The 61,871-nt window shown below is 36.4% G+C and overlaps 1 non-coding gene across 1 annotated transcript; it reads right to left on the bottom strand.

The window, feature by feature from the left end:
- Positions 1-28,591: 28,591 nt before the first annotated feature.
- Positions 28,592-28,665, bottom strand: Trnas-aga (transfer RNA serine (anticodon AGA)). Its single transcript has one exon. It is a non-coding gene; the product is annotated as a tRNA-Ser (tRNA).
- Between the last annotated feature and the right edge of the window lie 33,206 nt (positions 28,666-61,871).

The raw sequence follows: 61,871 nt of genomic DNA, 5'->3' as shown, positions 1-61,871 counted from the left end.
ATATCACACATATTTAGAATCAAAACAAGGATTAATCTTTTGTAGATTCCCCCTTTTTCTCTCATTACATTCCTTATAGATCACCATTTAGTAAGTCTGAATTCCATGGGTAACATACATAATGAATTATGACATTATATCATAATCTATACAAAAGGACTTATGTTATGGGTCAGAATTACCCAAAATGCCAGCAAAGATCAATCACACAGTTTAAACTTAACAATAATTTATTTACAGTAATATACAAAACATTAATTACAAACTTAGCAAAAATCTAAAAATACATACATCAGAGTGTCCGTTGCTGCACACAATGTCCCAGTGAAATTATATCCCAGTAACACCTCAATGATGCTTATACGACAATGTCTCCCTAGGCATCGAATGGACAGGGTATTTATACAATATTATAAATCTAGAATATTCTAGAAGTTGTAAGTACATGATATTACTGGAAAGTTCTGGACATACACAAAGTTCAAGAATGTTCTAGAAAATTACCGAACATGTTGACCACTCTGGAATGTTCAAGAAACTTAATGTTACTAATAATATACATGATGAAACAATACACATCTCACAACACCTCCCCCCTTAAAAAGTTTGAATGTCAATGAAAACTTATCTTGTTAAAACATATGTACATTAATACAAAATCTAATTTGTTCATGATACTCTGGACAAGGCATCTGCAATAACATTGTCTTTGCCTTTGATATGCTTAATTGTTATGTTGTATTCTTGTAACAACAAACTCCATCTAGTCAGTCTTTGATTCTTGTTTGACAATTTATGCAAAAATGTCAGGGGGTTGTGATCCGTATATACAAGAATTGGATGCAAAGTAACATTTAGATAAACATCAAAATGTTGTAAGGCTAACAACAAAGCAAGGCATTCCTTTTCAATGGTGGAATACTTTTGTTGACATTTTGTAAGTTTCTTTGAAAAATAAGAAACAACTCTATCTACCTTATCACTATGCTCTTGAAACAAAGCTGCCCCGATTCCAACATCACTAGCGTCAACAGTAAGCTTGAACTGCTTAGAAAAATCTGGAGTTGACAGAACTGGGTTGCTCATAAGGACAGATTTGATTTTATGAAAGGATTTTTCACAGTCCTTTGTCCATTCAAAGTTAACCCTCTTTTGTAAAAGATTTGTAAGTGGACTAACAACTGAGGAAAAATTTGGACAAAATTTTCTGTAAAACCCAGCCATGCCCAAAAACCTCATTAATTCTTTCTTGTTTGTAGGAATCGGGAACTTTGCAATAGCTTCCACTTTAGCCATAAGGGGTGTAACATAACCTTGACCTACTTTATGACCTAAATACTCTACATAAGCATGACAAAATTCGCTCGTCTCAAGATTCACAGTTAAGTTTGCTTTAGCTAAAATGTCAAATAAAGCACGCATGATTCGGAGATGTTCATCCCATGTGTCGCTGTATATGACGACATCATCAATGTAGGCCTCGCATCCCTCAAGGTCTTGAAGAAGGGAGTGAATCATCCTTTGGAATGTAGCCGGTGCGTTTTTCATGCCAAAAGGCATTACTTTATACTGGTAAAGTCCATCTGGTGTAGCAAAAGCAGATATTTCTTTTGCTCTTTCTGTTAACGGCACTTGCCAGTATCCTTTCAACAGGTCAAATTTACTGACAAATTTGGCGTTTCCAATGCTGTCAATACAGTCATCAATTCTAGGTATTGGATATGAATCAGTTTTGGTAACAGAATTCACCTTTCTAAAGTCTGTACATAATCGCTAGGAACCGTCCTGTTTTGGTACAAGAATACACGGTGAGCTCCAATTACTTTTACTAGGTTCAACAATGTCATTGTCCAACATATACTGCACTTCCCTTCTTAGGTACTGCAATTTTATTGGATTGAGACGGTACGGATGTTGTTTGATAGGCATGGCGTCGTCAACTATAATATCATGACAAGCTGCATTAGTTTTCTTTGGAACATCCGAGAAGATTTGATGATACTCCTTCATCAAGTTTTTAACTTGTTCTTTTTGGTGAATGTTCAAATGTCCAAGTTTGGCATCAAAATCAGCCAAAATTTCTGAGTTTTTCAAGCGGACACTCTGATTACAATCTTTCTCATTCATCTCTACACTCGTATCACTCTCAATACAATTTTGAACAGTCTTAGCATTGGCTAAAGTGGAAACTGGTTTTACAGAATTTCGGTCACACCTTTCAAAATACTCTTTTAACATGTTAATGTGACAAACCCGTTTCTCTTTACGTCGACCTGGTGTCTTAACTACATAGTTTACATCACTAATCTTGCTTTCAATTTCTTAAGGGCCATAAAATCTGGACTGTAAAGGATGACCAGGAATAGGTAAAAATACAAGAACCTGATCACCTGGCTTAAACACCCTATTTCTGGCATCTTTGTCATACCACATTTTCATTTTCATCTGAGAACTCTTCAAATTTTCTTGTGCTAATTTACAAGCATTGTAAAGTTTTTCTTTGAAATCAGACACATAATCTAAAAGATTAAGATCACTAGTCTCAGTCAGCCACTTTTCCTTCAACAATTTCAAAGGACCTCTAACTGTGTGACCGAACACCAATTCAAAAGGACTAAACCCAAGAGACTCCTGGACTGCTTCTCGTGCAGCAAATAGTACAAGATGAACCCCTTCGTCCCAGTCTTTCTCATACTGGTAACAATAGGTCTTCAGCATTGTTTTTAGGGTTTGATGAAAACGTTCTAGCGCTCCCTGGGACTCAGGATGATAAGCAGTTGATCTATATTGCCTTATACCCAACTCATGCATGACTTGCTGGAACAACCCCGACATAAAATTTGAGCCTTGATCCGACTGAATTGCCTTGGGTGCTCCTGACAAACTGAAGAACTTGGTTAGGGCCTTCACTATGCTCTTTGCCTTTATATTCCTAAGAGGTATGGCTTCAGGAAATCGAGTGGATGTACACATAATGGTAAGTAAATACTGGTTTCCAGATCTAGTCCAGGCAAAGGTCCTACACAATCCACCAACACTCGACTAAACGGTTCTTCAAAAGCTGGAATGGGTTGGAGAGGAGGAGATGGTATCTTCTGATTTGGTTTACCTACCATCTGACAGACATGGCATGACTTGCAAAACTTTGAAACATCCTTTCTTAGCTTAGGCCAATAAAAATGACTCAAAATCCTGTTATAAGTCTTACTGATACCTAAATGACCAGCCATAGGCGTATCGTGAGCTAAACTCAGGACATCTCGAAGATAAGCAGCTGGGACCACTATCTGGTGAACAACACGCCACACTTCATCTGGGGAAGCGTCAGGTGGTCGCCATTTTCGCATAAGGATGCCATCTTTCATATAGAAGCATTCTCCAACTTTAGTAGCCTCTTCTGGTGGAAGTGCCCTCTTACTAAGTTGAATGATATCTGGGTCTTTATGTTGTTCAGAGAGTAAACGTTCTCGGCTGAGGATGTCCTTGCCTTGGCTAACTAGTGGATGCAACTCATCATCCTCACCACCAAATTTTGGTAAAAGTTCTTTCTTCCTTGCTCCTTGATATTGTGTGGTTCCATGCTTGTTTGAGTGCCATCAAGGTCAGATAAGAAAGTGTCATTCAAATCAATATCAACAGAGGAATTCGTCTCGTCAAAGGCTTGAGTATGGTCTGCCTCCATTTCTCTGTTCTTCTGGCCATCGCTCTAGTAACAGCACAGGCTGGATAAATGTCATCATCTTCATCATCGCACATAACATCTGGAGTGATTTTCTCACAAACTATAGGATCTGGTACAACTTTTCCACCAGCTAAATCGTTGCCTAGCAACAAAGAAATGCCTGGAACGGGAAGAGTAGGTCGAACACCTACGATAACAGGTCCAGTAACTAAATCTGACTTCAAACTAATTCTATGCAGGGGAACATCAATGACGCCTAGCTCCACACCCTGTAATAAAACTGACCCACCAGTAGAAGTCTGCTCAGACAAAGGAAGCACGCCCTCTAACAATAACGTCTGTGCAGCACCAGTATTTCTCAAAATCTGGACAGGTTTAATTTCGCTAGAGTCACCGAGTGAAACAAATCCCTGAGACATAAAGGGCTTATAATCCTCCATAGAATCAATAGAACTGGACTGTGAACCCTGGACATCAGGAGTGTCAGAACAAATCGAAACTAAGGCTTCTCTATCACCTCGAACTGCCGCACAAGCGTGTGGTTGAGTTTTATCAAAATCATTTTTTCTCTTAAGTTTAAAGCATTCACTGATCAGATGACCTTTTTTCTTACAATAACTACAAGTAGGAAGCGACCCTATTCCAGAAGATCCTTCAAAACGTCCTGGACCGGACTTAGAACCACCTTGGGATGGAGACTGGGAACTTGTGAAAGACTGAGACCTTGAACCACTCTTTTTATATGTGTCTGAATTGGTAGAATTACTGCTAGTCTGAGATCTTGATACAAAATTCTTTTTATGAGACAGAGCATAAGTATCAGATATGACTGCTGCCTCTTCAAGAGTTTTCACATTCTTATCTTCTAAATGTGTTTTCAAATCTTGAGAAACACATTCCTTAAACTCTTCTACCAGGATGACTTGGCGCAAATTAGCAAAAGTTTTATCAAGTTTCTTAGATCTAAACCAGTGATCGAATAAATCTTCTTTCTCTCGTGAAAATTCAACAAATGTTTGGTTATCAAACTTCCTATACTTTCTGAATTTTTGTCTATATGCTTCAGGTACTAATTCATATGCTTTTAATATTGCTGCCTTGACCTTCTCATAGTCTGAACTCTCAGCTACCCCTAGTGCAGAGTACACCTCAGCTGCTTTGCCAACCAGTACACTTTGTAACATCGTTGACCAAACATTTTGTGCCATTTAAGATTCTCTGCGACTTTTTCAAATTGGGGAAAATATTTGTCTACAGATTTTTCTTGAAATTTTGGAACTAATCTGATATTTTTTGCTGCGTCAAATTCAGTTTTGACAACTGACGGTTCTTTATGGTTTTGTAATTTTAATTTCTCTAATTCAAAGTTCATTGCACGCTCTTCTCTTTCTGCTGCTAATTTGTCTAATTCAAATTTTCGTTCACGCTCTCGTTCTTCTCTCTCTCTTTCTCGCTCCTCTCTTTCTCTTATTCGATCTTCTCTTTCTAATTTTTCTCTTTCAAATCGCATTTTCTCTAACTCTAATTGAAACTGATATTCTGCCATTTTAAAAGAGCCTAACTCTGAGTTATCTGTATATTCTGGAAGATCATATTTTTCAAAGACGTTTTCTTCTACTAGTTTGTTTGCAACCTTAATTCTAATGTCTTGCTTTCTCTGAGAGGATTTAACATCTAACCCAAAATGCAAACCTAATGCGATCAAGTCATCCTTCTTTAACGTATCAAAAACCTGGACACTTGGTGAACTAAGAAAGTCTGTGACCGAAAACACCATGTTGATTTCTGCTGGCTTATAATTAAATTTAATGGTTCAATAAACAAAATTCTGACAATAAACTGCAAAAGTGCAAAAAATTCTTTATCCCGGACGAGCCCCCAATTCTGTTATGGGTCAGAATTACCCAAAATGCCAGCAAAGATCAATCACACAGTTTAAACTTAACAATAATTTATTTACAGTAATATACAAAACATTAATTACAAACTTAGCAAAAATCTAAAAATACATACATCAGAGTGTCCGTTGCTGCACACAATGTCCCAGTGAAATTATATCCCAGTAACACCTCAATGATGCTTATACGACAATGTCTCCCTAGGCATCGAATGGACAGGGTATTTATACAATATTATAAATCTAGAATATTCTAGAAGTTGTAAGTACATGATATTACTGGAAAGTTCTGGACATACACAAAGTTCAAGAATGTTCTAGAAAATTACCGAACATGTTGACCACTCTGGAATGTTCAAGAAACTTAATGTTACTAATAATATACATGATGAAACAATACACATCTCACAACACTTATTAATATTCTGAAGATCCCTTAATCATGTGTTAATATATTTTAGACAAAATAAGACTGTGCTTATATGAATGTTAGAGATATTAGATCACATAAGTATTACACAGTAAAAAAATTAAACCATATAATCATGGTTAAATGCAAAGATGACCATCATAGGAAATGTAAACAAAACAAAGACAAACTTACCAGAATTATCCAACTATATGTCCAATAAGCCTATCCATTAAATAATCCAGTGAAACAACATCTTAGCTGATCCTGAAAAAAAGCATACAATATTCAGTAATACTCAATTTAACCTCATTTTACAAAGGAAGTAAAGCAATAATTGACAGACAAACAGGACAGAAATGTAAAAGATACCATATGTATTTTACTAAACTTTAGTAAACATTTTTTCTGATTTAAATTCAATCATGGAATGACCCATCATAGTAATATTAAATACACTCTGGGTTACATGCAAATTATACCTTACATGAACTGAGAATAAATACCCCATTTACATTCATATAAAGTGAATTGTACATAACTAATTGCTCTTTTAACTGATGTCTCCATAAGTATGTCAGAATATTCAGGGTGTACAAATCATGCATATTCACTTTTAAAGTACTCAATATATATTTTACATGTTGATGTTTGAAATCACTGACTAAATAAAATACATACATGTATATACATGAAGGTTTAAAAAAAAGGGGGGGGGGGGCACATGTATATAGATTTACAGAGATGCTCAGACTGAGTTTTTCCCACTTTCATTGGGCCACTGTTGCACCAGAATGTAAAAATATGAGTGACAAATAAGGCAAAAGATTATGTATATTTCATTAAAAAAGATTTGAGATAAAAGATTCATTGGCATAATATGATCTGATTGATTATCTCCATATCCGTCTTTTGGTCACTGTGATTAAAGATTCATAGAAATATTAGAAATAACAACTGAGAATATCACTTTAGTTGTTTTAAAAGCATGTATCAGTATTTTATAAGATATGCTACGAGTCTCCTCATAAGAATTTTTAGAATACTGATCCGATAAAAGGAATGTGAGACAATATGATAATAACTCATGCAAAAAAGATTTATAAGCATTTTGAGGATCTTTTAGTGTCCTAGTGTATTTCAGGGTAAACAATGGCAGTGTTAATATGAATGTTCTAAACATTAGGTATATAACACAGTAATATTGGATCAATACAAAGATGACCTTCATAGAAAATGTATAAAGAAAAGTTTGTTAAAACTTACCATGTTTATACTCAGTATATAGTAATATTCATTAAATAATCCAGTGAACTGATATCTAGCCTGATCCAGGATTCAGCTGTTCAGAACTTTCTTGGAAGAAAAACGGTAGAAAATCAGTTTTGGTACTGAAATCCATAGGACCATACTGTTATTACATGAAGTCTCAAGCGCTGTGAAAGTCTGTGTTATTATGTCCAAATAAGCAGCCATCGCGGCTTGTGAAGGACTAACATGACGTCGCTGCCAAGTTTATGACGTCACAATGCATAGCTAAGCTCGCTGACTAGATAGTTTATAGAAAGATAAGTCCAACCTATTTTTGCATACGACCCTTTTTTTTTGCAAACGGTCCTTACAGATCCAACAGGTAAAAAAAAGATGATGCATCAGGTATAAAAAGAAAAGGCCCAGAAGAAGAAGGTGTTATTTTTTATTGTTTTTTCAGTAAAAAACCAGTTTGAACTGGTTAGACTAGGTTGTCTAGACTGTGAAAGCATGCGTGACGTCATAATGACATTCATTCGAGTCGCTGCCAAAAAATCGTAGTACTAACGTATATAGTATAATGTAAACACACAGTGTAAACATTCCGTATTTAGGATCTATATGTAATGAATTGACCCCCACCTATCCCCCAACCCCAAGGATTGTACTGAGTTGACCCCCCTTATCCTCCCAACCAATCAGAATCCACCATTTTTTTGAACCTCATTTGCATAATGTCCTAGATATTGACCAGGCTATCGCTTCCGGCTAGGGACATTTCCGCCCACTTCCACTTCCGCAGGTAAACATCATAGAGACATCATAGATGATTATCAGAGTGTATATATCACAATCTTGACCATAAGGTCAATTTAAATGGTCAAAGGCACAACAAATGAAAGTGAAAACTTTTTTTTTTTTTTTATCAGAATACATAATTTTGTAATAAACAAACACTGGAAAGTTACTCTCATAATGAGCCTTAATGTCTTCCAAGAGTTCAGTTTGGACTTCCTCCATTAATCCTTGTATCTTGTAATCCTTGTATCTCCAATGATTTTGTGGGCTAAAAAGCATGTGTCTTTAACAATCTTTTTTTTTTCCTGACAACTGTTTTCTCTTATCATCTATAAACTTGACTTCTTCTCTAGTCAAAGGTCTTTCAGGGTAATCCAAGTAATTCTCACCCTCTTTTGGTAATAAATGGTTATATTCTTCATTGGCTTCTTCTGCAATCAAGGGTCTTTCTATGTAATCTCTGACAACATTAGGATCACCCTTTTCTGGACATAATTGGTTATATTCTTCTTGAGAAATGATCTCGATAGTGCCATCTTTTTTTATTTTAACTGGTATACCTCTGTCTACATCTTTCTCTGAAAGAATTCTCTCTCCGAACTGAATTTTACTCATTCCTTTACTCTTTTCTTTACTAGAGGTGTTACCCATGGTTAATATGAAAAGTCAAAATCTTATGTTACAACTTGTTTTTATACCTTTCTGTCTATATTTAGAATTCCATCAAGCTTATATTACATTACAATTTTGTTTCTCAACTAAGACATTATTTTTTTTTTTTATTTTTTCAGGATTCTCTAGTGAGAGGTTATGGAAATGATCTATGTCTACTCTTAGAATGGTGAAAGACTCTCAGATTATGCAAAAACTAACAGAATATCCTCTCTTGGAACACTGAAACAAGAAAACCAAACTTAAGAGGATGGAGGATTTAAGAAGAACATAAATATGATTTCCATCGAATTTAACCAGTACGATCATAGACTGTGGTTTATACAGGATGACAAAGAAAGGACCCAGGATTGTATGTTTCACTGTCAGACACTGACTATGGATAAAGTGTAATCATTTATCAAACTGAGATCTAGTCAAATCAAGTATTGAAAATATGATTTTCTGATAGCATGAGCTCTTTAAAAACTATTTCTCACGGACCTCAAAGTATCTGAATGTGACCTTTATTTTTACCAATTCATATTGAAGACTGTTGTTATGTATGGGAATTACACATTTAAACCTTTTATTTTTCATCTAATTTTTACAACCCCCTAGAAATTACACAGATATCCAGATGCTGGATTTAATGGTATTATTTAACTTTCCTGGAATTGTAAATATATTTTGTTTGTGTATGTATCATGTTTAATTTTGAATTTAAAATTTGTCTCAATAGGACCCCCATAAAGATGTAAGTGACCCATAATCTGTGATGCAATAATATCTTGAATATTTGTTGTCATCCCATATACTTCATACTTACTACATGAAGACTGATTGGAGGAATACACTTTGTTGTTTGGGACACTTTATCAAGGTCAAAGCATGAGATTATTGAGAAGACTACTTTGACAATAATTTGTAACTTACAAACTTCACATCATAAGTACATAAATGAAGAATGAATAGGATGAATAAGAGATTTCTTAAGAAATCTTGGATCATGTTTCTCCTGAATAAAAACCAGTTACTGAGATAACTGATATGAGTCTTGCAATAACTTCAACATTTTGTAATAAGTATAGAAAAATATGATTTTCTGATAGCATGGGCTCTTTAAAAATTAATTCTCACGGACTTCAGAGTATTTAAATGTGACTTTTATTTTTTGCCAATTCATATTGAAGACAGTTGTTATGTATGAGAAGTATACATTTAAACCTTTTATTTTGCATCTTATTTCTATAACCCCCTAGAAATTACACAGATATTCAGATGCTAGATTTAATGTAATTATTACTTTCCTGGAATTGTAAATATATTGTATTTGTGTATATATGTATGTGTATTGTACCCTATTTTTAAATTTAAAACTTGAAATATGATAAAGGTCCCTTAGTATCCCACATCAAGATGCAGTTACCCAGTAATCTGTGATGCAATATCTTGAATATTTTTATCATCTCATATACTTCATGCTTACTACACATAACAGCTTATAGTAATACACATAGTTTTAAAGGACACATTTGTCAAGGTCAAAGCATGCGATTATTGAGATAACTACTTTTGAAAATAATTTGTAACCTACAAACTTCACATCATAAGTTAAGAATGAATCGGAGATTTTCTATAGATTTTAAGATCATTTTTCTTCTGGGTAAAAGTCAGTTGGTAAGATTACTAATATGAGCTTTGTAATGTTGAAACTTTAACATTTTGTTATATCCTAGAGACTTTATATCTGTTATATTGGGTGACATGGCATATTCTTTGGAAAGAATTGGAAATGTAAATCAAATGCACAACAAGGATGTTTAAAGACTATTACTATGTAATACCTAAGAATTCTGTAAAAAATCTTATTATCACTGCATAGATAAAGACTGGTTGGAATAATATAAGTTTTGAACTAAGGTTAAGGGGAAAAACCCATTCATAAATAGATCTGCATGGGGAAGACTCCTCTAGATCTTCATTCAAAAGTAAAGAAAGTATTTTTTTTTTAAGTTTGAATGATTGAATGGCAGCATACCATTTGCTTATGAATTTAAAATGAATCCAAACATATACATCTTTAGATGATAACTGTAGAATTTTTTCAATTCCTGGACTTTCTGTCTTGATATTTTCCTTTATTTTCTGTAAAATTTAATGATTGTCTTTTTTAGTTTAGTTGCATTAGTTTCTTTTTGGCATGTAAAAATGACATCATCCAATTTGAAAGAAGTTCATCTACATTTTATATTTAGGAGAGAATTTTTCATCAAAGGTTTCATTTTTGTTTATATGGAATGCTAAGTTCTGTTGATTTCCCTTTTTCCTACTAAAGACATACCAGTAGAGTAGTAAATGTACATGATGTGTCAGCAAAGCATGCGGAAACCTGATGACTTTATCATTTCTGATTAAATCAAATTATGAGTTTCATCTTTGTTACATTGTAATAATTCCTAAATAGGACACACACCAGAACTCTTAAAATGATCTCTACTGTTTTAACTGAGCATCAGGCTTTAACAGTACATAACTATTCCAAATGATTTTTGGACGCTTTTGTATCAAAAAGACAAAACAGTTGGTTCACAGATGTTCCAAAGAAAAACAGCCACAAAGAAATGATTTATTATGTTCTTTGATTGATTCATGTAAAATATATTTTAAAAAGTATACTCTAACATTTATCTTTTGCATAAATAACTTTTTGTGGAGAATTTTTCATAACTTTAAAAAAGTAGTCTTATTGTGTAGTATGGTTAGCTTAAAATCTTGTAGACTTTAAAGTTTTACATGACCTGTCACACATCTTACATGTGTAACCATTTCATTTCAGGGTATTCAGCATATATTGTGCTTTTGTCTTAATTTTGTTTGCTTATGTAATCAATAATTTGAGAATACTCAAATTAGGAAATGTATGGGAGAATAGGCAAGAAGATCAGGGTTAAAAATATTTTTACTACAAAGGAGTTAATCTATTATTTAATCTATAAGTACATTCAGTCTATACATTTCATTTGGGTATGAAATAAACTTACATTTGAGCATTTTAAGACAATTGTAAATATTACTTTAATCTGTTTAAAAAAAAAAAATGACGAGATTCACTGTCAGCATGTTATTTCCTATAAAATAAAAAGAAAACAAACAATTTTATTTGAGTCAGTTTTTCTTTAAATGTAAATAAGAAGCATTGGAAGTTGGGAATATTTCACAAAGTTGATTGAATATAATACTCACTAGGACAGTTGGAGTATTATGATTTTACCCTAAAGGACACCAGTTTAAATTTCAATATACAAATCATGATTAGTCATGGAGTATAAAGTTTACACTTGCCAAAAAGTAAAGGGTATCTCTATTCAGGGTCAATCCAAAGGAATGAAAACAATGTTTCTTTCTATGTATCAAATTTGAAGGATTTCTTGCAATAATTTCACTGTGTTCCTGTTCTGTTTTCTTTCATTTGACATAATTTATTTACTTCTCGTATTCTGATTGAACAGGTTAGGGTTATCCATAAATAGAAAGAAAACAGAACAGGAACACAGTGAAATTATTGCAAGAAATCCTTCAAATTTGATACATAGAAAGAAACATTGTTTTCATTCCTTTGGATTGACCCTGAATAGAGATACCCTTTACTTTTTGGCAAGTGTAAACTTTATACTCCATGACTAATCATGATTTGTATATTGAAATTTAAACTGGTGTCCTTTAGGGTAAAATCATAATACTCCAACTGTCCTAGTGAGTATTATATTCAATCAACTTTGTGAAATATTCCCAACTTCCAATGCTTCTTATTTACATTTAAAGAAAAACTGACTCAAATAAAATTGTTTGTTTTCTTTTTATTTTATAGGAAATAACATGCTGACAGTGAATCTCGTCATTTTTTTTTAAAACAGATTAAAGTAATATTTACAATTGTCTTAAAATGCTCAAATGTAAGTTTATTTCATACCCAAATGAAATGTATAGACTGAATGTACTTATATATTAAATAATAGATTAACCCCTTTGTAGTAAAAAATTTTTTAACCCTGATTTTCTTGCCTATTCTCTCTTACATTTCCTAATTTGAGTATTCTCAAATTATTGATTACATAAGCAAATAAATTTAAGAGAAAACCACAATATATGCTGAATACCCTGAAATGAAATGGTTACACATGTAAGATGTGTGACAGGTCATGTAAAACTTTAAAGTCTACAAGATTTTAAGCTAACCATACTACACAATAAGACTACTTTTTTAAAGTTATGAAAAATTCTCCACAAAAAGTTATTTATGCAAAAGATAAATGTTAGAGTATACTTTTTAAAATATATTTTACATGAATCAATCAAAGAACATAATAAATCATTTCTTTGTGGCTGTTTTTCTTTGGAACATCTGTGAACCAACTGTTTTGTCTTTTTGATACAAAAGCGTCCAAAAATCATTTGGAATAGTTATGTACTGTTAAAGCCTGATGCTCAGTTAAAACAGTAGAGATCATTTTAAGAGTTCTGTGTGTGTCCTATTTAGGAATTATTACAATGTAACAAAGATGAAACTCATAATTTGATTTAATCAGAAATGATAAAGTCATCAGGTTTCCGCATGCTTTGCTGACACATCATGTACATTTACTACTCTACTGGTATGTCTTTAGTAGGAAAAAGGGAAATCAACAGAACTTAGCATTCCATATAAACAAAAATGAAACCTTTGATGAAAAATTCTCTCCTAAATATAAAATGTAGATGAACTTCTTTCAAATTGGATGATGTCATTTTTACATGCCAAAAAGAAACTAATGCAACTAAACTAAAAAAGACAATCATTAAATTTTACAGAAAATAAAGGAAAATATCAAGACAGAAAGTCCAGGATTTGAAAAAATTCTACAGTTATCATCTAAAGATGTATATGTTTGGATTCATTTTAAATTCATAAGCAAAATGATATGCTGCCATTCAATCTTTCAAACTTAAAAAAAAAAAATACTTTCTTTACTTTTGAATGAAGATCTAGAGGAGTCTTCCCCATGCAGATCTATTTATGAATGGGTTTTTCCACTTAACCTTAGTTCAAAACTTATCTTATTCCAACCAGTCTTTATCTATGCAGTGATAATAAGATTTTTTACAGAATTCTTAGGTATTACATAGTAATAGTCTTTAAACATCCTTGTTGTGCATTTGATTTACATTTCCAATTCTTTCCAAAGAATATGCCATGTCACCCAATATAACAGATATAAAGTCTCTAGGATATAACAAAATGTTAAAGTTTCAACATTACAAAGCTCATATTAGTAATCTTACCAACTGACTTTTACCCAGAAGAAAAATGATCTTAAAATCTATAGAAAATCTCCGATTCATTCTTAACTTATGATGTGAAGTTTGTAGGTTACAAATTATTTTCAAAAGTAGTTATCTCAATAATCGCATGCTTTGACCTTGACAAATGTGTCCTTTAAAACTATGTGTATTACTATAAGCTGTTATGTGTAGTAAGCATGAAGTATATGAGATGATAAAAATATTCAAGATATTGCATCACAGATTACTGGGTAACTGCATCTTGATGTGGGATACTAAGGGACCTTTATCATATTTCAAGTTTTAAATTTAAAAATAGGGTATAATACACATACATATATACACAAATACAATATATTTACAATTCCAGGAAAGTAATAATTACATTAAATCTAGCATCTGAATATCTGTGTAATTTCTAGGGGGTTATAGAAATAAGATGCAAAATAAAAGGTTTAAATGTATACTTCTCATACATAACAACTGTCTTCAATATGAATTGGCAAAAAATAAAAGTCACATTTAAATACTCTGAAGTCCGTGAGAATTAATTTTTAAAGAGCCCATGCTATCAGAAAATCATATTTTCTATACTTATTACAAAATGTTGAAGTTATTGCAAGACTCATATCAGTTATCTCAGTAACTGGTTTTTATTCAGGAGAAACATGATCCAAGATTTCTTAAGAAATCTCTTATTCATCCTATTCATTCTTCATTTATGTACTTATGATGTGAAGTTTGTAAGTTACAAATTATTGTCAAAGTAGTCTTCTCAATAATTTCATGCTTTGACCTTGATAAAGTGTCCCAAACAACAAAGTGTATTCCTCCAATCAGTCTTCATGTAGTAAGTATGAAGTATATGGGATGACAACAAATATTCAAGATATTATTGCATCACAGATTATGGGTCACTTACATCTTTATGGGGTCCTATTGAGACAAATTTTAAATTCAAAATTAAACATGATACATACACAAACAGAATATATTTACAATTCCAGGAAAGTTAAATAATACCATTAAATCCAGCATCTGGATATCTGTGTAATTTCTAGGGGGTTGTAAAAATTAGATGAAAAATAAAAGGTTTAAATGTGTAATTCCCATACATAACAACAGTCTTCAATATGAATTGGTAAAAATAAAAGTCACATTCAGATACTTTGAGGTCCGTGAGAAATAGTTTTTAAAGAGCTCATGCTATCAGAAAATCATATTTTCAATACTTGATTTGACTAGATCTCAGTTTGATAAATGATTACACTTTATCCATAGTCAGTGTCTGACAGTGAAACATACAATCCTGGGTCCTTTCTTTGTCATCCTGTATAAGCCACAGTCTATGATTGTACTGGTTAAATTCGATGGAAATCATATTTATGTTCTTCTTAAATCCTCCATCCTCTTAAAGTTGGTTTTCTTGTTTCAGTGTTCCAAGAGAGGATATTCTGTTAGTCTTTTGCATAATCTGAGAGTCTTTCACCATTCTAAGAGTAGACATAGATCATTTCCATAACCTCTCACTAGAGAATCCTGAAAAAATAAAAAAAAAATAATGTCTTAGTTGAAAAAAAAAATTGTAATGTAATATAAGCTTGATGGAATTCTACATATAGACAAAAAGGGTATAAAAACAAGTTGTAACATAAGATTTTGACTTTTCATATTAACCATGGGTAACACCTCTAGTAAAGAAAAGAGTAAAGGAATGAGTAAAATTCAGTTCGGAGAGAGAATTCTTTCAGAGAAAGATGTAGACAGAGGTATACCAGTTAAAATAAAAAAGATGGCACTATTGAGATCATTTCTCAAGAAGAATATAACCAATTATGTCCAGAAAAGGGTGATCCTAATGTTGTCAGAGATTACATAGAAAGACCCTTGATTGCAGAAGAAGCCAATGAAGAATATAACCATTTATTACCAAAAGAGGGTGAGAATTACTTGGATTACCCTGAAAGACCTTTGACTAGAGAAGAAGTCAAGTTTATAGATGATAAGAGAAAACAGTTGTCAGAAAAAAAAAAGATTGTTAAAGACACATGATTTTTAGCCCACAAAATCATTGGAGATACAAGGATTACAAGATACAAGGATTAATGGAGGAAGTCCAAACTGAACTCTTGGAAGACATTAAGGCTCATTATGAGAGTAACTTTCCAGTGTTTGTTTATTACAAAATTATGTATTCTGATAAAAAAAAAAGTTTTCACTTTCATTTGTTGTGCCTTTGACCATTTAAATTGACCTTATGGTCAAGATTGTGATATATACACTCTGATAATCATCTATGATGTCTCTATGATGTTTACCTCAAAAGATTGAATCAGGGTATTGGTGTTCAAAGAGCTGAAGAAACTATACAGACAGATCTAAGATGTTGGAAGCATACATATTAATGAGATTAAAGGAGATATAACACTAGATTATTAAAAAGAAAGAACAGAAACTCATAGAAATGATATTGAAAGTACCTTTTATGAGTATATTTAGAATCAAAACAAGGATAAACCTTTTGTAGATTCTTACTTTTTCTTTTATTACATTCCTTATAGATCACAATTTAGTAAGTCTGAATTCCATGGGTAACAGACATAATGAATTATGACATTATATCATAATTTATGCAAAAGGACTTATTAACAATATGAAGTTTCCTTAGTATATTTTAGACAAAATAAGCCTGTGCTTATATGAATGTTAGAGATATTAGATCACATAAGATTAGAATTACACAGTAATTAAATTAAACCATATAATCATGGTTAAATGCAAAGATGACCTTCATAGGAAATGTAAAAAAAAAACAAAGACAAACTTACCAGAATTATCCAATTATATGCCCAATTAAATAATCCAGTGAAACAACATCTTAGCTGATCCTGAAAAAAAGCATACAATATTCAGTGATGCACAAATTAACCTCATTTTACAAAGGAAGTAAAGCAACAATTGACAGACAAACAGGACAGAAATGTAAAAGATACCATATGTATTTTACCAAAATTTAGTAAACATTTTTTCTGATTTAAATTCAATCACAGAATGACCCATCATAGTAATATTAAATACACTCTGGGTTACATGCAAATTATACCTTACATGAACTGAGAATAAATACCCCATTTACATTCATATAAACTGAATTTTACATAACTAATTACTCTTTTAACTGATGTCACCATTAGTATGTCAGAATATTCAGGGTGAACAAATCATACATATTCACTTTTAAAGTACTCAATATATATTTTACATGTTGATGTTTGAAATCACTGACTAAATAAAATACATACATGTATATACATGAAGGTTTAAAAAAAGGGGGGCACACATGTTTATAGATTTACAGAGATGCTCAGACTGAGTTTTTTCCACTTTCATTGGGCCACTGTTGCACCAGAATGTAAAAATATGAGTGACAAATAAGGCAAAAGATTCTGTATATTTCATTAAAAAAGATTTGAGACAAAAGGTTCATTGACATAATATGATCTGATTGATTATCTCCATATCCTTCTTTTGGTCACTGTGATTAAAGATTCATAGAAATATTAGAAATAACAACTGAGAATATCACTTTAGTTGTTTTAAAAGCATGTATCAGTATTTTATAAGATATGCTAGGAGTCTCCTCATAAGAATATTTAGAATACTGATCCAATAAAAGGAATGTGAGACAATATGATCATAACTCATGCAAAAAAGATTTATCAACATTTTGAGGATCTTTTAGTGTCCTAGTGTATTTCAGGGTAAACAATGGCAGTGTTTGTATGAATGTTCTAAACATAAGGTATATAACACAGTAATAATGAATAAATACAAAGATGATCTTCATAGAAAATGTATAAAGAAAAGTTTGTTAAAACTTACCATGTAACCAGGTAACTCAGTAGAGTAATATTCATTAAATAATCCAGTGAAATAACATCTAGGCTGATCCAGGATTCAGCTGTTCAGAACTTTCTTGGAAGAAAAACGGTAGAAAATCAGTTTTGGTACTGAAATCCATAGGACCATACTGTTATTACATGAAGTCTCAAGCGCTGTGAAAGTCTGTGTTATTGTGTCAAAATAAGCAACCATCGCGGCTTGTGAAGGACTAACATGACGTCGCTGCCAAGTTTATGACGTCACAATGCATAGGTAAGCTAGCTGACTAGATAGTTTACAGAAAGATAAGTCCAACCTATTTTTGCACACGGCCCCCTTACAGATGATGCAACAGGTATAAAAAAGATGATGCAACAAGTATAAAAAAGATGATGCAACAGGTATAAAAAAGATGATGCAACAGGTCGTAGTAGCAGCGTTGTGTATAATGTAAACACAGTGTAAACACACCCCCGTATTTAGGGGGCTATATGTACTGAATTGACCCACTTATCCCCTCACAGGGGCTGCACTCCCTTGACCCCCTATTTCCCCCACAGGGGCTGCACTCTGTTGACCCACCTATCCCCCCCAGGGGCTGCACTCTTTTGAACCCCCTATCCCCCCAGCCCCAAAAAGTGCACTCCCTTGACCCACCCAGCGGCTCAGCCAATCAGAATCCTGTATTTTTGACCTCATTTGCATAAAAAGTGCACTCAGTTGACCCGGCCGGCGGGACGGTTTATACTACTGTCATTTGTATTGGAAACTTGATACACACGATTTTACACTTAGGTACATGACCCTCTCCCCTCCCCAATACCTTTTCCTGTATATGGAAAAAATAAAGAATTTTAAAGTTTCTTGATATAACTGTATGCCTTTTTAATCATGTATATACCCTGTCTAAAGTGTACTTCGATTAATATTCACCACAGTTGTACTTCTCTGACCACTGTGAACTTTAATGGAATAGATATGATAAATCCATTACTTTTTAGGACCTTCTGTACACTCATGAAGATTTTTTTTTTTGACCTGGAGAAAATTTAATAGCGTAAAGGAGAATATTTTGAAATAAAAGTTATCATTTTTAGAACAGGAAGCCAGTTTGTATGGGCGAAGTGAAATAGTAGGGGCTGGCTTTAGTCAGACCGAGGAAGCGTGCTATTTTATGCAGGAAAAATTCTGAAAAACTAAGTAATAATTAAGAAAATTGCTTTCTCTTACTCAAACAAACCGGAAGTCTCTGTCGAGACTGAAGCTCTACTGGTTTGTACTTTTAACTAAGGAAGAGAAAAGTAGCAGTCGTGACCTGAAACTTCACAACAGCAATGAATAGAATAATGATCCTTGATTGCGTCTTTTTTTTGTGGCAAGATATAGCAATAAGAATACAGTTGTATAAGTAGCTTTTAATAAACTCTTACAGTTTTTTCAATTTCAGTTACCATGGCAATATCATTTATCAAAACAAAGAATTAAAAAAAACCAATAAAGACAATTATGAATCTCAGTGTAGTCTCCTTGTATGCCACATTATATAATAATTAGACTAAAACTGTTTTTGGAGTAGCATTTTGAGAATATTTTGCAGAAAATTTATAGTATCCACGGCAACACCGTTCATCGAAACCAAAAACCGACACATAGGATTAAGTATCATAGTGTTGTCTAATTGTGTGCCAAGTTATATTGAATCAGACCTAAACTGTAGGAGGAGTAGCATTTTTAAAGTATTTCACAGAAATTTCTATTTTAAGAAACCACGACAACACCGTTCATCGAAATCAAAAAACGATATACAGAATTATATATTTTAGTGTAGTCTGCTTGTGTGCCAAGTTATATTGAAATCGGACTAAAACTGTAGGAGGGGTAGCATTTTAAAAGTATTACACAGAAAATTCTATTTTTAGTAACCACGGCAACACCATTCATCGTAATCAAGAAACCGATACAAAGAATTATATATAAAGTATCCGTCTAGGGGGTGTTCTTTACAAGTATTTAATCAACAGCATATATACAAACACAGTGGGTTCTGGCCCGGGTCGAATTCCCGCTCAGCTGCTGTCCCAGACATGTCCTGTCTGCTTGGCATCCAGGTGTAGAAGAGAGGGAGTGTGACTATCCCGCCATCTGACGTAATACAGACAGTAAGTCGTACCACGGGATAGTCGCACAGATACTACACTCCCCCCTGTTTTCTTTGAAAGGCTGGAGTCTACCACAGGAAAGAGGGTCCGGAACCATCTCCATCGTCGGGGCGCTGTAAACGCCCTCCCGGGCCAACTGCCCAAGAACAACATACGCTGGAGCAAGCTCCAGACAAAACCACCTCAAGGATTTACACAAATTTACTAGGTGGTATGTCCGGGATAATTCCCAGATTATCTCCTACAACTCCTGTATAACATTCACTGAGTGGGCCAAGGTCACCAGGCCCACTTACAACTCAGAAACTGACAAAACTTACACCATCAGGCTCTGGAGGGCAAACTTGCCCTCCGGCGTCGCCCACGCCTCCGCCTGGATCTGTACAAGTGACAAGTACTTTTCTCCACTGGTGTCGAATCATCAGACGACCTGCCTGAATGATACGGGGATGTCCCCATTTCTGCAACAAGGTCCTTGATGACCTCTACCTTTGGGGTTGGGCCCCTGCCCACACAAGTCGGCAATCCCCAAGAAACATGACCATAGGCCGCCTCATTGACAGAAGGTTGGGCTGGTTCTGGGGATAGAGGTTCAAGACTTATATTCTCAATTTCTGCATCTAAAAGGGACTCCTTCATCATCTCTACTCCCGGGTCAGGTATACCCAGTGTACTTCCAGTTTGGGCCAGAGGCGCCACACTGCCAAACTCCCTCACTAAACGGGGAACAGACATATACAGGCCTGCCTCAACTGGTGTGCCTCCTGTCAAGGTCACGCCTTCCTCTGGAATACCCCTCGATCTCCTTGACTCCACCTTTATGGCCTCATCCCCCAGAGTAAGGGTCCCTTGCCCCAAGTCCAGCTGGGCTTTCCGGGCACGGAGAAAATCCATGCCCAGCAACATAGAGTCCTGTATTTGGGCAACATGAAGTTCCGTTTCATTCTCTTGCTGACCAATACACAGAGTAACAGGCCCCACTATAAATCCTTCCAACTCGGAGTTTTCTCCGGCCTGTCTCATGGTCACATATTCCAAGATTGGGGGCTTAGGCTCCAGCTGATCATTCATCTTGGTCGACAACAAGCTGACCTCCGCCCCTGTATCCACTACTGCTGTAACCTCCATGCCTTGCACGCACAGGCCAACCATAAAGCCTTTAGATCCGCATGACCGCTCACTGGGTATAGAGGGCTCCTTCAATCCCACTGCCACGGGTGACCTGGGATTACCCAACCCTGCAGGCGACCTCAGATCAACACCACATGGGTCCATCCTCCCCAGGTCTTGGGGTTCATCACCAACCATGGCTGGTCCAAACGGCTCCAGAGTGGAGTGGGGAGTCCCCACTTCCTCTTCCATGGTGACCACTTCCTCCTCAGCCAAGTAAAGCTCCGGTGATGGTGGCATCCCAAATTGATCTTTCAGCCTGCGGCGCTTGCGCCGGCGCCGCACCCATGGGCGGGGAACACTGATCCCCAACTCCTTGGAATCCGACCTAGGGAACGTCTCCACAGGGAGTCCTCCCATACTGGTCCCGCCCCTTTGCCCGTCAGTAGCCACTGTCTTCCCTGCAGCTCGGGTGGGGCAATCTCTACAGAAGTGCCCCATCTCTTCACACCTGAAACATACAGCAGGCTTCCGGTCCCGCTCCATACATCTGGGTGACGTGGTACCACTCCTCTGATGTTTCTGAAGGGGGGCAGCTTCCCTCTGCCTTATCAACTCCTTGAGTTTTTCTATCCTGCTCCAGAGGGCTGCGAGCTCCTCCACAGCAACAACATTTACTCTCCCGGGATCAGTCTGCTTCATGACGTGAGCAGAATCCAGCTTTCTCACTTCCCTTGACGGCTTATGCCTGTGACGCCGGGAGTGCTGATGGTATTGCATGCGCTCCACGGCTTCCTCCACTGTTCGGGGATGCCCATCGAGTGCGTAAAGGCCAGCATCTCTGTCCTCAGCTCCATAGCATAGCTGAGGTATAGCATGAGTGTGCACATCAGGCACACTGGGGAAGGCTCGAGTCGCCAAGGTCAGGACTCTGTCGGTTCATTGATGAAGTGACTCTCCAGGGTTCTGGCTGGCAGACTGGAAGTTTAATTGATGAGTGAGATCGGGAGCAGAGGAGCCAAAACGCTTCTCAAATCTCTGCAAGATCTCACCTAGGCGGAGCTGGTTACTGGTTTCTAACAGCAGGGTATAATACTCGCTTGCTGCCCCTTCAAGGGAAAAACAGAACTGGTCATGCTGCCCCTCCTCAGTCCACAGCTGACTGCGAGACAACCTCACAAACTTATGCAAAAATGCCTTCCAGCTGGTCTTACCATCATACCTAAGGTCGTTGTACCTGGGCTTACTCCCAGCAGCTGCCCTACTGGTGTTCTGTGCTGGTGTATTAAAGCTGCTATCCTGGTGGGCCGGGACAGATTGACTAGCATAGTGTCCCAGCTTGCCTGTACCATGCACATGTGTGCTATCCCCCCCTCCCTTCGAAAATGGCAGGTTGGGGTATCAAGATAGGCAAGACTACAAGTCGATGACATGGGGACACTATGATGCTGTGATTCACTGGGCATAGTCCTACCTAGGTGTGAGGTTTGAATATCCTCACCTCGGTAACAAAGGGATTGGGTGTGATCGGGCAGTGGAGGTTGGGCATGTTCACCCCCAGTATTCACCAAGTCTCGGACAAATGTAGTGTGTGGCATTGAGGTCTGGGGTTGAAAATCATCCCCAGGAAGCGAGGACACACTAAAGTTGGTGGTTCCAGGCTGGGTTTGTACGGACAAAGGGTTCCAGGTGAGCCCTAGAGGGTAAACAGGCCTCCGATCATACTCAGAAGTGAGCTGTGCAGGCCTCATAGGCTGTTGATTGGCAAACAGTGTATGTTTTGGAGGGACGGGGTCAAGCGAGTGGGGTATACCCTCACCAAAGCTTGGTCTAACTCTTATGTCCCCCAGGTTAGCTGCGTCTCCCACAAGGACAGGTTGGCTACTAGCTAAGAGCACATGACCTACAGAATACCGATGTTCTAAACCTAAACTCAAGGGAACCTCACTGTATTCATACCTAGGTTGGCTACAACCCACAGTGCTGCCAGGTGAGCCACACCAACACAGGCTATCTAAAGAGGACTCCAGGGAATCACTGGTCATCAACCCTGGTGAGCTACATTGGGGATGGGCAAACCTGAACTCTCTCCTTGACATACCATGTAACACACTACCCTCCCCACAGGGGATGCCCGAATGCAGGCCGAGCATGGGTGTAGAGGGACCCCCCAGGGGCAACCCCCCTCCCATGTGACCTGACATTGATTGAGCAAAAGGTGTGTGACGGGAAGCAATATGCTCGCTCCCGTTATAAACATATGGTGAATAACCCCCTTCCAGGGGATAACAATACACACTGCACGGAACAGGAGGGTTAAATTTGTCTGACTGCATGTAGTATCTGTGCGACTGTCCCTTGGTATGACTTACTGTCTGTATTACGTCAGATGGCGGGATAGTACTACTTTGCCCCTCGGGCGCGTGTCCAGGCCTAAAGCCGACACGGCCTTCTCAACAGACATATCCATAAAAATGTCACAAATAATCAAGTAAAATCACAGACAATATTTACTGTAGTATGGAAAGAAGGAATGAGTAAACATACATTGAAAATTCATAAATACATATATATTGAAAACATATGGCTGGACCGGGAATCGAACCAGGGACCCCTGTATTTCTAGTCAGGTGCTCTAACCACTGAGCTATCCAGGCCGATGTCCTCAGTCCAGCCTAATTTCCTACATTCCCCCTTCCTTAAATAGTCCTCGACCCCGAAGACACAACTCAAGTTCACCTTGTCAGGACTTAACATTAGTAATTATACATTGCCTGAACAAGGTAGGCCACGGCACCATCTTTTAAGACAATCATCCATTCTAGGCCAATAAAACCTGCGTTTTATTAAAGCAACAGTTCTTTCAATGCCAAAGTGGCCAGTAATTTTCTTAACATGCAAATTTTCAAAAATGTCTCTTTGAATTTTGGTTTGGGCCACCAATTGCAAACAATCCTTTCTGTAATATTTGCGGTATAAAATTTCATTTTGGAATTCTAATATGTCCCACTGGGAAAACAAAATTTTTGTTTCTCTTGAAAACCCTGACATTTCTGATTTTCTTGGTTTGTTTTGATTTTGTAATTTGAATTCAATAAACGGGCCAATGATGGGATCATTTCTTTGCATCTCTTTAATTTCATTGTCTTGAAAACTCTCTAGCCAGTTAGGTTCTTCATCATGATCATGAATATTTTCATTGAAAGTCATTGGGAAGATGCTAAAAGGGCTACTAGACTGCTCACAGTCCAAATTTTTAGCATTGCCTAACTGATCTACTGATAATTGGGGATTTCTGGTAATATCTGATGTCAGATTGGTTTGTCCAGAATTACAATCCAGATGACTATCAGATTCCTGTAGAGCTAACAGAACATAAGGTGAATCTTCTGAGTTTTTATTTTCAACTTCTGTTGGATAACAACATGGACACTTTGAGTTTTTACATTTTGTTGGATTCTGGATAATCTGTCAGCATTTTGATGTTTAGAACCTGGTCTATGTTGAATTTCAAGATTGAAAGTATCTACTATGCTTAACCATCATTCCCTCAGGTTCTTTAAAGTTTTTCAACAATTTCAAAGATGCATGATCAGTTCTCAACAAGATCTTTTGGCCTAACAAAAAATGTTTGAACTGTCTCAAAAATGTTACAACAGCTAATAACTCTTTCTTTGTTGTACAATACTTTTGTTGTGCTTTATTCAAAGTATGACTGGCATAAGCTAGCACTTTCTCTTCACCATTTTGTAACTGACTTAGTACTGCTCCTATCCCAAAATTGCTTGCATCAGTGTCAAGAATGAATGTTCCCTCATTAGTAGGAAAAGCCAGAATAGGAGATGACATGAGACATTCTTTAAGTTTTTGAAATGACTTTGCACAATTTTCATCCCATTTGAATTTTACAGATTTGCGGGTCAGTTGGGTCAATGGACTTGCAATTTCTGAAAAGTTTTGAATGAAGCGGCGATAATAGCCAGCTAACCCTAAGAAACTTCTGACATCCCTTTTAGATTTTAACTCTGGCCAATTCTTTATAGCTGTTATTTTTGATGGATCACACTCAACCCCCTTTTCAGATATAATATGACCAAAGTATGGAACTTTCTTTTGAAACAAAAGACACTTTTTGACTATTAATTTCAGATTTGCCATTCGGAGTTGTGTAAAAACTAAACTCAGATTTTTTAGTGTGGTGTCAAAATCTTTGCCAAAAACAATTACATCATCTAAATAACAAAGACATTTTTTTAAGGTCAGATTTTTGAAGATGGAATCCATAAGCCTTTCAAAAGTGGCGGGTGCATTTGTTAACCCAAAGGGCATTATGGTAAATTGAAATAACCCCCTATGTGATGTAAATGCTGTCTTAACTTTATCTTGCTCATGCATCTTGATCTGCCAATAGCCACTGGCAAGATCAAGAGTGCAAAACCATGCTTGACCTGAAAGGGTATCTAACGTCTCGTCAATGCGAGGAAGAGGGTAGGCATCTTTTTGGGTCACTGAATTCAATTTTCTAAAGTCTATGCAAAATCTTGGTGTGCCATCTTTCTTTATGACTAAGCAAATGTTTGCAGACCATGGACTATTGCTGGGTTCAATGATTTTATCTTCCAACATTTTATCAATTTCTTTGTCATTTTTTTGTTTTTGAACCATGGGGTACCTTCTGAGTGGCATTTTGAAAGGTGTGTGGTCACCTGTATTGATTTTGTGTGTTGTTATGTTTGTTTGACCTAACTTTTCTCCAGGTTCATGAAAAATATCTGTGTATTCAAGAATGAGATGTGTGAGTCAGAGTTTCTGTTCTTCTGTCAAACTTGTGTAACTGTATCTAGCAAAGGTTGTAAATGCTCTGGAAGATCTTTGTATGTTTGTCAGTGTGAGAATCCTTGTATGTACTGGGATCTCTTACAATCTCACTCACACTCCCTAGGGTACCAACAATGCTCTCTCTTTCAAGGGTTACAGGTTTCTCTCTAGTATTTAGGACTGATACAGTCACCGCTCCCAAACTTGGGTCACAGAGAGACCTGGCTAGAAAAAGACCCTTACTTGTCAGGCTTTTAGTAGGTTCTATCAGTCCCAACCCATTCAGTGGTTTATCAACCCATGCTTGAAAAACAAATTCTGATTTAGGAGGAACTGATACAGCTGTTTGTGTTATTCTTGAACAGCTTAAATTGGCCCAAAGATGTTTTCAAAACCTGCTTCTTTATGTTGATAGACGCATTTGTATTTTCTAGGAAATCCATTCCCAAAATATTTACATTGTCTAAATTTGCAACAATAAACTCTTGACAAATTTTCTTTCCTACAATTTCCAAATCAACATTGATTTTTCCATGAACAGTTATCTACCTTCCATCTGGAGAGGTGAGATTGATATCTGTTTTCTGGGGCTTAACACCAAAAATTTCAAAGAGTTCTTTTGTAATGATGGAAAAGGGGCTCCCTGTGTCAACTAACATGTTAAGAGGTCTTTGTTTAACATTAACCCTTAAATACAAGCAAGCTTTAGAGGCATTGCCTACTGACACTTTAACCCTATTTTCTGCAGGTTTCTCATCATCGACTGTATCATTCTCCTAAGTGTAGATGACCGATTTTCTTGTTTTATTTCTAAAGGAAGGGCTGAGCTCACGGTCATAAGACCAGCCCCATCTAGTTTTCCGACATTTCACAGTGAGAAAGGGCACTAACTTTTCCTGTGTTCTTCTGAGATTTAAGATTACTCTCATCCTTTTGTTAAAGAAACACCTACTTTCTACATGACCAACTTTCCTACAATAATCATACACTATGTTTCTGACAGGTTTTCTCTGATCATTCTCTCTCTCTCTATCGAAGGGTTTGTACTGATTGAGGGTTTGAGGAGGAGATTTACTTTTGTTACTCTCACTGTCTAATTTTTCTTTCACTAACTTTTCTAACAACCTGGACAAAATACTTTCTAAATCCTCTTTCTCTTCAACTTTCTTGCTCTTTTGTTTTAATGCTAGAACCTTTTCACAATTTTCAGATTCAGAACTACAGGTGGGCTTTCTGATTTTATCCAAGGGCCCTTCAATTGCTTCAAACTCAGAGGCATAGGATATAGCCTGCTCCAATGTTTGAGGATGTTTGAAGGTTATGTGTTTCTTGAGTTCATGATGTCCCAATCCATTTAGGTATTGGTCAATTACATGAATTTCAAGGGAGGTATTGGGCTCTTTGGGAAAAGCACGCTGAGCTAATCTTTCAAGGGCGTACCCATACCGTGCAACTGTCTCCCCTGTCTCTCTTTTTCTGTTCCTAAACTCACAACGAGCAACTATCTCTCTCTCTTGAGGATTAAATCTTTGATTTAATATTTGTGTGAGGGTTTTGTAGTCCGTGCACTGAAAATATGTTAACTCACTTAGCACTTTCTGTGCAGACCCTCTCAAACACATGATCAAACGCTGTGCTTTTTCACTGTCATTCCAATTATTCCAGTTAGCAACGTGGTCAAAATATGCTATGTAATCTGTCCAATCTGTGGTGTTTGGATCACATTTGTCAGGTTCTACTACCTTGTGCATGGTAGGTGCACGAGATTGCATGGGAGGTGCATAAGATTGCATGGGAGGTGCATGAGATGTTTGTGTTGGCACAGAATGACTGGAATACCAGTTAAATGGAAAATCTGTCAGTGTATTGTTTGCATGACCTGGTGTAAAATAATATTCTGATCTTGAATCTGGAAAGGTGACATGCCTCAAATTTGTGTACCCAGATCTTCCCAAATGAGAGGAGGCATTCAAAAAGGTTGGATCAAATGCAGATCCAGCATGCCCTGATTGTGGGCCTTGGTTTTCACTTCTAAACCTTGTTCTGTCAAGGAAGGATGGATCAGATACTGATCCAGTATTTCCTACTCTTTGACCAAACATTTCATCTCTGAACCTAGACTGTGTTAAACCAAACCTTGGATCATATGATGATCTAGCATCCCTGGATTCTGAAAATAATGGCCTATTGAGGTCACTGACCTTTGGTGTACTGTGTAGATTAGACTCAAAAGGCTTATATTTTGATTCGTAGCGAAAATCTAAATGCTCTTTAGGTTTTGTTTCTGAATACTTGTCTTCTGTTCTACTAGTTTTTAAAGCGTCTTGTAATAGCCTTTCCAAATCTTTAATAGTTTCTGTAAGTTCAAGTATTTCATTCTCATGTTTGACTTTTTCATGGGATTTAATGTTTCTTGAATCTTTCTCTCCTGAAGCACCTAGCAAAGACTCATCATCCTCAAAGAGTTTATCTCTGAACATTTTCCTAATTTTTTGTTGTCTCCCTGTCATGATTAGAAACACATCCTGGTCACGGCACCATCTGTAGTATGGAAAGAAGGAATGAGTAAACATACTTTGAAAATTCATAAATACATATATATTGAAAACATATGGCTGGACCGGGAATCGAACCCGGGACCCCTGTATTTCTAGTCAGGTGCTCTAACCACTGAGCTATCCAGGCCGATGTCCTCAGTCCAGCCTAATTTCCTACATTACAAATCAATTCAGAAAGTCGATTCAAGAAAAATATATACATGAAAAATCAACATGTGCTCTCACGTACCTAGCAGCACCAAAAATGGCGGCTAAAACCGATGCCTAAAAATACCTAACTGCAGTACGGGGATCTCCGGGCCCCGCGAATTGGGCGCCAGTAAAGTATCCGTCTAGGGGGTGTTCTTTACAAGTATTTATTCAACAGCATATATACAAACACAGTGGGTTCTGGCCCGGGTCGACTTCCCGCTCAGCTGTTGTCCCAGACACGTCCTGTCTGCTTGGCATCCAGGTGTAGAAGAGAGGGAGTGCGACTATCCCGCCATCTGACGTAATACAGACAGTAAGTCGTACCTCGGGACAGTCGCACAGATACTACATATATATCTTAGTGTAGTCTATATGTGTGCAAAGTTATTTTGAAATCAGACCAAAACTGTAGGAGGAGTAGCATTTTGAAAAATTGTTAACAGACAAACATACAGACATCTAGACGGACAGACATACGGACGGACGCCGGACGCATTACTATCGCATAAGCTCTTCTGGTCCCTGACCAGTAGAGCTAAAAATACATGGGAATAAAGGATACGGTAAACTATTGTATATTGGTCAAACATAGTGTTTTATATTCATGAATTTAATTTATAAATTATGGTATACAGTGCAGATGGTGGGTCAGGCTAAGTACCCGAAAGTACCTTGAAATAAGTGTGCAGTGTAGAAAGGGTCCTTGATGTGTTGCATACAAAAATCAAACTCGTACAGGCATATCAATGGGTAAGACTTTATTATGTAAACATACTTTGTTGATTCACGATCTTATCGTCAATTTTCTCCTTTTAAATTTTTTTTAGAGCGATTGATTTTACATGCAAACAACGAGGAACCGTTATTGTCATTATCGTATTGATGTGAAGCGAAAGATAACTCTGAGTAGCGATTGCAGTAGGAGCATCTCCGTGCCATCCGTGCAGAAAGTGATTGGAACAGATCCAGGAGTGGTTACCCCGCCCCCTCCCTACTTTGCCCCTCGAGCTCGGGCGTCGATCATTATTGCAAAAATAAAGACATTAATTTTGTGTATACCGCAATTTTATTTATCTGAAGCATCATTAGTCCAGTTGCAAAGTTCGGTGCAGTGTTTATTATGGCGTCAGCCCGATTGTTTGCCCCAGTGTAAGATGGCTGACACTAACGCTGACATGGTTGATATGGTCTTCTGTGGGGCACTTCTATACTTTAGACATTCGATTAGTATTCTATATGAATGAATAATGCGCAATATTGTGCAACACCGTAAATCTGGTTAACAAAGCTAATATATTTGGACTTTTGATGATATCTTTGAAAACACATCAAGTTGTAAAGTTTTGCGCATCATGCTGCATATTTTGACATAATGGGAAATTGACACATGATCATTCTATAACTAATTTACCGTTTGTTAAATAAAGATAGTTATGGTGTCCTGATAGGGCCATTGCAGAAGTGTATTAGCGCGTTAGAAACAACGCGCATTCGCGTTAATGACAACTTGCAAGCGCATTAATGTCAACGCACATTCGCATTAATGTCAACGCGCATTCGCGTAAATGTCAACATGCATTCGCGTAAATGTCAACATGCATTCACGTTAATGTCAACGCGCATTCGCGTTAATGACAACGAGTTGTTGTTAGCGTGAAGTCGTGTTGTGAACAACGCGCTAGCGCATTAACATTAGTACAACAATACAAGAATACAACAATACAAGAATACAACAATACAAGAATGCAACAATACAAGAATGCAACAATACAAGAATGTTCACAACATGACTTCGCGCTAACACACAACTCGTTGTCATTAACGCGCTAGCGCGTTGTCATTAACGCGAATGTTGACATTTACACGAATGCGCGTTGACATTAATGCGAATGTGCGTTGACATTAATGCGCTTGCACGTTGTCATTAACGCGAATGCGTGTTGTCATTAACGCGAATGTGCGTTCACATTAATGCGCTTGCGCGTTGTCATTAACGCGAATGCTCGTTGTTTCTAACGCGCTATTACACTTTTGCAATGGCCCTATCGGGACACCATAGATAGTGCATTCATATCAGGTAATGAACTTTAAACATCATGTAATCTAGCTTTGACAAAATGAAACAAATATGTTCACATTACATGTACGTTATAAGGATTTTACATCATACAAAGACCGAACTTTACACGTGAGTTTTAACTTAAAGTAGCCTGAAAGCTGCTTTTGAAAACGATGATGCTTCTGATGGCGTTCCATAGATTTCGTTCGAAACTGAAACGTTTCACAGAATGCTCTATTATGGGCCAATCCATGTGATTTAAAGTTATCCAATCAGATAGTTTATTTTACACAATAAGAATAGTTTTAGAAGCTTTGACTTGTGAAATTTGGGTTGGGTTTTATAATTTTTCATTAAGGTAAGATATTGTCCCTATTTTTTATTCATATTAGTCCTTGATATATCGTCGGTAGACACTTTTTAAAATTTAAACCGTCCCAAATGTCAAATGTTATTAACAAAATAGTGATATCTTCATTTGAAATGCGTGTATAAACAACAATCAGAGCATATTTCTAATAAGGATACAATTTGAAATTTATCTTCACAAATTTTGGCAACTTGTTGAAATTGAAACTTGTAATACACAAGTATTTCTCTGATATCTACTTTACATATCATATTTTGAGATAAGATGATCAATTACAAAGGAATCGAAAGCGAAACTTTAGAGCTTCGAAAATTGGAATAAATCCAAAACGAGTGAAATAAACGAAACTGGGTGAATTAATATGCATACGGAAAATTTACATGACTCAAGAGCGGTTCTCAAAGTTTCAAATACAAATATGAAACATACATGTGTACATAGCCTTTTTTGATTTAGGTGAGTTCATTAAGGTCTTCCTTTTCCAACGGAAGACCTTCTACTGATTCTGTTGGTAAAGATTATTAATGTCTTCCGTCTTCAGCGGAAGACCTTATTTTTTTCATAGGTTTCTTTTCCACTATTTATGTCGCCCCAGACGAAGTCGGGGGCGACATATTGCTATTGTACGCATGTTTTTTTGTCCAGGCGTTTTCTTGTAGATGGCTGGGACAATCTTCCTGAAACTTTCCTCAAAGGACGATCACTGGTTGTTGTTGTGCCATGTGGTCATTCAGTTTCAAAATGGCTACCGTTGCCATGGAAACCTGCAAAAAGCGACGAATTTTGACGAATTTTGTCCGCGAGTGTTCTCTCTGGTCCCTTGACCATTCGTCATGAAACTTTTTTTATTTTAGTGATTAGTAATTGTAGTTTTGCGATTTGCATTTAAAATTTTCAAATAATCAATTATTGCCATGGAAACCAGGGGAAAGTTAAAATTCTTTAATTTCAATTTTCTCAATAACTACTGAAGCAATCGTTTTGAAACTGTCAATGTTTATTCCTTCAATGTGTCAAAGTGATTTCTATTTTTAAAATAATTGTAATGAGTCGCTCACAGTTGCCATAGAAACGAAACAGAAAAAAAAGGTTCAGATGTACACGTGTTCTCCAAGGTCTAGGTCAAAGGGTCAAAGTTCGTATCCAATAAAAGTTCTTTTCACAAGAATACATATTTGAAATAGGAAAGCCCTAGCCCTTACCGTTCAAACATTATGGCTAAGGTTCTATGTTCAAGACGAACCCCCCCCCCCCTTTCCCCCTAAGGAAGCGCACAGACATATAGAATACACAGATATAACATATACAACTTACAAGTAACGTTTTAAAAGTTTCATTCATAAAATTCAGTTCTCCTGATGTGATTTGATATTTTGCCAACATTCATTCTTCTTCTGTCTTGTCTCTAGATTTTATAATTATTTTATTTTATCTATAAAAAATAACGACTGTCAGCTGCATTTATTAGCATTTCGCGTTTTCTTGTATTTCCATTACTTGTATATTAATAATTTCATTAGATAATGCATGTATCAATTAGAAAATTGGTACGTCATTTCCATAGTTTTCATTCATTCATAAGTCCTTGGATCCGCTCCTGCAGGTGCGCGAAGCCTTGATCACCACTGTAAACAAAACATTCATCTCGCCGAAAATGTTCATGATTCCGCTAAACTGAGAAAGTTTACACATGATTTACAATGAAGCGCATTGAAGTGGTAAAATTTTCCATTTGGATGAAAAGTTCTGAGTCATGCTTTGAACGTCAATTATAACATACTGACACGCCCATATTTTTAGAAATGAGAAAGAAATATTCGTCGTAGTTTTAGGACACCCCATTCTTCGCGACAAGCAATATGAGTTACACTGAAATGGAGCTTTAAAAAATTTAAAAGAGAGAGTTAGAGACTCCCCGCTTCTTTAAAACACATATTGCAACAAATATGTACATATTTTTCAACTTATCATGTCTATTGAAGTTACCACAACACATGTTTCGGTCGAACACGTGTTTACTCGGTGTTTATTTAGATCCTCAATTTGACTGGCTATTATATTTATGGAAAACCTGTTCTACAGGTAATTGAAGAAACGACTGGACCGTTTTATCCATTTCTGAAGAAATGGGCGTGTCATAAGATGACAGTAAACACTCTAAAGATAGCTCAAAACGTTCCATTCGAACGGGAAATTTTACCACTTCAATGCGCTTCATTGTATCATCTCATAACAAACATCAGCCCTGTGCAATGCAGAAATGCTCGAATTGAATGTGGCATGTCAGATTCGTTTTCCGGCAGAACCTCTAAAATGAAAGTGAAAGTAGGGAAATTTCAGAGTTCTCACTGGCGTTATGATACACAAAATAATTCGGCTGATCTTCTTAATAAATTACATTTGCCAAGCTTTTTTGGTAGGAAAGATACTGCCAATTAAGAAGTATGAGTCTCAGTTCAGTACATCTACCCAATTCCTTTCATGCAAGTCTGCAAATTCAGGAACTTGTAATTTTTTCCTGCACTACTTTCTTCTCCTACCGATTCTAAAAATAATTAGTGGGATGTACCCAATTAAGGTCTTCCGTTTCCAACGGAAAGGACTGATACGACTTTGGTTGTCCAAGCTTAGCTAACGGACCATTGTTTTATGAATAATATAATGATGATAAAAATGAAAGTCTTGTCCAGTACGGGGCGACATGTGCTATTGCTTGTTTTATTATTTTTTTTTTTCTTACTGATTTTGTGCGCGCGATTTCTCGTGAACGGCTCGATCGATTTTCATGAAACTTTCAGGTCTGATAGAACATCAAAAAATCTAGACATATATTTTTCATTTCGATGACGTCACTTCTGGTTCGGAGTTTTCTGCGATTTAGTGATTTTTAGAGGGTCACTTTGTCAGGCAGTTTTCTCAAAAAGCACTTAACACAGAAGCATGAAATTTTCAGTGATGCAAGAGCAACTTTTGGAGAAGTGCACTTTGTATATCACAACTACCGGAAGTACGAAGCGCCGACGCTCGCTATGGCCCGAAAATAGTCTTATTAAGATTTTCAAAATTTTTAGCACCTTTTCTACGATAACTTTTTACCTAGAAATATTTTGTTAAAGCATGTAGAACAAAAAAGGGTAGAATTCCAAGATCTTTCAAATGACATCTCGAAAAAAGGGCTTGTCCCTTAAATTAGGGGTTTGGAGGGGTTGAAAGTTTTTCCTTTATATCTCAAAAAGTATTGAGAATTTGTAATACATCAAAGAAGCAAAGTTGTTCAAAATCTCAAGTTTTATCTAATGAAGTCGTCAAAATACGTCCGGCGACGTCACTTCCGGTCAAACCGGAAGTAGTCAAAAATTGCATATTTTTGCTGTTCTTGACAGCTTTTTGATATTATATGTCACTGGAGGCTTAAATCTTAAATTTCCGACGGTACTTCCGGTTAAACCGGAAGTTGCCAAAAATGGCTTAATTTTGCAATAACTAACATAGATTTGGAAGATTAAACCATTTTTGGACTTCATTACTCTCTTTTTAAATGAAAGTTACTTCCGGTCAAACAGGACGGAATACCTACTCGTTGCTTTGCAACGAGCTCGGCTCTAGTTATTCTTTTTTTCCTTCTGCTTCCTAGACCGCAACTTTGAGGCCTCATATCTCACTCATTTCTCAACGGATTTCGCTCAAATTTTCAGAGGTTATAGACGTTTATAAACTCTCTCAGAATGCTGACTAAAATTTCAAAAAGTCACTTCTGGTTTTGAGTTATTTCCCTTTAAACGAAAATTTATAGGCTTTCGTTTCCAGACGAAGGCTCAGAGACGGCTAAAGCTGGAGCAGAATTTCTACTGATTTTAGATAATAAAAGGATTGAAGTTGAGCACATCGGTTTTTGTTTTTCGATTTCTCTATTCAAAATGGCGCTATATAGGGGTCAAAAATTAGAACGCTTAAAAGAATAAAAAATTACTCATATTTTGCTTCTTATCTCCTAAATTAAAAATACTTTGTTAAAATATATAGAACATAATTTATGCAGAATTAGATCTTTCAAATGATATCTCGGAAAAAGGGCTGTCCCCTAAATTAAGGGATCTAGAGGGACCAAAAGTTTTTCCAGATATCTCAAAAAGTATTGAGAATTTGTTATACATCAAAGAAGCAAAGTTGTTGAAAATGTCAAGTTTAATCTAATGGAGTCTTCAAAATACGTCCAGCGTCGTCACTTCCTGCCAAACCGGAAGTAGTCGGAAAACGTGTATTTTTGCCGTTTTTGGCATATGTCAGTCATATTGTTGATTGTTCATATATATCACATGTTCGCTTATGTTGAATGTTTGTTTTGTATGTTATAAGGTATCCATGCATTCCGAGAAAACTGAATGTTTTCCCCTACTTGTACAGTGTTTGAGTTCATTTGGTTACTTAATGTTTAAAAAGCCTGCACTTTCATTATAAGACATCAAAGATCACTTTTAAATTCTAATTGGTATGTCATGCTAAATAAAGTTTGCAAATTGCTATATATATTTGGATTGATAGAAGGAAAAGTTGAATGAATTTGTTTCAGTAGTTCAATGGGGTACAAATGTCAACTTAATACTTGTTGTAAAAGCGGGGAGGGGGGGGCAGCCTTTCAATGAACATTTTTAATAGTAAAAGTAATGTTGGGACAAAAAAGTGGGGGAGGGCATGTGCATGTGTTCAAAATCTCATATCTAAGCACCAAGGAAAACCTACGATTTCTTTATAATTCAGGGATTTATTATTTATGTCATTTCAAATCAAAATCAGTCAAAAAATATAATATATTATATCAACCCGTGCATCCATTTTTTGTTTGTGGTAAGTACCCTTAAAAATTCCAAATCTGTTTCCGCTTTTATAAAGAGGACTTAAAACTCATCTCTTTGGAGAAGCTTACGGGGGAATGTAAATATTGTATTTTTAATGATATACATATTGTACAAAGACAATGAATCGATCTTAGGGTCTTTTAGGGATTTTATTTTGTGCTCTACTGATAAAGTACAGGTTCTTTCAATTTTAAGCTCACCTGACCCGAAGGCTCAATTGAGCTTTCATGATCAAAATTTGTCCGTTGTTTGTCGTTGTTGGCGTTGTTGTCGTCGAAAACTTTTCACATTTTTTCATCTTCTCAGGAACCACTGGGCCAATTTCAACCAAACTTGGCACAAAGTATTCTTCGGTAAAGGGTATTCAAGTTTGTTCAAATGAAGGGTTACATCCTTCTCCGAGGGGAGATAATTGTGAATTAGTAAAAAAAATAAAGGGCATCTTTTGAAAATCTTCTTTACAAGAACCACTGGGCCAGGAAAGCTGAAAATCACGTGGAAGCATCTTCGTGTAGTGTAGATTCAAGTTTGTTCAAGGCATGACCCCCGGGGATAGGATGGGGCCACAGTGGGGTATGAAAGTTTAACACATAAGAATCCATATGAAAAAAATCTTTCAAAATCTTCTTCTCAAGAACCACTGGACCAGGAAAGCTGAAAATCAGGTGGAAGCATCCTCATGTTGTGTAGGTTCAAGTTTGTTCGTTCAAGGCATGACCTCCGGGGTTAGAATGGGGCCAGAATGGGGTATCAAAGTTTAACATAGGAATCCATAGGAAAAATCTTTAAAAATCTTCTACTCAAGAACCACTCGACCAGGAAAGCTGAAATTCAGATGTCAGGTGGAAGCATCCTCATGTAGTGTGGATTCAATTTGTTCAAAGCATGACCCCTGGGGGTAGGATGGGGGCCACAATGGGGTATCAAAGGAATACATAGGAAAAATCTTTAAAAATCTTCTTCTCAAGAACCACTGGGCCACTTCACATATCCGGATAAACTGACTGGGAACCAAAGTGTCCGGATAAATGAGGGTCCACTGCATATATATATATATATATATATATATATATATATATATATATATATATATATATATATATATATATATATATATATATATATATATATATATATATATATATATATATATATATATATATATATATATATATTCATTGTATTGTATTGTAATGTAAAAATATTGCGGCTGTGGTTTATATTGACTCGAGAAGAAGGGGGAAATCCTACTCTGAGAAAGAATTAGGGGGAAATTAGGCTCTAGTGTGAGATTCCCTCCGAAGGGGAAATCCTTTTCTATAGTACAATTCCCGGAAAAAGCTGGCCTATGGGGGAAATCGTATTCTACAACACTGATCATTCGGATGAGACCGTATGAAAAGAGGTTCCTTGTGACAGTAGGTGCTGGCACAAAAAAGGATCCCTTACTGCTGAATTAATGCTCTGATATGTCTTAATTTGCAGCTCTCCACCGGCAATGGATAGAGTCTCCATATGAGTGGAAAATTCTCGAGAGGGACGTTAAAAATTACAAACAAACAGAGCGCCATTATAATTAGGGAGCAATTTTTTATCTTCACAAAATTTGGTAAGTTGTTGAAATTGACATAAATCAAATTTGGTAGTGTCCATTCCTAAATTTATCATCCATGCAAGTTTATAGTACTGCTAGCTCTTTGTAGTGTTTTTTGGGGGGAGATGAAATATATGGAGAAAATGGACTGTATTCCAGCTCAAAAGACCATAAAAATGTAATCAGGAGCAGAACAAACACAGATCCGGACCTCTTAAACATCAGAGGAGGAATCAAGTGCTATGGAGGAGTGAACATCACGTCTACTATTATTTGTAAATTATTGTATGGAAAACGTCAGTCAGCATTTGACTTAGTGATAGATTTGCCGACCAGTTCATACTATCGACCATTGAACTAAAGAAATGAAAACTTTAAACGTGAGTGCTGATACTCTTATTTCATCATCTTTTCCTAGATCTGTCAATAACTTACCTCGTTTGAGAAATTATTCATACATAGAGCATGCTCTTTTGTATTGAATCAACTGAGTGATACATATAAACCCAGTTTGCAGATAGTAAGATCTGATAAACATGATGACTTTAATTTTTCTATCGTCAACTTCCCTTACTAATGCAGCAATATATCTTCATCACATGCATTTGGAATCTATGTATCTCAGTTGATTCGATACGCAAGAGCATGCTCTACGACAAGCAAGTTGATGAAACAAGAATATTAGCAGTTTCGTTTAAAGTCATCATTTCGTAATTTCTACAGTCGATACAATGACCTTGTCAGCAAATACAATTTATCTTTGAGTCAAATGCTGATTGACGTTTTTCATACTTATTGTTGGTCCATAAAATTATACACTGAATTGACGACGGATTTTTCCGTTATTTGGTCCGTGTTTGTTCTGCTCTTAAGGCACGATGTATTAATCATATCGACAGATTATTTTTTAAACATTATTTTCTAAATACTCATTTGTATATTAGAATACTTTTTTCTTTACAGTTTTCCTTTTAATGGATAATACTCTCTCCTAGATACTGTGTTTTTATAACATATGTGTTACTTCATTGCTATGAAGATTTCCTTAGAGTCACGATATCGTCGATATCGAATATATCGCATCAAATTATGTTTGCTTCGTCCTTGTTGGTACTGTCCTTGTCATTGTAGATATAAGTGCCTATTAGTAATTACTTCATATTGACAAAGATTCTGTCATCGATATCGTAGCATTTTTGATTATGATACTGCTCTTGTGGTTTTATTTCGTCGAGATAAGATAGTTCTTTCAAATAATTTTGGATAAGATGACCAATAACTAAGTAATTAAAAGCAAAATTTCAAGGCATCCAGATTTGGAATGAATCCAAATGGAGTGAAATAAAACACGAATTAAATGAATTAATATGTATACAGACACAGAGAATGATTCAAGCATAGTTGACAACATTTAGCTTCAAATACAAACGTGCAAAAATTTACAAAGCCTTATTTGACCTACGCGAGTTTATCTGTACATGTACTACTTTGATCTAAACATTTAAATACCAATGATTGTTATTGTACAAAAATGGCTATTTTTATCGTTTAGTTTGACGCATAAACGATATTAAACGTTTAGTTTCCTTTTCAATGTCAAAAACTATATACAAGGAAGGAAACAGATTTTAAATAAGGAATGCATGTAATAAATAATTATTATTTATACATCTGCCTGAAAAAAAAAATCAAGTAAATCTTGCATGTTTTTTTCTCATTATAATCTCAGTAAACTATAAAACATAAATTTGCAAAAATTGATTAATAATACATAACACGCATTCTCTGTAAGCACCAACGAATTTACTATAGGGCTTGGAAACAACATGTCTCGGATTTTGCTGAAATTTTTACCATAGGTGTGTCTTGGTACAAAACTAGTAAATATGGTGTCGGAAGTTCCACACGTGCACTTGGTTGCTATGGAGACGGATCCATTGAATTCGGCCATTTTTGGCCCATTTTGACTAAATGAAAACATGAAAATTGAGGAAATGTAAATGAATATTTATCGGTATCTAATACACTCTAACAGAAATCATTAGATCATATGATAACATGACCTTTTAAGGTACACAGAGCATATAATCGTTTATTCTAGAAATATTCTTCCTCTAAGAAAAAGGTCATGCAAACTGACATGGTTTCTAAAAATTTGAAAAATGGGGAAATTGGAATTTTTTGAGATCTTTGAGGCTAAATAAGAAAAATTGTCCGCGGAAATTTCCCAAATCTTACATGGGTTATCATACTTGGGAATAAGTAGTGTCATTTCATGAAAAAACATAAGTGGGCTTTTGCTCCTATTGTTAGTAACATGTATCTATAAATAGATATATATTAGAAAAATGTGAAAAATCAAATTTTGGCAAAGTTTTAATTGTCATTTCTGCATAATTAGAACGTATGTTGTAAAAATTGAGATTCTAATGACAAGAGCTGGACACCACTAGCTGGTATGGACAATGGTTGAGGGGAATTCCCATTTCTATTTTTAGTAACAGGTGGCTATATATAGAGATGTCTCTGAATATTAGGGAAAATGGCATTTTTGTTCTAATTGGTAGCTTCATATAAAAAGTCCTAACAAATATAAAGCTTTCTACAATACGCTTTCAGAATGTACATGTGTTTGTTCAAAAATTGCTTCAATATTGAGGATGGACTCTTGGTTCATTTAATGGCAACAATGATCTAAAAATAGATTACTCGAATAATTAAGAAAATGTAGATTTTTGCACTTTTTCAGGCAATTTTTAGATGTAGTTCCTGCATAATTAGGAAATATTTTGTAAAATTTTAGATGTAAATGACAGGATCTGGATACCACTAGCAGGTATGGATAATTGATGAGGGGAATTCCCATTTCTATTTTTAGTAACAGGTGGCTAAATATAGAGATGTCTCTGAATATTAGGAAAAATGGCATTTTTGTTCTAATTGGAAGCTTCATATAAAAAGTCTTAACAAATATGAAGCTTTCTACAAAATGCTTTCAGAATGTACTTGTGTTTGCACAAAAATTGCTACAATATTGAGGATGGACTCTTGTTTCATTTCATGGCAACAACGGTCTAAAAATAGATTACTCGAATAATTTGAGAAAATGTAGCTTATTGCACCCTTTCAGGCACTTAAAGATGTAGTTGCTGCATAATTAGGAAATATTTTGTAAAATTTTAGATGTTAATGACAAGATCTGGATACCTCTAGCTGGTTTGGATAATTGTTGAGGGGAATTCCCCTTTTTCTATTTTTAGTATCAGGTGGCTAAATATAGACATCTCTCTGAATATTAGGAAAATGGCATTTTTGTTCTAATTGGAAGCTTCATATAAAAAGTCCTAACAAATATAAAGCTTTCTACAATATGTTTTCAGAAGGTACATGTGTTTGTACAATGATTTCCACAATATTGAGGATGAACTCTTGTTTCATTTCATACCAACAATGGTCTAAAAATAGATTATTCGAATAATAGAGAAAATGTAGATCACTGCACCTTTTTAAGCACTTTATAGATGTCATTGCTGATTACTTAGGAAGTATATTGTAAAATTTTAGATGTTAATGACAACATTTAGCAGGTAGGGATAATGGTTGAGGGGGTTTCCCATTTCTATTTTTAGTATCACGTGGCGTAATATAGATATGAAGTACTCTTAATATTAGGGAAAATTGCAGTTTTATGTTAATTTGAATCTTCGTACAAAATGTCTTTATAAATATAATGCTTTCTACAATATGCCAACAGAATGAACACTTGTTTGTACAATAATTGCTACAATATTGAGGATGAACTCTTTTTTCTTTTTAAAGCAACATTGGTCTAAAAATAGACTCCTGGAATAATCAAGAAAATGTACATTATTGCACTTTTTCTGGCACTTTTTAGATGTCATAGCTGCATAATTAGGAAGTATATTGTAAAATTTGAGATGTTAATGACAGTAGCTGGCCACAACTAGCTAGTGTGGACAAAAGTTGAGGGGGGTTCCTATTACTATTTTTAGTATCACGTGGCGAAATATAGATATTTATGCCATTTATAGGAAAACTTTAAAAATCTTTTCAATTGTTCTGTAAAATAATTCCTGATTGTCCTAATTCTAGTCTTTGACAATGTACCTGTATTTTCATCTACAAGTTTATTTTGTCCAAAGACTTTTAATTTTTTTAGACGAAGACTCAAAGAACGTATTCTATATGGCAGTTTCTGTGGTCTGTATTTTTTTTTGATAGTCACCATATTTCAAGAACCTTTTGTCATTTTTTGTCAAAATTGTCACAGAGTATCTAAGGATTTTTGTTAATACATGTACCAACCATAGGGATTTTCTCTTTAAACAAGAGGAGAAACTAGGGAATCTGATCTCTAATAACAAAACCTTGTTAAAATGCCATTTCACTGATCTGTTACAGGGTTACTCTCATGACTGTTGATGCCCTCTGGTCTCTTTTATGAGAAGGTACGGTTTGAGCTTTATTGTGCCCTAAAAATTTAATGTTCTTAAAAAGTTGTGAAATTGGCTTTAACAATCATTGAGTAGATGAATATGATAGATCATTAAAGACTATGACACGAAGGGGGGTCGTTCAGGATATATGACGTCATTAATTTGGTACACTTTTAAGTTTAATGCAGAAAAGCCTCAAAATGACTCATTTCTGTGCTGATTTTCCTTTAGCCACCGTCGCCCTCTTTAACATAATTGGATTATGTTAACTGCTATGAAAAATTACATATCGGTTATCTAAAAATCTCTCTGGGCGAGAGTGGCAGAGTATGTCTTCTGAAAGAAAATATTCCACTGAAAATTGATGTCTTCTGCAACTTTTTAAGAAAATACGGGAAAATACACAAGTTAATGACGTCACAATTAGAATTTAGGAGGTCATATAAGAAAAACGATTTGTGTATTTTTACTGCAGGGAATTCTTATGATTCAGAAGGAGTGAATTTTGATTTCCTATATCACTTTCCTATACTAGAAAAATATAGAGCTTTAAATATTTTTTATTGAAACTATACTTTGTTCTTTCTTTCTATAAATAGAACTGGAAGTCCTCATTGATTTCGCATATTTCAAATATAAGTAGAACTGAATATCATCATTGTTTTTATGCTTGTTAGTGAACGGTAACTACCGATATTACATATAGTTTATACTTATCAGTCACATGATTATTTTACTAGGAAAACTTTATTATGCTCATGACATATTGAACATGTTGAATACAGCAGTATATTTCGTAAATATGTTATCAATGAAGCTCCTTTAATCCTTTGTCATTTTTCTTCTTCTGCTGAGAAGTTGCTACACATAAGTGGATGTGCTATTGTAACGTATTTACAATTAATCAATGGGATCGTACCTGGTTATTTCCAGGGTTTGGGGTGTAAAACATAAACTGATTTAAAATTGATTGGTATGATTAAAAAGGACTGCCGAAATATACAAATACGTCCTAACCTTATCTAGGTAAACAATAATCAAATGGTGAATCAATACAAGAATCGGAGGCAAGTAACAACAAATTATTTGGTAGACCTAATAATACTAAATCGAAAGCCCAGTCGCCCTCGGACTACCGCATATACTGTAGGGTGCCTTATTCAGGACGGACAGTACATGTGATAGCCCTTCAACCATTACACTCACTGTAGGATGCCTTATTCAGGACGGACAATGAGTATAGCGGCCTGGACGGACTGGTCAGCCAACGCAGACGAACTTTATGGCTAGCCTCTTTACTTGAGGTTAACCTCTTAGTGGCAGGCCTTATAACTGGTTTGTCAAACCTCAAATGGCCTTCCAAATTCTCTCTCTAACTGAATGAACAGGCGAGGAATTAATAATAGCAAACTTGATTTGCTATGCACAGTCTTTGAACACCGTCTATCGTCTTCTCTCCTTGGCTGCATCCGAAGAACAACAACAGATGACTGCGGAGTCTCCGTATATATACACAATCAAAGTCACGTGATGTTAACAATGACTAATTGAAAACTCTGTATGGTCATACCTTAATATTCCGGAATTGTCACACTACCCATGCCTCCGATGACATGCGCCCCGCATGTACAACTTAAAAACTAAATGATTCTTAACAGATAACAAATCAAAAGATATGTACAAAAGATTCCCTTTTTTTCATTTTTTTTAAACCACTATATTGAAACTATGTACAACTCTGGTAGAATCAATTATCTTACATGTCAGTCTCATAATCATGTAACCAGATGGGTGGCCTACGAGATCTACTTGGACGACTATTGCTTTCTGGATTAATAGCGGTGGGGATATTATCAAAACTTGCATGATGATCTGAGTCACAGTTTTCTTGACCATCATAATCACCCCTTAATTCATCAGTTTCAACATTACCTATGTTAACATATTCACCTGATAGAACTTGCATACGCTTTTTGCGCATTCTATCTACATGAATGACTTGGTCTAAACCCCTTGGTCCACAATTTACAAGATATGTCAAATCTGACATCTTTTTCTTAACCTTGTAAGGACCCTGCCAGAAACTGGTTAACTTGGGTGATGTTCCAGGTTTTCTTCTTGGGAAATAAACATACACATCCTCGTTGGGTTCAAACTTTTTCCACATCAACTTGCGGTCATGATAATGCTTTTGCCTCAACATTGACTGATTCATTTTGGTCCTAACAAAGGAGTGAGCCTTCTCCAGACGTTCCTGCAACTCCCATACCCATTTATTACTTGGCGTATCTTTTATTTGAGGTGGCATCTCATATTGGAGATGCAATGGTGTACCAACCTCCCTTCCAAACATCATCATGTTCGGTGTCATGCCAGTAGTTTCGTGTACTGAACTGCGGTAGGCCATCATAATGAAAGGTAAGTGCACATCCCAATCATTATGATGATCGTTCACAAACGCACTGAGCATTGTTGTGAGCGTTCTGTTAAAACGCTCAACCATCCCGTCCGACTGGGGATGGTACGGGGTGGTATGCGTTTTCTGGATGTCCAGTAATTTACACATTTCCTTGAAGAGAGTACTTTCATATTGTGGTCCTTGGTCTGAATGAACCACAGCTGGTACTCCAAATCTTGTGATAACTTCCTCAACAATCTTTGCTGCTACTGTGGACGCTTCCATATTGGGTATTGCAAAACATTCAGTCCACTTTGTGAAGTAGACTGAAACCACCAGGATATATCGATTTCCACATGCAGTCACAGGTAGCTCTCCAAGAAGGTCAGTGGCTATTCTTTCGAATGGATAGCCAGAATACACCAACTTCATTGGAGCCTTGTTGCTTGGGATTGGTGCTTTCCGTCTAGTACATACTTCACAACCAGCAATGTAGGAATGTACGTCTCTTTGCAGACCAGGCCAATAATAAGACTGTCGAATTCGGGCAAGTGTTTTGTGAATACCAAGATGGCCTGCAGATCTACAACTGTTCATCCACTTTGGCACTACAGATATTCATGTGGTCAGTAACACAATGCTCAGCCTTACATTGTTTACAAGGTGCTCGACTAAGGCTGTCCGCATTGCCATGCAATCTTCCCGGTCGATGTTCAATGGTAAAGTCATAGGTAGAGAGAACATCCATCCATCGGGCAAGCTGTCCCTCAGGATCTTTGAAGTTCATTAGCCACCTGAGTGAGCTATGATCTGTACGTAACGTAAATTGACGACCATACAAGTAATGCCGGAAGTATTTCACAAAGTGAACGGCTGCCAATAATTCCTTCCTAGTAACACAATATTTCTTTTCAGATTTTGTCAGACTCCTGCTTGCAAAAGCAATAGGCCGCTCTATACCGTCTTGCATCTGAGACAACACTGCACCGATAGCAAAACTGCTGGCATCAGTGTCCAAAATAAACCTTTCACTGAAATCTGGATGGGCCAGGACTGGTGATGTTGACAATTCTTTGCGAAGTAGATCAAATGCTTCCTGGCATTTGTCACTCCAAATAAAATGTGCTCCTTTCTTTGTTAGGTCATGAAGTGGCTTAGCTATTGTTGCGAAGTTTGCTACAAAACGCCTGTAGTAGCTACAGAACCCGAGGAATGACCTGAGCTCTGATACATTGGAGGGAACTTCCCATTCTTGCACAACCTTTATTTTATTTGGACTTGTTGATATCCCCTTTTGAGACACAATATGTCCCAAATATTCTACCTCCGTAGCAAACAATGTGCACTTTCTGGCCTTTAGCTTAAGACCAGCTGCTACTAAACAGTTAAACACTTGAGTAAGATTTTTAATCATATCATCTACAGTTTCTCCAACCACAATAATATCATCAAGGTAAACAAGGCAAATTTGCCATTGCAGACCTCTCAAGACCGTTTCCATCAATCGCTCGAAAGTCGCCGGGGCGTTGCAAAGCCCAAATGGCATGACTTTGAAGTTGTATAGACCCTTTTTGGTTGCAAACGCTGTCTTATCTCTGTCTTGGGAAGCCACTTCAACCTGCCAATACCCTGCGTTAAGATCTAATGTTGAAAAATATTTCTTCCCTGATAACTGATCCAGGGAGTCGTCGATTCTTGGGAGTGGGTATGCATCTTTAATGGTTACATTATTTAACTTCCTATAGTCGACGCAAAACCTTGTGCTCCCATCCTTCTTCTTTACTAGCACGACTGGGGATGACCATGGACTTGTACATTCCTCAATTATTTCCCTTTTCAGCATATCATCAACGTGGCGGTCCGTTTCCTCTTGCATATGAACGGGCATGCGCCTTGGAGGCTGTTTAATTGGTGTGGTTGTTCCAGTATTAATGGTATGCTCGGTAACTTTTGTTTGACCTAAATCAGCATCTGAGGCCGCAAACAGGTGTGAATACTTCAAAAGCATGTTTTTAACAGCATTGGCATTATCTGCTATCAATCCTGTAACTGACCTTGCGTACAAATCCTTAAGATGGTCAGGCAATTTTCTCTTATTGTCTTGTAAGTAACTGGTCTTGTCATAGACGTTGTCAATGTCAGACAAAGTAGCTACAAAAGTTCCTTTATATAAGGTTTGTGTTTCTGCAGAAGGATTCATCAATCTAACGGGGGCTACTTTATTGCCTTCTACTAAAGTTCTGGCCACTAAACCTCTATCAGATTCTAAGAAACGATCAGACGACTCTACGATACCAAATTGTGGTATCTTCTCAAAGACAGGAGGTATGACATTCCCAATGGTAATAATTTCACTGTAAGGCGGAACATTGACATTCTCAGCTAAGGTTATCCTACAACAACCTATCTTGCCCTCAAAAACTAATTTTTCACGCTTGCCCTTAATAATCATACAAGAGTTTGTCAAATCAATCAAGCAATCATTGTTCGTCATAAAATCAAGCCCAAGTATACCGTCAACACCAGTGTCGGCTACAGCAAATGTTTGGCTAAACGTTGAGTCCGCTATTGTAAAAGAAATTGAAAGAGACCCTTCCACTTTCATGGCAGTACAATCAGCCAGTAGGATGGGCTTGCTCACCTCATTAAGTCTTGGATGCTGATCCTTAAGAACAGAATGTAGTATGTCTGGTGAAATAATACTGAGGGTCGCACCAGTATCTACAAGTAGTTTAACCCTATAGCCATCAATAACTGCTTCGATAAAAATCCCAGCTTCCCCAGCTTTTCGACTAATGCCTGTCTTGTTGGCTGTGCTATCCTTTTGCTTAGCATTCTGATGTTCACTTCTTAAAGGCGCTGGCCTTTGGCTTTTGCTGGCATTTGTCATGCCTTGTATCGCATTTTTATACTTGAAACAGTTCTTCTTCACATGGCCTTTCTTTTTGCAGTAATGACAGGTCACACCAGGAGAGGATGGCTGTGTAGAGTTTTGCTTCTCCATTCTCATCTTCATAGATTGCATTTCCTTTTTGATATCCTGGACTGCTTTCAGTAGGGAGGTAATTGTATCTCCTTGGTCTGTCTTTTCCTCTGGCTTCATCTCCCTCAAATATCCTTTGCTCTCTGTCAAACGTCGTTCAGCTGAATTGAATGCATCTAATTCAACGGCATGCCTGATTGCGTCATTCAAGTCCACTGGCCGGGCTTGTTTAATGCGCAGTCGCATGTCGCTTTCCCTTAAGGCATCAATGAACTGTTCTTTCGCCAGGGTTTCTCTCACTTCCACAGGAGCTGTTGGGTAGGCCAGGTTTGCCAGACGACGCATGTCCTGTCCAAGCTCTGGTAATGACTCTGTAGCCTTTTGCCTTCTTTCCCTCAACTGAGCCCTATATAATTCAGTCTGATTGGACGGCAAAAATCTCTCTTCAAGTGCCTTACTTAAAAGTCTGTAGTTACATCTGTCTACAGCCGGCAGATTTCCAAGGACACTCTGTGCTTGACCTCTTAGAGCAACAGCTAAATACATCCCCCTCTCAGTCAAAGTCCATCCGTTTAGTTCTGCACAGACATCGAAGTGAGACTTAAAATCAGCCCATGACGAACTTCCATCAAATTTATCTGGTTTCACCATGGCGTTTTTCCGTTTGTCAGCCTGTGTGATATTCTCAGGACGGCGGGTTGTAATGTTTGCCTCATTCAACAATGGGAAGTCATGCCTGGATGTATAAGCATGGTATGGTGTACTCGTAACGGAAAACCTATCTGGCTCGCCACCATCATCTCTTCTCATTTCGCTAAGGTTGTCAGGCCTAGTATACATACTTGGTAGGGTGGTCGTCCTATTCGTTTTAGGTCTTACACCCTCACCTAAATCTATGGTAGTCCGCCTACTTTCAGGTAATCCTGAATCTCTGGCGGCCGTCTTTGCTCGTTCTTTATTTATACTGGCCTGAAGCTTGCTTAGCTCCTGCTCTAAGGCAGTTATTTCATCATCCATAATGTCACTCTCAGACATATCGAAAAATTGCAAAATAAACTTTAACTGAACTACAATTAACCAGGACAAAAACTACATAATAATAAACTTTAATGATTTAATGCAACCCCAAATCCCGACGCTGCCACCAAATTTTTGTAACGTATTTACAATTAATCAATGGGATCGTACCTGGTTATTTCCAGATTTTGGGGTGTAAAACATAAACTGATTTAAAATTGATTGGTATGATTAAAAAGGACTGCCGAAATATACAAATACGTCCTAACCTTATCTAGGTAAACAATAATCAAATGGTGAATCAATACAACAATCGGAGGCAAGTAACAACAAATTATTTGGTAGACCTAATAATACTAAATCAAAAGCCCAGTCGCCCTCGGACTACCGCATATACTGTAGGGTGCCTTATTCAGGACGGACAGTACATGTGATAGCCCTTCAACCACTACACTCACTGTAGGATGCCTTATTCAGGACGGACAATGAGTATAGCGGCCTGGACGGACTGGTCAGCCAACGCAGACGAACTTTATGGCTAGCCTCTTTACTTGAGGTTAACCTCTTAGTGGCAGGCCTTATAACTGGTTTGTCAAACCTCAAATGGCCTTCCAAATTCTCTCTCTAACTGAATGAACAGGCGAGGAATTAATAATAGCAAACTTGATTTGCTATGCACAGTCTTTGAACACCGTCTATCGTCTTCTCTCCTTGGCTGCATCCGAAGAACAACAACAGATGACTGCGGAGTCTCCGTATATATACACAATCAAAGTCACGTGATGTTAACAATGACTAATTGAAAACTCTGTATGGTCATACCTTAATATTCCGGAATTGTCACACTATAAATAGAAAAGAGAGCCCCACGTTCAGATAGTGTGCATTTCACTAAATAAATTGGAATTATTTTTCGCTCACACAACGTCTACTGTAAATCTGGAAATTTATACGTCGATTTTATTTTGCGAATTCAGGTCAAAATGGTGCTTATTAATTTTTACGTATCAAAATTTTGCGAATAACCACTGCTTTGTTAACATTTTCTTATTTGTAATTTATTTTTAAGAAAAATATTTTTGCGAATGCAATGAACTCGCAAAGAGCCATAGCGCATTTGATAGTCACTTTCGCCTACTCTAGTGGTGACTTTTTAAATACATTGTTTAACCAAAATTTTGTCATACGACGTTCGTTTATACATGCCTTAAAGCAAATCACACAAAAATAATATTCAAATATTAATAGTTCCCTCATATGATAGATATAAAAATCTTTCAGTTTATATGGAGAATATAGTAAATACTGAGGTACCCCCTAAACAATGAGAAACTGTAGCCAAAGACCACCCTTAACCAGAAAAACAACTTCTGAAAAATTTTATGTGGATATGACTGCACTTCATTACATTTAGATAATTTTGGTTAAAGGTGATCTTCTTATTGAAAATGTTGAAAATATGTATTTAGTTTTTCTTCTAAAATTATTTCAAGATTCAACAATCTGTCTTAACTTCATCACTTGAACTAAGATGAATTCGTGGCGTAGTGGTATGATTGCTGGATTGTAGAAATATTGATCGTGAGTTCGAGTCTCACATGCAGTGCGATTTTCTTATCTACGATTTTTTTTCTCTGTGCATTTTCCTATGTTTTCTTTTATTATTTTTTTCTATAATACATGTATAAATAATGTAAGAGATATATAATACAACATTACACCTTGAAAGTATCTCGGGAAAAACAGTCTTAAACTATTTTAATGACCCCAAGTCATAGCTACTAGCTTGTATTATTTTTAAAATTTTCTAACAATCTTGTTTAGAATAAGAGTATTTAAGAAGTAAAATTATTATCATGTAACAAACTTGCAACTATGAAAATATAACACTGGTCCACAAAAGATTACACACAGTAGTTTGATTTTGAATTGAAAAAAGTACCTGTATCTATAATTAGAAACAGGTGATTTCCATTTAAATACTTGAGTAGGCCGAGTCGTCGGTAAGGCAGCAATGGCTCTTTGCTAAAAATTTATCTACAGCAAAAATTTCCAGACTAACGGTATAACATTGATTTTTCTTTCCAACATTGCCTGAAAAGGTACAATAACCCATATTTTCTCGATTATTCTAGGAATCTTTTTAAACCATTGTTGGTATAAAACAAGAGGCCCACGGGCCTTATAGGTCACCTGAGCATTATGCAACAACTTTACAGTGATTGAATTTGATTCATGTTTTAAGCCATATGGTATGGCATTCACAATTTTGAAAGAGGCACCATTAATTATCATAACAGTACACTTAGCAGTTGCTTAGTTTGTTTACTCAATACCCATAGGCAGGGTGGGGAACAATTAAAAAATACATTTCAACTAATCAGTAATATTCAGCAATAATCAGTAGTGCCCCTACCACACAAGAACCCCTGACCCTTAGGCCTAGATCCACACATTGCACAAATTTTGAAAAGGCCCAGGAGCAGAGAAGATTTTCAAAGAAATAATGCATTTTCACTATATAATCAATAGGACCCCGCCCTAACACCAGAACCCCTGACCCTGGGGCCATCCTTGCTTTTCAAAAATATTTGATTAATACCAAGGAGCAGATTTCAAACAATTCATTCATTTTCAGTACATAAGTGCAACCCCCTATGGTACCCCTGACCCTAGGGCCTTGAAATTCACAATTCTGGAAGATTAGGGCCCTAGCTCATCATAACAAAATAGGTAGATCATCTTCTTAATACCCAGGAGCAGAGAAGAAAATTCTTAAAGATTTAATATATTTTCACTATATAATCAATAGAGCCCTGTCCTAACACCAGAACCCCTGACCCTGGGGCTATAAAATTCATAATTTTAGAAGAGACATTCTTGCTCATCATAACCATGTTCCTAGTTCATTGTTTTAATACCTCGGAGCAGAGGAGAAGATTTTTAAAGAATTTAATGCATTTTCACTATATGATCAATAGTCAGAGCCCGCCCTAACACCAGAACCCCTGAACCTGGGGCCATAGAATTCACAATTTTGGTAGAGGCACTCTTGCTCATCATAACTATGTACTTAGTTTGTTAAAATTTAATACCCAGGAGCAGAGAAAAAGATTTTCAAAGAAATAATGCATTTTCACTATATAATCAATAGGGCCCCGCCCTAACACCAGAACCCCTGACCCTGGGGCCATAAAATTCACAATTTTGGTAGAGGCACTCTTGCTCATCATAACTATGTACTTAGTTGGTTTATTTAATACCCAGGAGCAGAAAAGAAGATTTTCAAAGAAATAATGCATTTTCACTATATACTTATTTAGCCCCGCTCTAACACCAGAATCCCTGACCCTGGGGCCATAAAATTCACAATTTTGGTAGAGGGACTCTTGCTCATCATAACTATGTACTTAGTTGGTTTATTTAATACCCAGGAGCAGAAAAGAAGATCTTCAAAGAAATAATGCATTTTCACTATATAAACAATAGGACCCCGCCCTAACACCAGAACCCCTGACCCTGGGGCCATAAAATTCACAATTTTGGTAGAGGCACTTTTGCTCATCATAACTATGTACTTTGTTCATTTATTTAACACCCAGGAGTAGAGAAGAAGATTTTCAAAGAAATAATGCATTTTCACTATATACTTATTTAGCCCCGCCCTAGCACTAGAACCCCTACCCTGGGGCCATGAATTTCACAATTTTGGTAGAGGACTCAATGCTGATTACAATCATGCAAACAGTTTGACTGCTTGATGTCCAGGAGTAAAGAAGAAGATTTTTAAAGATTTCATTAATTTTAGTAGTTTTTGCCCCACCCCTCAGGCCCCAGGGGGGCAGGGACCATGAAATTCATCATTTTTGTTCCCCTTTATCCATAAATGCTTTGTGCAAAATTTGGTTGAAATTGGTTGAGTGGTTGCAATGAAGAAGCTGAAAATGTTCAAATGTTAACGCACGACGGACGACGCACGACGCACGTCGCACGACGACGGACGACAACAGATAGCAATAGGTCACCTGAGTTACTCAGGTGACCTAAAAAAGGGTCAGTCCTAAATATTGTAGCAATTCCTGTACAAACAAGTGTTCATTTCGAAGGCATATTGTAGAAAGCTTTATATTTAAGACATTTTCTAGGAAGATTTAAATTAGCAAAAAACTGCCATTTTTTCCTAATATTTAGAGACAAATCTATATTTCGCCATTTGATACTAAAAATAGAATGGGGAAACCCCCTCAACCATTGTCCACACCGACTAATGGTGTCCAGCTTTTGTCATTAACTTCTCAAATTTTACGATATACTTCCTAATTAAGCAGCAATGGCATCTATAAAGTGCCTAAAAAAGGCGCAATAATCTACATTTTCTCAATTATTCGAGTAATCTATGTTTAGACCATTGTTGCTTTAAAATGAAGCAAGAATCCATCCTCAATATTGTACCATTATTGTACAAACATGTGCATTCTGAAAGCATATTGTCGAAAGCTTTATATTTGTTCGGACTTTTTATATGAAGCTTCCAATTAGAACAAAAATGCCATTTTTCCTAGTATTCAGACATCTCTATATTTAGCCACCTGATACTAAAAATAGAAATGGGAATTCCCCTCAACCATCATTCATACCTGGCCAGCTAGTGGTGTCCAGATCTTGTCATTAACATCTCAAATTTTACAAAATATTTCCTAATTATGCAGCAACTACATCTAAAATGTGCTTGAAAAGGTGCAATAATCTACATTTTCTCAATTATTCGAATAATCTATTTTTAGACCATTGTTGATAGGAAATGAAAGAAGAGTTTATCCTCAATATTGTGGCAATTATTGTACAAACACATGTACATTCTGAGAGCATATTGTAGAAAGCTTTATATTTGTTAGGACTTTTTATATGAAGCTTCCAATTAGAACAAAAATGCCATTTTTCCTAATATTCAGAGACATCTCTATATTTAGCCACCTGATACTAAAAATAGAAATGGGAATTCCCTTCAACAATTATCAATACCACCTAGCGGTATACAGATCTTGTCATTAACATCTAAAATTTTACAAAATATTTCCCAATTATGCAGCAACTACATCTAAAAAGTGCCTGAAAGTGTGCAGTAATCTACATTTCCTCAAATTATTCGAGTAATCTATTTTTAGACCATTGTTGCCATAAAATGAAACAAGAGTCCATCCTCAATATTGTACCAATTATTGTACAAACACAGGTACATTCTGTAAACATATTATAGAAAGCTTTATATTTGTTAGGACTTTTTATATGAAGCTTCCAATAAGAACAAAAATGCCATTTTTCCCAATATTCACAGACATCTCTATATTTAGCCACCTGATACTAAAAATAGAAATGGGAATTCCCCTCATCAATTATCCATACCTGCTGATGGTATCCAGCTCTTGTTATTTACATCTAAAATTTTACAAAATATTTCCTAATTATGCAGGAACTACATCTAAAAATTGCCTGAAAAGGTGCAATAATCTATATTTTCTTAATTATTCGAGTAATCTATTTTTAGACCATTGTTGCCATTAAATGATACAAGAGTCCATCCTCAATATTGTGCCAATTATTGTACAAACACAGGTACATTCTGTAAACATATTATAGAAAGCTTTATATTTGTTAGGACTTTTTATATGAAGCTTCCAATTAGAACAAAAATGCCATTTTTCCTAATATTCAGAGACATATCTATATTTAGCAACCTGTTACTAAAAATAGAAATGGGAATTCTCCTCAACCGTTGTCCATACCAGCTAGTGGTGTCCAGCTCTTGTCATTAAAATTTCAAATTTTACAACATACGTTCTAATTATGCATTAATGACAATTTAAACTTTGCCAAAATTTGATTGTTCACATTTTTCTAAAATATATCTATTTATAGAAACGTTACTAAAAATAGGAGGAAAAGCCCACTTATGTTTTTCCATGAAATGATACTACTTATTCCCAAGTATAATAACACATAAAATTTGGGAAATTTCCGCGGACAATTTTTCTTATTTAGCCTCAAAGATCTCAAAAAATTCCAATTTCCCCATTTTTCAAATTTTTAGAAACCATGTCAGTTTGCATGACCTTTTTCTTAGAGGAAGAATATTTCTAGAATAAACGTTTATATGCCCTGTTTACCTTAAAATGTCATGTTATCATATGATCCAATGATTTTTGTTGGAGTGTATTAGATACCAATAAATATTGATTTATATTTCCTCAATTTTCATGTTTTCTTTTAGTCAAAATGGGCCAAAAATGGCCGAATTCAATGGATCCGTCTCCATGGCAACCAAGTGCACGTGTGGAACTTCCGACACCATATTTACTAGTTTTGTACCAAGACACACCTATGGTAAAAATTTCAGCAAAATCCGAGACATGTCGTTTCCAAGAATTTTTGGTGCTTACAGAGAATGCGTGATAAAATGTATGTTTCCAATAGACTTTTAGCAATATACATAAGGTTCAATCAAATTAGCATTATTCTCTATCTGGCAGTTTTTTTCGTTCCAGCTACGCTCCCACATATATATATTGAATTTTTTAAGAAAAAATGTTTGTGTATATATGTTGTTTAACGTTCCTCTTGAGAATTTTTCCTTCACCACTACAAATATGGAGACGCCACCACTTGTCGGACATTCAAGTGCACAGACTTACTTTTTTCAGATAACCAAAAACTGTCAATGTTCCCCTCCTAGTATCAATAAGGTTTATCCTTGTAATTAAGGTCTTCCGTTTCCAACGGAAGACCTTCTACTGATTCTGTTGGTAAAGATTATTATTCTTTCTTTTTCCTCTACCTCCTAGACGCCAACTTTGAAGCCTCATATCTCACTCATTTCTCAATTGATTTCGCTCAAATTTTCAGAGGTACTAGTAGATACTAAACTCTATCAAAATGTTGTCAAAAATTTCAAAAAGTTACTTCCGGTTTTGAGTTATTTCCCTTTAAACGAAAATTTATAAGCTTTCGTTTCCAGACAAAGGCTCAGAGATGGCTAAAGCTGGAGCAGAATTTCTACTGATTTTAGATAATAGAAGTATTAAAGTTGTGCACATCGGTTTTTGTTTTTCGATTTCTTTATTCAAAATGGTGCTATATAGGGGTCAAAAATTAGAACGCCTAAAATAGCGAAAATTTACACATATTTTGCTTTTTATCTTCTAAACTAAAATTATTTTGTTAAAACATATAGAACAAAATTTGTGCAGAATTACAAGATCTTCCAAATGATATCTCGAAAAAAGGGTTGACCCCTAAATAAAGGGATCTAAAGGGGCCAAATTTTTTTTTCCAGATATCTCAAAAAGTATTGAGAATTTGTAATACGTCCAAGAAGCAAAGTTGTTCAAAATGTCAAGCTTAATCTATTGAAATCGTCAAATTGCGTCCGGTGATGTCACTTCCGGTCAAACCGGAAGTTGTCAGAAAATGCATATTTTTGCCGCTCTTGACAAGTTTTTGGGTAACACATGTCACTGGAAGCATGAAACTTAATTTTCCGTCCGTCGACATCACTTCCGGTCAAATGGAAGTAGCCATAAATAGCTTATTTTTTAAGGTTTTGATGCAAAATGCGAAATTGAAATTATAAAGGACTGGAGACGGTATAGCTCATTGCTTTCATTTGTTGATGTCACTACGGGTCAAAACAGTGCGGAAGACCTATTCATTGCTTTGCAACGAGCTTTGCTCTAGTTCAGATTAATTTCTCTAAACAAAACTTTTAAGGTATAATCAACTTATTTCTCTTCTTAAAATTTCGTAAAAAAAAGAGGCTCGTGGGCCACAACACTGACCTGAGTAACTCTGGCCCTGCTCTTTTTCACTTGATTTCCACCCTGGTGATACCTACTGTGGTCTGCCCTACCCCTGGGGTCGTGATTTGAACAATTTAGAATCTACAAAACGTCAAAATGCTTCCACATAAGTTTCAGATTTACTGGATTTGTGTTTCTTGAGAAGATTGTTCCCATATATTGTAATGTAAAATTGGATTCCCATTGTAGCCCAGTCTTAACCCCAGGGGTCATAGTTTGAAAAATTTAGAATCTACAATTCCCTAGGAAGCTTTCAAAATAGTTTCAATTTTTCTGGCCCAGTGGTTCTGGGGAAGATTTTTCCTCTATACCGGTATTTCAATGAAAAACTTTGCTTCAGTATTATGACCCCATTCCTTATCACAGACGAATGACATACCCCACATGTTTCAAATTGTCAAAGAAACAATGCAAAATGATACAATAACATGCAATTTATACAAAATATATTTATTAAATTGTTAGAAAGATTTGATTTTTAGGAAGAAAATCTTTTAATATTCAAAAAGAAAATAAATTATATAAAAATGTCAATTCAGAAACTAGATTAAAATTTTCCATCACCAAATTTCCTTAGGTCGAGGCGTCTTCTGTCAGTAATTTAAGACCGACCTGTGAGGGCCGAGGTGTCAATCGTCACGGGCCGAGGTGTCGTTGGGCCGAGATATCTGTCTTTCGCCCCGCCCTACCCCCGGGGGTTCATGATTTGAACAATTTAGAATCTAAAGTACTTCAGAATGCTTCCACTTTCTTGAGAAGAAGATTTAGAAGATTTTCCCTATTTTTTTCTATATAAAAGTTTGAATGTCTGTTGTGGTCCAGCTTACCGGGGGTGGGGTGCCATGATTTAAACAATTTACAATTTAGAATCTACACTACTTCAGGACGTTTCGACAAAAGAGAACTAAAGAAACTAAAATGCAAATAAAAAAAAAACAGTAGGATGATGAAAGGGTCTTTAAATTGGAGGAGAGACTATTCAACGTACACTAATAAGAATATATTCGAAAAAATCAATCTGGTTTTTCTAATTTTCAAAAATATATTTAACGTTCTGTTTACAGATATTTGGTGATGGAGGTGGCCAGTATCGAGGAATTGAAGGAATTTATTTGCACCTGCAGAGAAATCAAAGTACCGAGAAATGGAGTACTAAAATATTATCATCATGCATTTGTTGGAGCTGTGGACACAGAAGGGTGTGACATTTTCCATTATAAATCGCAATTATCCGAATTTTGTAAAGGAAAACTACCAGGAAAAATAACTCGCGAAAGACTTATCTATGCAGAATACCAAAGCAACAAAGCGGTTAAAAAGATTTTTGATTTTAATAAAGGCGATGTGGTCGTCATTGTAAACCGCAGCGATTATCCCAATACACAAGAAGAAATAGAATGTCTTTTGAGAAAGGCAAAATCAAGATTAAATGAAACAAAATTTTCATCTAGTTGCAATAATTGTGAGAGTTATGTGAACTGGATTTTTAGTGGAGACAATACTTCAAAACAATTCGAAGAAGCAAACGTTATGACAAAAATGTTAACTACAGGTCTGGAATCCATACATCCTCTTAGAATTGCTTCAAATGTTTTAAATAAGACGCTGCACTCAGCAGCAAAAGAAGTGGAAATTGATTTTGCAAAACAAGCAGCTGAATCTGCTTGGAAAGCGATTTCAGGTAATGTGGCTTTGAAAGCAATAGAATCGTCTTCTGAAACTTCGGCCACCCGATCTATTGCAAACAAAGTTGCCTCCGATACAGTTACCGCTGTTGCACATTCGGTTCAAAATCAAATGTCAGCTAAAGCTACAGAATCTGCGGCAAACAAAATGGGGAAAACAGTTTCAGGTAAAATGGTTTCGAAAACTTTGGAATCGTCAGCAAATTCAGTGGCAAAGTCTATATCATCTGAAGCCGCAGAATTAGCTGGTTCTTTAGCTGCAACATCTGTTCACAGTCACTTTTCCTCTAACGTAATTGAGAGCGCATTGGAAACTGCTGGAAAATCAGTTTCTGGTAAGGTTGCTCCAAAAGCAATACATTCATCAGCTTCTTCAGCTGTACAATCTGTTTCAAGCAAAGTTGCCTCAGAATTAGCGGAATCTACTTTTGCATCTGTAGCCAAGTCGGCCGGAAAGTCAGTTTCAAACGAGATCGTTTCGAAAACTGTAAAATTGTCAGCAAATTTAGCAACCAAATCTGTTTCAAACAAAGTAGCTTCTGATACCGTTGCTGTAGCTACAAAATCGATTCAACATCAAATGTCACTAATAGCAACTGAATCTGCAGCAAAAACAGTGGCAAAAACATTGTCAGGGAATGTAACTTCGAAAACAGTAGATTTGTCGGCTACTTCAGCCATTCAATCTGTTGCAAACAAAGTCGTCTCCGATACAGTTTCCGCTGTTGCACATTCGGTTCAAAATCAAATGTCAGCTAAAGCTACAGAATCTGCGGTAAAGACAATGGGGCAAACAGTTTCAGGTAAAATGGTTTCGAAAACTTTGGAATCGTCAGCAAATTCAGTGGCAAAGTCTTTATCATCTGAAGCCGCAGAATTAGCTGGTTCTTTAGCTGCAACATCTGTTCACAGTCACTTTTCCTCTAACGTAATTGAGAGCGCATTGGAAACTGCTGGAAAATCAGTTTCTGGTAAGGTTGCTCCAAAAGCAATACATTCATCAGCTTCTTCAGCTGTACAATCCGTTTCAAGCAAAGTTGCCTCAGAATTAGCGGAATCTACTTCTGCATCTGTAGCCAAGTCGGCCGGAAAGTCAGTTTCAAACGAGATCGTTTCGAAAACTGTAGAATTGTCAGCAAATTTAGCAACCAAATCTGTTTCAAACAAAGTAGCTTCTGATACCGTTGCTGTAGCTACAAAATCGATTCAACATCAAATGTCACTAAAAGCAACTGAATCTGCAGCAAAAACAGTGGCAAAAACATTGTCAGGGAATGTAACTTCGAAAACAGTAGATTTGTCGGCTACTTCAGCCATTCAATCTGTTGCAAACAAAGTCGTCTCCGATACAGTTTCCGCTGTTGCACATTCGGTTCAAAATCAAATGTCAGCTAAAGCTACAGAATCTGCGGTAAAGACAATGGGGCAAACAGTTTCAGGTAAAATGGTTTCGAAAACTTTGGAATCGTCAGCAAATTCAGTGGCAAAGTCTATATCATCAGAAGCCGCAGAATTAGCTGGTTCTTTAGCTGCAACATCTGTTCACAGTCACTTTTCCTCTAACGTAATTGAAAGTGCATTGGAAACTGCTGGGAAATCTGTTTCTGGTAAGGTTGCTTCAAAAACAGTACAATCATCAGCTTCTTCGGCTGCACAATCCGTTTCAAGCAAAGTTGCCTCAGAATTAGCGGAATCTACTTTTGCATCAGTTACTAAATCTATTCAAAATGAAATGGCATTCAAAACTGGTACGTCTGTAGTCAAGTCGGCCGGAAAGTCAGTTTCAAACGAGGTCGTTTCGAAAACTGTAGAATTGTCAGCAAATTTAGCAACCAAATCTGTTTCAAACAAAGTAACTTCTGATACCGTTGCTGTAGCTACAAAATCGATTCAACATCAAATGTCACTAAAAGCAACTGAATCTGCAGCAAAAACAGTGGCAAAAACATTGTCAGGGAATGTAACTTCAAAAACAGTAGATTTGTCGGCTACTTCAGCCATTCAATCTGTTGCAAACAAAGTCGTCTCCGATACAGTTTCCGCTGTTGCACATTCGGTTCAAAATCAAATGTCAGCTAAAGCTACAGAATCTGCGGTAAAGACAATGGGGCAAACAATTTCAGGTAAAATGGTTTCGAAAACTTTGGAATCGTCAGCAAATTCAGTGGCAAAGTCTATATCATCTGAAGCCGCAGAATTAGCTGGTTCTTTAGCTGCAACATCTGTTCACAGTCACTTTTCCTCTAACGTAATTGAAAGTGCATTGGAAACTGCTGGAAAATCAGTTTCTGGTAAGGTTGCTTCAAAAACAGTACAATCATCAGCTTCTTCGGCTGCACAATCCGTTTCAAGCAAAGTTGCCTCAGAATTAGCGGAATCTACTTTTGCATCAGTTACTAAATCTATTCAAAATGAAATGGCATCCAAAACTGGTACGTCTGTAGCCAAGTCGGCCGGAAAGTCAGTTTCAAACGAGGTCGTTTCGAAAACTGTAGAATTGTCAGCAAATTTAGCAACCAAATCTGTTTCAAACAAAGTAGCTTCTGATACCGTTGCTGTAGCTACAAAATCGATTCAACATCAAATGTCACTAAAAGCAACTGAATCTGCAGCAAAAACAGTGGCAAGAACATTGTCAGGGAATGTAACTTCGAAAACAGTAGATTTGTCAGCTTCTTCAGCCACTCAATCTGTTGCAAACAAAGTCGTCTCCGATACAGTTTCCGCTGTTGTACATATGGTTCAAAATCAAATGTCAGCAAAAGCTACAGAATCTGCAGCAAGGATAACGGGGAAAACAGTTTCAGGTAAAATGGTTTCGAAAACTTTGGAATCGTCAGCAAATTCAGTGGCAAAGTCTATATCATCAGAAGCCGCAGAATTAGCTGGTTCTTTAGCTGCAACATCTGTTCACAGTCACTTTTCCTCTAACGTAATTGAGAGTGCATTGGAAACTGCTGGGAAATCTGTTTCTGGTAAGGTTGCTTCAAAAACAGTTCAATCATCAGCTTCTTCGGCTGCACAATCCGTTTCAAGCAAAGTTGCCTCAGAATTAGCAGAATCTACTTTTGCATCAGTTACTAAATCTATTCAAAATGAAATGGCATCCAAAACTGGTACGTCTGTAGCCAAGTCGGCCGGAAAGTCAGTTTCAAACGAGGTCGTTTCGAAAACTGTAGAATTGTCAGCAAATTTAGCAACCAAATCTGTTTTAAACAAAGTAGCTTCTGATACCGTTGCTGTAGCTACAAAATCGATTCAACATCAAATGTCACTAAAAGCAACTGAATCTGCAGCAAAAACAGTGGCAAGAACATTGTCAGGGAATGTAACTTCGAAAACAGTAGATTTGTCAGCTTCTTCAGCCACTCAATCTGTTGCAAACAAAGTCGTCTCCGATACAGTTTCCGCTGTTGTACATATGGTTCAAAATCAAATGTCAGCAAAAGCTACAGAATCTGCAGCAAGGACAACGGGGAAAACAGTTTCAGGTAAAATGGTTTCGAAAACTTTGGAATCGTCAGCAAATTCAGTGGCAAAGACTATATCATCAGAAGCCGCAGAATTAGCTGGTTCTTTAGCTGCAACATCTGTTCACAGTCACTTTTCCTCTAACGTAATTGAGAGTGCATTGGAAACTGCTGGGAAATCTGTTTCTGGTAAGGTTGCTTCAAAAACAGTACAATCATCAGCTTCTTCGGCTGCACAATCCGTTTCAAGCAAAGTTGCCTCAGAATTAGCGGAATCTACTTTTGCATCAGTTACTAAATCTATTCAAAATGAAATGGCATCCAAAACTGGTACGTCTGTAGTCAAGTCGGCCGGAAAGTCAGTTTCAAACGAGGTCGTTTCGAAAACTGTAGAATTGTC

The sequence above is a fragment of the Saccostrea cucullata genome, unplaced genomic scaffold (genome assembly GCF_032062105.1).
Source record: "Saccostrea cucullata isolate Sc308-1 unplaced genomic scaffold, CSIRO_AGI_Scuc_v1 ctg8507, whole genome shotgun sequence".
Taxonomy (NCBI): Eukaryota; Metazoa; Mollusca; class Bivalvia; order Ostreida; family Ostreidae; genus Saccostrea; species Saccostrea cuccullata.
The sequence above is the reverse complement of the archived record's forward strand: the minus strand, read 5'-3'. Positions and strand labels throughout refer to the sequence as shown.